The sequence below is a fragment of the Oryx dammah genome, unplaced genomic scaffold (assembly GCF_014754425.2).
Source record: "Oryx dammah isolate SB20612 unplaced genomic scaffold, SCBI_Odam_1.1 HiC_scaffold_5, whole genome shotgun sequence".
Taxonomy (NCBI): Eukaryota; Metazoa; Chordata; class Mammalia; order Artiodactyla; family Bovidae; genus Oryx; species Oryx dammah.
In genome coordinates, this window is record NW_024070189.1 from 69,745,012 (window position 1) to 69,816,597 (window position 71,586).

Below are 71,586 nucleotides of genomic sequence, written 5' to 3' on the forward strand. Positions count from 1 at the left end.
TGAGTTCAGTCCTTATGGAACTCTTAGGAGGAGTGAGTGGAAAGAGAAGCAATAATAGAGAGGGAAGGGAAAACCTTAATAAACAGTGAGTTTGAAAAAGCTTTCCATAGGAGTACACTCTATTTCTAGCTAATTTGTCTGAAAGCAAAAGCCTGAAAAATAATTTCATCAGGGTTTATGTACAGAGACACTATGGGTAAAAAGTACTGAATATCAGTCATGAAATGCAAGGGAAATTTTCCCTCATGAGATTAAAAAATGAGAAATGGTCACCTAAGGATCAACTAGCTGAGGACAGACAGTTGGGACCTGAAGTCTGTCTGCATCAGGTCCTTAAGGTTTCCTAGGGAATTCCCTGGCCTGGGAAGTCTCCATGCCTCTTCCCCAACCTCAGCTGAGGGCCTTGACTGGAGACATGTATAAGAAAGTCAGAATATTTAACTCCATTTTTCTTTCCATTGAGTGTTCCCATTTAGACCTGGCAGTTCTTCTCAGGCTGTGAATAGTATCAGTTATGCTCAGGAAGGAGTTTGTGTGAATCCCACACAGAGAGGCAACACAGAGTAGTAGCCAAGAGCAGTCTCTCCAGCATGAAGCTGGGGTTCAAGTAAGGACTCTCACTTATTCCCAGATGACTAAGCAAGTAACTAAACCTTCTGTTTTTTTGCTCATGTGTCCTCATCTACCTCTTGTTGGGATAATAACGGTAACAACCTCAGAGGTTGTAATGAGGGTTGGGGAGGTTAGTGTTATTAGATCCCTTAGAAATGTGCTTGGAATGAGAAGCATTTGTAGAAGGGTGTGGGGAGTAAGTCTGAGAGTGTGGTGGCCCCTGTCCAAGGAGTCATACATCTAGATGGACACTCAGGCAATGGAATACAGCCCCATCTTCAAGCCAAGAAAATCCCCCAAGGACCACTCCACAAATGTGAGAAGAAATATTTTTTTGGATATGTTTACTTTGTGGTATTTGCTTCTAAGCAAGCAATTCATTGTTTCTAAGAAAATATGCTTTTTTTCTGGAAAAGGGGTCAACAAGAAGAGCCTCCAACTCTAGTCCAGTGACCCAGAGTGTTAGGTTGATCAAGGGCTGCTTCACACTTGCTTTTCTGGCTAGGCAGCCTGCCCACTCGTGCTGTACAGTTTTCTCCCCACTCCCTCCCCATCCCTCTGTTTTCTTGGTAATAGGCATGCTGGAGACTACTGAAGGAAGGATTGGTGAGAGCTAAGCTTCTACCATCTTAACCATGGCTGTTTTGGTTAAGTGTTCCTGAAGACCTCAGAGAATAAAAGGAGGCCCTGGAATGGCCGAAGTTCCTCTGATCTGGGGTCAGTATTCTGGTGAATGTGATAATTATCTATAATTTCCCCATCTGTAAAAATAAAGGAAAAGACCCAGCTCACAAGGTTGCTTTGAGAATTAATGAGAAAGCACTTTGTATTTTATAAAACTTCACATAAACATTATTAAGTTGATTAATATCTGTCTTACTTTTAAAAGTTAAAGGAGATAAAGAAGATGAGAGTAAAAATCAATGAAACTAACTCAAGAGAGAGGATCAAAAGTCAAGGTTGGTACTTTGAAAAGAGAATTAAAATTCTCTTCTGGTAGACTTCTGGTATGATAAGAAAGAACAAAACACAGATAATTATAACAGATACCCTAGGTTATTTGGAAGTGTATTTTTAAATTTTGAAAATACAGGAAATTCCTAGTTATAATTTTGTTATTGCATTTTGGTTAGAAATCATACCGTATATGGTTGCTATCCTATGGTTGCTATCCTTTTATGTTTGTAGAGATCTGTTTATGGCCCAGTGTGTGTTTAACCTTCATGAAGATTCCACGAGCACTGGAAAAGAACATGTGTTCTGCAGACTCCGGGTGCAGTCATCTAGATAAAGATATTAGGTCAATTTTGAAATGTATTGTTCAGATCTTCTCTACTCCTTATGAATTTTTATCCACTTGCCCTATCAATTAATAAGATAATTGTTATCTATTTCTACTTACAGTTATGTGGGTTTTGCATAATATATTTGAGGCCATGTCATTAGGTACATGCAATTACAGACTTGCTGCATCTTCCTTACTAGAGAAGTAAAACTCTTATCTATAGTAATGCCTTTGGCTTACTTATTTTTTTTCTGGTATTAGTAACATCAGCTTTTTTTTGATTATTGTTATCTAGCATAACTCTTCCCATCCTTTCACTTTCAACCTTTTCTGTATCCTTGGGTATTTTGTTTTGGGGTGGGGAGGTTGTCCACTCTGTACCACTTGTGGGATGGGATTGAACCCCCAGCCATGGCAGTGAAAGTGCTGAGTCCAGTGGACTTTCACTGGACCACCAGAGAATTCCCTCTGTATCCTTGTTTTAAATATGCCTCTTGGAAATAGCATATAGTTGTTGTTTTAAATGAGTTTGACAACTTTTTTATCATGGGTATTAGGTCTTTAATATATAACTTCTGATATGTTTGGGTTTCAGTTTTATTCACTGCTTATTATATTTTAAATAGTTTTATTCGTTTATTTTATTTTTGGCTAGGTTGGGTCTTAGTTGCTGTGTGGGCTTTTCTCTAGTTGCAGCGACAGGGGCTACTCTTCACTGCAGTGCACAAGCTTCTGCTTATAGTGACTTTTTGTGCTGCAGTGCATGGGCTCTAGAGTGTATGGGCTTTGGTAGTTGCAACCCCTGGACTCTAGAGCACGGGCTCAGTAGTCGTGGCACATGGACTTAGTTGTTCTGTGGCATGTGGGATTTTTCCCGATCAGGGATTGAACCAGTCTCCTGTTTGGCAGGTGGATTCTTTACTACTGAGCCACCAGGGAAGCCCCACACTGCTTATTATTTACCCCATCTGATTTAAATTCTGTTATCTCTTTTCTTTCTTTCAGATTACATTAGAATCATTCTGTTTCCCACTTTTGATTTGGAAGTTTGTGCTTTTCTTTTAATGGGCAAGGAAATAAACAATCCATTCTTGACTTATGAAAACCTAGTTTTATCTTCATCCTAGATAATGAAAGAATCTTAAATACTTTAACTATTTATCTCCTGTCTTATATGCTATTATTTTGTAAACATTAATTATGTATATGTAAATATATATAGATATGTAATAAAAATACATTATTTGCTACATCAAATGTTTATTTACATTTATCCACATATTAAGTATTTTAATTACTTTCATATTGCTCTTCGTTCTTCTCTCCCTCCCTCTTTCCTTGTGAGGTCATTTTCCTTGTTTGAAAAACATCATTTAAAACATTCTGTCCTGTTATTCTACCTTCATTCTTCCTTTCCCTTAAACATTTTATATCAGAGTATTGGGCTTCCCTAGTGGCTCAGACAGTAAAAAAAAATCTGCCTAAAATAGGGGAGACCCAGGTTTGATCCTTGGATTGGTAAGATCGCCTGGAGAAGGGAATGGCAACCCACACCCAGTATTCTTGCCTGGAGAATTCCATGGACAGGGGAGCCTGGTGGACTACAGTCCAAGGGGTCACAAAGAGTAAGACATGACTGAGCGATAAATATGTATATATTGGGCTTCCCTAGTGGCTCAGAGGTTAAAGCGTCTGACTTCAATGCAGGAGACCTGGGTTCGATCCCTGGGTCGGGAAGATCCCCTGGAGAAGGAAATGGCAACCCACTCCAGTATTCTTGCCTGGAGAATCCCATGGACAGAGGAGCCTGGTAGGCTACAGTCCACGGGGTCCCAAAGAGTCGGACATGACTGAGCGACTTCACTTTCACTTTCATAGCTGATTAATGATGTGATATTTTCAGTTTCCACCTTCATTTTTAAGAAACATTTTTTCCTAGATATAGAATTCTAGGTTGAGCATGATATGCTCTTGTCACACTGGAGGCACCAAACCACCAGTTTCTGACTTGGTGAGAAGTCAGCTGGTGAGCAGTCAACTGTTCATCTGTCTGTTTAATATATTCTTTTGTTAATGGCTTAAGATTTTTTTTCTCTGTCTTTGGTTTATCCCAGTTTTACTATGATATGTATAGATATGGACTTTTTTTTCTTTTTTTAGTAAGTAATCCTCCTTGGGATTCTTTAGGCTGTTAAATTGTTAGAAATGTATCTTTCTTTAGTTTTGGTAAATTTTCAGCCATTGTGTGCTCGAATATTAGTTCTATACCATTTTCTTTCTAATTTCCTTCTGAGACTCCAACTAAAGGTATGTTAGACCTTCTCATTGTATCACTTATGCCTCTTAATCTCTTGTTCCCATCCCTTTGTCTCCTTACTTCGTACCTGGCTTCATTCTGGATATAACTTACCTTCCAATTCACTGTGTAATCTGCTTTTATGTGTATATTCTATTTTTAAGTTATAGAATTTCCATCTGCCTCCTTTCTTATAACATGCCAAATTCTCAAATTTGTCTTTTATGTCCTTGAGCATTGTTATTTTAAAAGCTGTGTCTGTACCAGCTTTCTCTGATGCTGATCCCTGAGTATGTCACCAGTCCCTTGCATTAGATTCCCTCCATCCAGATACTTAGAGTGGTTTATATGTTCCTGATTGGAACCTGACTGTTACACTGCAAAAGGGAAATTGGTTCAAGACCTACAGAAGTTGTGGTCGAAAGCCAGGTAACTCATTGCATATGTTAGACCAGAATTTATTTAACCAATCACCTCATGATAAATACTTCAGTTGTTTCCAGTCTTTTTCTAGTATAAATACATTTCCTTATACATTTGCAATAAAAAGTATTTCTTTACCCTCAGCACAATTTCTGAAACAAATTTTGCTTTTAAGTTTTTGATAGATATTATAAAATTGCCCTCTCCAAATATTACAGCATATAATTCCAACAATGGTGTGTGAAACTGTTTCCCTATACCTTTGCCACATTTTTCAAGCTTGCCAAGCTGATATTTGAAAAATGATATCATGCTGGGTTTGTTTGTTTTTTCAAAAACTTCTAAAAATCTTGAAATAGCCTCAAAGAAAAATGGAAAGTAGAGTTTAAAACTTCCCCCCTTGAATCACTTGAGAATTCACAAATTCACAAGTTACTAGTGAAGTGAAGTTACAAGCCACAAGTTACAAGTAAAGCACCTCATTATATCTGAATATTTTTAGTGTATATTTCCTAGAAGCAAGGACCACCTACATCACCACCCCACAACCGTCAGAATCATAAAATTAATACTGATGCATTACTATGAATTCTCTGATTCCATCCAGATTTCTTTAATTGTTCCAATAATGTCTTTTGGAACAAAAAGATCCAGCTTATAATCATGCCTTGTTAATTCATTTTTGCTTTTTGGTTTCTTTCAATCTAGAATAGTCCCTTAGTCCTAGAATAGTGGTTCTCAAACTTGAGCAAGTGTCTCAAACTGAACACAGCCTGCTGGGCCTCAGAGGGCTTGTTAAATACAGACTGCTGGACCCCAGATTCTGTGATTTAGTAAGGTTGAGATGGCTGAGGATTTCCTTTTCTACAAGTTCTTAGACAGATTATGTTGGTCTGGGGATCCCATTTTGAGAACTGCTGTTCTGGAACCTCTCCACGTTAAAGTCCTTCAGCCCTGACTAATCCCTGAGTTCATAAGGCAGTCAATAGGCTTCTGCAAAAAGTGGAAAATCAACATAGTGTTGTCTTCTTAAATTTTAACATAATGCTTCATACACTAATAAGTAAGTTTTTAAAAAAGGACTTACCATATGTGGTTGTATTAGTTTCTGCTTGCTGCAGAAATCACCATAATTTGGTGGTTTAAAATGATATAAACATATTATCTTAGAGTTCTAGAGATCAAGAATCTGAAATGAGTCTCACTGGGCTAAAATCAAGGTGTCAGCAGGAGTTGCATTTTTTCTGGAGGCTTTAGAGAAGAACCCGTTCTTTTGTTTTTTTGTTTTTTTTTTTTTCCTGGCTTCTACAGGGTGCCCAAATTTCTTTGTTCATGGTTCCCTTCCATCTTCAGAGTCAACAGTGTCCATGCTAGTCTTTCTGCGCTGCATCCCTCTGGTACTGACTGATTCTCCTGCCTCCCTCTTTGATTTATAACGCCCCAGGGGAATAATGTAGAATACCTCATTTCAAGATCCTAAATATCTTCAAAATCCCTTTTACCACATGAGGTAACATATTCACGGGTTCTAGAGATTAGGATGTGGACATCTTTGGGGTCCATTTTTCTGCCTACCACAGTGGTGAAAACCACTAGCTGTCTACCAAACGCTGTTCTCTCCTGTGAGCACACAGCTAGAATAACATCTTCTAGTCCTTTTTACAGTCGGTTGACAGCACATGATCAATGTCCCTCCAAAGGGATGTGAGCAGAAATGTGTGTGCTCCCTCCATGCCAGATCTGTGAGAACCTCCTTTGTATGCTCTGCATGTTCCTCCCATTTTCTCCAGACTTTAGAGAACGGCAGAGCCTGTGTGCCTAAATGACCACCAAGGAAGGGAACTGCCCACTGATCCGAACACCCCGCCTGGACTGCTAAGGGTGGGTGCAAGAAATAAATTTCTATGGCTTAGAGACTATACTGTAGAGCCATTGCATTTTGAGTCTACCTGTTATAGCTCTTAGTCCTAAGTAATACTACCCTACCAAATGAGAATATATCTTGATTTTATTCCCAATGCCCATTTTTCATAAGACCTAACTTCCTATTTCCCTAAGAAGACTGAGGTCATCTGAAATAGCCAACCATAATTTTTCACCTCTCCCCTCTAAATGAGTAAGTTACAGAGGAGGTACACTACTAAGACCTGTGATGCCTGCTTTCTGTTGTTGCTGTTGTCTCTTTGAGCATACTTCCCTTCCTTTCGTGTTGCCTTTTCTAAACCAGATCCCCTTCTCAGCTCTGCTGCCATCCTCACCTTCTCAAGTGCTCTTGCCACTGGCTCCTTAGCTTTCCCTTTTAAACATGCTGGCTTTTACCCCAGTGTTGAGTCAGCTTTCCTTTACTCTGTTGTACCTTGAAGTTTCCCTGGTGGCTCAGATGGTAAAGAATCTGTCTGCAAAGCAGGAGACCCAGGTTCAATCCCTGGGTCAGGAAGATCCCCTGGAGAAGGGACTGGCTACGCACTCCAGTATTCCTGCCTGGAAAATTCCATGGACAGAGGTGTTTGGGGGGCTACAGCCTGCCTGGGGGATCCCAAAGAGTTGGACACGAATGAGTGACTAACACTTTCACCTTCACTTTTTTTACCCTGAAGCTACTTCTCTTTTTGTCTACCTCTTTGTACTTCCTTCCTAGAAATCTGGAGGTAGAAGGGAGTGGAGACTGACCTGGTTTGGAAGTTCAGAAAGATAAAATGAAAAGGCAGTGTTCAAGCTGACAGCTGAGGGCTAAGGCCTGAGGCTGAGTAGGCATTAGCCAAGCAAAGGAGGAGGAAGACATTTACAGGGAGATAGACACACAGCTGGAAAAAGACTGAATTTGGAAGGCAAACACGATAACTGGGGTCAAGGATGTGTGTGAAACAGGAGACAGGAGAATGCTCTGGGGATGGTGTGCAAGATGGAGTTAGGAGCTAGAGGTGGGCTACGGAGAGGAGTTGTTAAGGAGCAAGGTGAGGCATGGAGGATGGGTGTGTGGAGGGTGTCTCCAACGTCCTAGCTCAGACCCCAATCCTTGCCACTGCTCTGGAGTTGCCAGAAGTGTGACCTGGACCACCCTGCTCCCTGCTGTGTGGCTGTAGGAAGCAGGGGGACTCAGATTTTGACTAAAGACCTATTGTAACTTATGAAAACATGAAAGAAACCAAAAAGTTGGATGACAACTGTGGCTCCTCTTCTCCTGGCTTATTTTGCAATGATTTTTTCACCCTAGCTACCCAGTCTCCTGCAGAGGAGAGGGCCTGTGTGTGCAGGGTTGCTAGCCATAGAGTCCTGGATCTGATTCATTCTCTTGTGGTCCTAAGGGCCAAGCTATCCTAGGCTGCCTCACAAAGATCCCAGATATTGGAGTGGGGTGGACTGTGAACACTGCAGAGAGCTCTTGGCAAAGAACAACTCCACCCATGTCCTGCATTTAGAGATGTAAACAAACACTAGCATAGATTTTAAGAGCTGAAGGCCACGTCCCCTAAGATGACTACTCCAGCCCACTGAAGTTCCTGCCTGGGAAAACTCAAAGGAATGTTCTGTTTGTTCCAGCCAACATTTGAAGATAGGATCCCTGTCTCCCAGTCTCTGTAGGAGGGTAGGAGCCTCGCTTCTATAAATATCAGTTAGCAAATCCCAATAGCTCAATCACATTTTTTTATTTCTATTTCCCTGACTCTGCTCCCACTCCTCATTTCCTCCTCCCTACTTTCTCATTCTCCCTTTAAAAGGCTCAGGTTTATACAAATTGAATTAGAGTATAGTTCACACTGGACCCTGTTACCTACTGCAACAGTTATCGAATAAAATCTAATTAAAGCAGAGGTTTTTAATTAGTGTCTAGCTTTACCTTTGACAGCTGGAAAGTAGTATTCCACCCACACCCACATCACCACCATTACGATGATTGATGCTTTAAGTGAGACCCTAAATGAAGGTAGCTTAGACAAGATGAAAGCTGGAAACAGTAGCCCAGGGCTGCTATGGTGGCTCTGCAATCATCAGGGACTCAGGTTCCCATTATCTTGTTACTCAGCCTTCTCTTATGCTGCTTCCTTCCCATGGGCCAAGGAGGCTTCCCTAGATCCAGCCATCTGATCTGTGTTCCAGTCAACAGGAGCTTCCTGAAGGAGCATGATGTGACAGGCACACTTAAGATATATACCACTCAAGATATATACCACTGATCAGAACTTGACTTGAGGCAAGTCCGGAAACTGGGGTAGGGACAGCCATGTTTTGTCAGGTAGACCTGACAAATACCATCTTCATGCCAGACAAGGCCAAATATCCCTCCCATTCCCATCCCACCTCACCTAGTACCTTCAAGAACTCTGGGTGAAAGGAGACTTTGGTGGTGATTACTGGAGGAGAGTGAAGAGGTAGCACAACCGTTGTGAAAACATTCCATGAGGAAATCTAGTAACTGCACTCAGAGCAAAATGAAAATTTTCAATCTTGGGATTCTTATTTTCTCCTGAGATTGAGAACTATTAGGTATGAGTGTGGAAGAGGGACTTGGTGAGGGGAGGGTGGGAAAGCAGATGAACTTCTTCTGTGAGGAGGCCTGGCCCTGGACAGTACCACCGCCCCTCACCTCAGGCTCCCCTTGTACCAGAATGGCCATGGCTAGGGGTTCAGGTATGACTCCAAGGTGTCACAAGTGCTTTTGACTGAGTCACCTCACTGATTCGAGCTTCTCTTTTTAAGCAGAAAAACTTATTTCTCAGAAATCTAGATGGAAACCTCAAATAAGGTGGAAAGTGGAGCTTCTCAGGTAGAGAATGGAAAATTGGGGTGCTGCCCACTGGATCAGACTCTCATGAGGGATTCGAATCACCTCCAAAGAACTAGCTAGAGCAGAGACTACAAGCTATTCAGAGGATCCAGTCTTGCCTTCTTCCATTTAGTAATCAGACCCCTCCCAGCAGGTTTTGGCAGGGCATGTGCCCAGCTTCCCTTCAAGCCTCTGGACAAAAGAATATGAGTAGAAGTAAAGGAGAAACTTCCAGGTGATATCCTTAAAAAAAAAAAAAACAGCTCTTAGTTCTCTGCTTCTTCTGCCCCTTCCACCTGCCTTGGAAAGGGGACAACTGGAGTGGCACTGAAGTGACATCTTGGATCCATGAGTGGATGCCTTGTTTTGATGATGATGACAATGCCAACCTTCCAGCCTTGGCACCCAATGACCTGTGGAGCTGTTCAACTATTGTTCTGTACAGTCCACCTGCTGACCTCTGTGCTGTTATCTAAAAGAGAAACAGAGGCCTATTTTTTTAAAGCCAGTGCATTTGGGAATCTTTTTTTACAGTGACTTAAAAAACCAAGTTTTAAAGGAGCACCGTTTAATAACCTCTGCATTACCTACTTCAAGCCATTGGCAGCACTCAACTTATGGAAGACCATTTTGCTTATGACACGTGACCCCATATGGTTTTTGCCTGCTTTTAAAGCTCTCTCAGTTCCACCCCAATGGAGGAATCTGTAGCCTGGCTGGCTGAGAGTATTCAGAAAAGCTGGTTTGTCTAGTCAGCCAGATGTGAACTTATGAACTGGCACAGGAACATAACGCAAATTAGTAGAAAATACGATTTCTGTTTCTTTTCCTCCTCCCATCATTTCCTGCTAGCTTTCACCTTTTCTTTATTCTTATTACTCTTTCTCACTTCTCTTTCTCCTTGGTTTTTCTCTGGATGCCTAAGTAAGTTGTTCAAACATGTGCCATTCCATGGGTTATCAGTGATGGCTCATGGAAAAGTAGGAAGGCAAAGCATCCAAGACACAGCTGACTGCTGGCAACTCAAGCGCCAGGAAATGGTGAGGCCACATAAGAACTATACACGGTAGTAGGAAATTTTCTTCTTGTTGAAGGAGAATGAAAAGGGTGGAAGTCACCTGCAAAAAAAGCATCAGTAAGGGACTTCCCTGGAAGTTCAGTGGTTTTGTGTGTGTGTTAGTCGCTCAGTCCTGTCCAAATCTGTGACCCCATGGACTGGAGCCCATCAGGGTCCTTTGTCCATGGGCTTCTCCAGGCAAGAATACTGGAGTGGGTTGCCATTACCTTCTCCATAGTTCACTGGTTAGGATTCCACAATCTCAATGCAGGGAGCAGGGGTTTGAACCCTGGTTGAGGAACTAAGATCCCACATGCTACATGGCATGGCCAAAAAAATAAAAAAGCATCAGTAAAAATACTGATATGTAGTGTTTATGAACCTTTTTTTCAAGTTGAAAACTGAATAATTGCCACCATTTGTCAGGGATAAGTCTAGGTGTCTCAATATATGGTCTCTTAATTTTTACAGAATCACTCAAGATAGCCATTCTTACTCCCACTTACAAATTAGAAAACTTGAGTTCAGACTGGTGGGATTTGAACCTAGCTTTAAAGGAAATAAGTCCTGAATATTCATTGGAAGGAATGATGCTGAAGCTGAAGCTCCAATTCTTTGGCCACGTGATGCAAAGATCTGACTCATTAGAAAAGACCCTGTTGCTGGGAAAGAATGAAGGCAGGAGGAGATGGCATCACCAACTCGATGGACATGAGTCTGAGCAAGCTGCAGGAGCTGATGATGGACAGGGAAGCTTGGTGTGCTGCAGTCCATGGAGTCACGAAGAGTTGGACACAACTGAACGACCGAACGGAAGGGAACTGAACTTGACTATTTCTCCCCTCATGTCACTCTGCCTCTCACTTTAGACAAGAAATATAAAGTGTTAAAAACTGGCTTTGGAAGATGTGTTTAATTTCATGTGTCAGCTTGGTTGAGCCATGGTCCCCAGATATTTGGTTAAACATTATTTTGGATGTTTCTGTTAGTCTTTCTGGATGAGGTTTACATTTAAATGGATTGACTTTGAGTAAAGCACATTGCCCTCCATAACACGGGTGGTCTTGTCCAATCAGTTGAAGGCCTACAGAGAACAGAAAGACTAAGAAACAGAGGTTGGAACAATTGGTACAGGACAATAAGTATTTAGACTTAATATTTATAAGCTATTTCTGACAAAGAGTACAAGATAAAAATTAAATCTCTAAGAACAATAAAAACTAAAACATCACAGGACAAAATGTTTCAGTAACACTGGATGATAAAATAGCTTTATTTATAATTTCTGAATCAAGAGCTAATTGTTATAGGAATTTTTAAAAATTCAAAGTACAACTGCAAACATTTCTTCTTCCTCTTTCTAAGTAAAAGCATCATATATTCTTTGTATGAGAAATTATGACTCTGTCAAAACGATTTAGGGGAGCTTTGGGGAATTATCCCAAGTAATCTCCATGGATTTTTCAGTGACAAACCTTTCCTTTAGAGTAAGAAATAAAACAAATACTAAAAACCACTATGGTTTTCTGTAAAGCAATTATCCTTCAAAAAAATAAATTAAAAAAGCCCACTATGGCCATTTGGACAATGCCTTTAGTCCCACATTATAACTTATATTTAATGCCTAAAACCAGGTGCAACAATGTTCAATTCTAGTGTACATTTTTAATAAGTTATTACAGTACAGTAAACAAAATGAACAAACCTGGGAACTTTAAATGATTTAAATTAAGCATTGGCCATTTATATGCAGGGACTGAAGATTCCATGAAAAGATAAGATGGTTCCGGAGGGTGATTTTTCCAGAACAAGGCAAAGCTTACCCTAACCCATGGGTGTGAAACCAACTCATCCTGGCTGTTGATCCAATAGTTTTCACAATAATGCCCTGCAAGCTTCAACATCATCATTAGTGTCTTTCAAACATTTTGGACCCTGACTACAGTAAGAAATATTGTTAGCCATGTATACACACAATGACTCAGAGATAAAAGATTTTTTTTGAGATAAAATACAGGCAGTAGAGAACGAAATGGCAACTCACTCCAATATTCTTGCCAGGGAAATCCCATGGACAGAGGAGCCTGGCGGGCTATAGTCCACTGGGTCACTGAGTCACACATGACTCAGCAACTAAACAACAACTGTGTGCAAGGCATTGGTGGGTGTGAGATAGGTAGTTAATTTGATTTTACTTTCAGGAAAGAGGAATAGCTGTCCTTTGGCTGTTTCTTACCACACTTCCTCCCAGTACATAGTTTATATGAAGGATTGTGCATATAAAATCACACATAGGAAACCTTCAGTAGTCACAGATTATTACATAAAATTTACTAAAATAATGAATGTTAAATGTTCACTGAAATTCTGTGGAATTGTCTAATGAAAAAAATCAGTTTTTATTTTCTATTAATACTCTGCTTCTAGAGACAGTTAAGTAATAGAATTACAGATTGAAGATTGTCTTTGTAAAATTATCATTTTTAAAATCTAGCAAACATTTTCTTTCTCTACTTTAGGTCGAATCTCAGCCAGTTACTGATTTCTCCTGCTTTATCTTTTTAAAAACCTGCTTACAAAAGCCTGTTTCATTGTAAGAGGGTTAGGCTTTGCGAAGGATGGAAAATAAGACGTGGATGTGATGCATGGGTTTTTCTTTCCCTAACGTGTCCTGGAAGCCTTTGTTTAATGTAGTCTTTCAACCTCTATGTTCCTGAGGTATGTGAGTGAGAGAACTAAAACCCATCCCAGGCAGTGACAAGGTCTAGCTCTGGCCATGGGAAGCTGTAGTGACTGTGTGGGCTGGTGGGCACAGTTTCCCCTTGCGTATCATGGGAATTCCATGTGCCAAGTGAAGGTCAACACTGTGAACTTTTAAAAGTTCCTGTGGCTGATGAGATTGGGTGTGAAAAAGGAAAGTAGGAACACACTTGCTCAGAACTGTTAGTGGATTGTGTAGAAGTGACAGAATCATTAGTGGACTCAGCTTCCTCCATTAATGTGTATACTAGACTTTTCTCTTTTATCTCCATTCCTGCTTTATTTTGTAAGGAAAAGTCTGCCCTCTGTTTAGTTCTTTTAACTCTAGCATGTTTATTCTGTATGTAATTGTCATACTTTGGGGGGGTGGAAATCAGAAACAATCTTTATGAAGCTCAAATTTTTAGTGAGTAGATGAATAGTGATGAGATATTTGAGATACCTTGCCAAAGATGCTTGAGAATGTTGCCAGATTAATAATCATATATTTTAGAATGTAGTTTACCCAAAGGAGTAGGGTGACCAGGAATAGCTTTATTACTCTTGAGAATACTTGGAGAAAGAAAGATATCCTTTGCTTGTGTCAAGGTTGGTGTGGTTGAGCTGTGGGGTCACTGGGAAGCTGCGTGTCTCACAGGCCTGTGCTCATCAAAGGTTAAATACACGAGAGAGAAAGTCCCCTACACTTGGTTCATGGCAGACAGTGTGGGCAGGAGACAAACGCCTTAGGAATTCACCTCTGCTGAGCTGATGTTCTGTCATGTCTACTGTATTCTTGGGCTTCACCTGTATTAACAAGTTTTGTACTGATAAAACCTTCTAAAAGCCTCAGTGAATGAGCTTGTATGTGTACAGGAAACCCATCCTGTCTCTTACTGTGATTACTCATGTACAATATCATTGTGTAAAATTGATTAAAAAGAGAGAGCAGTTGAAAAAAAAAATACAGACTATACACTCTGATCCCCTTCCCTAATCCACCCTATCCCCTACTCAAAATGCTGGCATGACCTAGGTTCACAACCTGCAGGAGTTGTGACCCAGTTTGAAACCCCTGAGTTACTGCCGGTTGCTTTGGCTGGCCCATCAAATCAGCTTGTATAGTATATTTCTCTTTTCTCTCACAGCTCCCAGAGGGAAGAGGGGCCAAGTGCTTGGAAAGGAAACTGTCACCTGGGAGTCAGTAACCAAATCCCAGAGCCTGGAGAACTCAGCACCACTTCTGGAAGTTCCTACAATTGCCCAGACATGACAAGACCCCACTACTTTAATACCATCCTCAAAAATGTTGAGGTTCACTTAGCATGTTGTCCTGTTACTAGAAATACCAGAGTTAGCAAAACAATTTAAAAAAATCAGGACAGCCAGTAAGATTTGAATTTCAGATAAACAAAGAATAGTCTTTTTTTAGTGTATGTCTCATGCAATAACAATTATTCCTTGTTGTCTGAAGTTCAAATTTAATTGAGTGTCCTGTGTTTCATCTGGGAACTCAACTGGCTGTACACTCTGTCTCTACTTTGAAGGTCCTAAATCTGATGGATGGATGTAGGCTGGACAGGATGTGGGCATCGTTGCTGGGAAGAAGGGGGAACATCTGGCTCAGCCTCCTTCCACTCCCCTCAGTTTTAATTGCTGGCTACACACCCCACAGGCCCTTGATAGGCCTCATCTGGAGAGCACCCTCTCAGACAGGGCAGTAGATTGGCAAGATGGCACAAACCCTGTTCCTGCTCTGTCCACTTGACCTTGGGGTCCTCCTGGAGCTTGGCATGCCAGACCTCTGGGATGCATGCTGCACCACCACTCTAGCTCTGTGGCAAAGGGACAGTCACCAGCCCATCCCGCTTTTGAACGGAACCCCCACTCTCCTAATAGTCTCTCCAGTCTGTGCTAGTGATCTGCTTGGTGAGCAGAGGCCACTGGGAGGACAGAACCCACTTCCTACTTCCCTCCTCCAGAGCCTACATCCCCAACCTCCCTCCTTGCCTCCAATTCTAGATATCCCAGAGAAAAGTCTTGCCTTTCCATCAAAGCATACTCTCTGTCCCGTGTAGGCCCTCAGAATTAAGACCACTGGACTTTGTTTTTCTTCTCATTTTCCCTCTCCCACTGCCCCAGCAGGAAATTGGTAAATTTGAAATGGCTCACAAATGGATGGTTTAGTGACATGATTCAATCCTTACTGTGTCCTTGCTGTTCCAACAGTTCCCTTACATTTGGTTAATAGGAAGGACAAATGTCACATCCTGGTCAAAGCTTCAGGTCAAGTTCTGAGCTCTGGGGCCCTGCAAGGCCTTCTTCCATGGCTTGGGTTGTGCTGTGAGGCTGCTGACCTGTTTCTTCAATGGGCTGTGAGCAGCCTGCGGACAGGGGCCCAACACCTATGGAAAAACACATGAAAAGGAGCCTGCCGTAGCTGGACAGAGAGGGCAATTGAAAAGTATGGGCCATGGTCCTTGTTATACCTTCTGTTTGCTTTCATAATACTTTTCAGTAAACACATCTTATTTCCTCTATTGAGACCCAGCAAGATCTGCTGTCCCAGCCACATTTCCTTCTGGGGTCTTCTCTCCCTTTGTTAACACTTACTTATCCAGACCTTTCTACCAGGGACATCTGGGTCTTCCAAGATGACATTAAACAAGAAAGAAAGAATGAAGCTGGGACTTCCCTGGTGGTCCAGTGGCTTCGCTAAGACTCCATGCTCCCAATGCAGGTGTCCTGGGTTTGATCCCTGGTCTGGGAACTAGATCCTACATGCCACAGCTGAGTTTGCAGGCCACAAGGAAGACTGAAGATCCTGAGTGCCACAACTAACACGTAGTGCAGCCAAAGAAATAAATACTTAAAAAGAAAGAAAGAAACTTATCATTGCTAATGTGTATATGATTGTCATTGGGATACATTTGAAATTTTGCATTTTAAAGGAACTAACAGGTATTATTAAGCTCTGATATATGGGCCTCACATTGTGTCGCATAAGGTTAAGACAAAACTTCCTGCATTCAAGAGTCACACTGGAAGACTAGATTTAAATACATGAAGTCATTTAAAAATGACCTAAAGAGACTGGCAGATAATAAAATGCAATTCAAATGGCTTATAAAGGTCACATAATGACATTGTGTTTCCTCATTTATGAAAAATTTGATAAGGTTATTCCTAAAGTTTATTGATTCCAAATAAATCACCAAGGAGAACTTTCAAATTTCATGTGTAATAAAATAACATAGTACTCACTATGTACCAGGCACCATTGCTGGCAACTCCTCCAGTCTTTACAAGAATACCATGAGGTGGCCATTAATCATTTCCCATTTGGCAGGTGCAGGAACTTAGGCGTCGAGAGGTTAAAGAAATGCCCATGGGCACAGAACTTTGTGGTGGAGGTGGCAGGTGAACTCAAGGCATGAGGATCTGGAGTGTGCACATTATGATATGCCATGGCGTCTCTCAACACAGGCCTAAACTTGCACTTTCCCATACTTTTCAGATTGTGCTTCCTTACTTTTTAAATGGGAAAATAAGGTATTATTCTTGGAGTGCCTATTCTATTTTCCATTACCCTACAGACTTGGCCCTCTTGGTTCAATCTTGTAAAATCTACAACCAAGTTTCTAACATTTTCTTGGCTCTGTCTCTTCTCTAGGGATCTGGTTGAGTGGACTTTGTAAACTTCACTCAGATATGAGCCCAAAGTTCTGCCTTATCCACCCTATCATGTTTCTTTCTTCTTTTGCTCAAAATTTATCAGGCTAAATCTTCAACATTTTACATTTTTTCCTACCTTTCTTAATTTCGATTCCACAGCTTGCCTGGGTTTCCATATAGGCTTCCACTGAGACTTCGACTTCCTCTGTGGCTGCTCACATCCGCTGCATCCTGCAGCTGTGCTCCACTGGGGTCTCTCAAGATACTGCTGGGGTGAAGCTGGGAGATGAGGAAAGGAGTAACACTAGGGACAGCTGCACCACAATGGATTCCAAGCAAAGACGGATCAGTGCTGACAGTGACTGAGGTTCCAAGGAGGGAGAGGCATTTGAGCTGGTAATAGAAGACTTCTGAGGACTTTGGTGGGTGGATAAGGAAGATGTGGCACCCCAAGCTGAGGAAGGAGAAATCAATCTGGAATCTCTGTGTTCCTCAGACCAACCATCCGTGATCTCTTCCTTGAAACAAACTGCCTCTGGTTTTCAGGTATTGACAAAGCCTGGAACAGGATCCATTTCATACATCACAACCAGTTCTGTACAGAAATTCCAATTGTTTTTCGCCCACTCAAGAAGTCATGTGAGAATGCAAGCTTAATATTCCCCCAGACATGACCTCAAATGGATCTGATTTATTTAGAAGCGCCAGTCATCTGAAAAGGTCAGTCCTTTAACAGTTAACAGGAATGAAATCAGTGCATGATACAATGCAGAGGTGATTGTCATATAGCAGTGAAATAACTGGGAGGCAGTAGGCAGAATGGATTAACTCCAAGAAGCTAGCGGCCCCTTAAAATTTTTGTTTTTTGCCTTTAACGGTTTCCAGGTGATACCTGATGAGTGTTTGCTGGGAGTGTAGCGTTGCCTTTAACTTCTGTTCTTCCACTATTCTAGAGGAGTCTAGTATTGGTTTGGGGGGCATGGGGGTGGGGAACATGAGTACCACACCTTTGTCACAAAATAAGGTGGAAAACAGCAACTCACATACTGAGCAAAAGATCAGAATTGTTACTTTCAAAAAGACTAATGTATGTGTTTCTCTTTTCATGATTATTAAAGATTATTACTGACAATTATTTAAAATATTACTAACAATTAGAAATAGTTGTTCTGGTTTAAAACCCATTTCAAAGGAGATAAAGGAATTATGATGAGGTTATAGTTTTTGTTTGGAGGTATTCATTATAAATTTTTTTCCCCAAAGTACTTCTCAACTGCTCCTACATGAAGAGATGCTTTAAAGGGTTTGATTGGGGTGTGTAAAACCTGGTCACTGCAATCGGGATCAGCATCCAAGCTCCTGGCACCAGGCTCAGTTTAGATGATAAAGATTACAAATATTCCTATTTGAGCTTGGTTCCACTTCAAGTAGAGAAGAATATATGACCCCTAAACCAGGGGTTCCTTTCTCCTATTCCCTTCAAAACCTACCTTCAGGAATACTCCAAATTAATTTTACATATTTCTTGTACTCCTGCATTGTCCTCAGTGTTTTCCTTGTAAGTTTTTTTGTTCTTTCTTGATAACCAGTCTCCTCTCTCCTGTGACCTGATACATCCTGAAGCCAAAAGACACTTCTATTCCAGACTGTTCTCTTTTGACTGCCCTTCTCCCTCTCCCCCACTCTCTGCACCACTCCCCACGAGTGGAGGCCCTACAGGAAAACCTCAGCTTCCTGGCATCAGTATCTGAAGGTTCAAATACTCACTAGGTAACTGGACAGCCCTTTCTGATGGAGCTGGTCTAAAGGAATACTGACTTAAGAATGCTGCTGGTTTAAAGGCAAATTCACAGATTTGAAAACCAACCAACTGATCTAGTAACAATCAGAACTTATAATATGGTTCAAGAAAGGTGTTTAAAAGCAGACTGGATTTCTCTATGACATGATCACACTCTGAGAGTCCTGTTAAAGGGAAAGGCCAGGTGAGAAATGGGAGCAGCTTCCTAAGGGAGGGGATGCTCAGGGCTTTCTCTGTCCAAAAGGGCATTAAGGGGTCCTCCCCTGAAAGCTCAAAACGACTAGCACCCTAGCATACTGATTGCTATCTGGAAACTTCTAAACACCACAGATATTTACATGCTCTTTTCAGTTCTAAAAGGGTTCCCACAGCCTTGGTTTCATTTGATCCTCATGAATGCCTTGCCAAGAATGAAGGACAGATTTCACGACCTGAGCCTTGGAAAAGGAAACTGAATCTCCCAAGTCCACAGAAATCAGAGGAGCCAGAATCTGAGCTGGCAGGTAAATGTTCACTGCATTGAACAAATTCAGAAACATATGAGTATTATGAGGTAAGCAGGGTCTCTTCTTATAAGGAGCTCATAATCTAGTTGGGGAGAAATGCTCCAAATTAATATAATTAAAATAATACTAGGATTAAATAAGGAAAGACCAGACACAAGATAGTAAGTGCATCCTTCACTGTGAAACAAAGCAAGGCAGTGTGACGATTTTAAGTGTACTTAAATAGCTTTTATCCCATGATTAAACTGAAATTCCCAAGTGTCCTCCATCTACCACCCCACCTTCATCCTAAGTCTCTGCTTAATATTCTGGGTTTCACTTGAATTCCCTAGAGCACACTACACAGTCTTCAGCTTTACACATCAGCTACAGAGATGTCTGGGCTAGTCACATCCCCTTTAGTCCCATATTTGCAGTATAACTCCAGGCCCCCACACCCAATTTTTAGTTATTTATTTTTAGCCACAAGGGACATAAAAAAGGGAGTGGGGGTTATCTGTCTTCAGTGTTCTAGAAAAGTTCACTCTCACCTCCTGGAAGTGCTAATGGAAGCAGATTTTAGAAAATGGTATGATTAAGAAATCACACATGAAGAGAGACATACAGGTGGAGGGTATTTCAGGAATGAATACCAACCAGGCCAAGGACAGAGTGGGTAAGAAGACAGGAGAAAGTCAGAATGTGCCCATGGTCAGGACTGTCTCCATCTGACACAGAAGATACATGGTGTGATGATTATGTGTATAACAAGAACAGGGTTAACAGATTATTTAAAATTGGGATTTCCCCAAATCTAGGGGGGCACTGGCCCACATCCACTGTTCTCCAGAAAACACAAATTTCTCCCAAATACCTTTCTTCATCTGAGGATTCTGTAGGCTTTTATGTGGAGGCTGCAGTCCAGTCTCCTTATATTCATTCCTTATATTACACTGGCAAAAACAGATACTAGAGTGGAAACAACTTAATATCTATCAACTGATGAATGAATAAATAACATATATACAGTGAAAAGTTATTCAGCCATAAAAAGGAATGAAGTGCTAAAATATACTATAACATGGATGAAATCTTAAAAACTATGCTAAGAAGCAGACACATGTCTGATGATATTCATATGAAATGTTCAGAACAGGCTGATAGGGATGTACAGTAAATCAATGGTTCATAGGGGTGAGGGAGGCAGGAAAGGAGAGTGACTGCTAATGGACATGCAGTTTCTTACAAGGGTGATGAAAGTGTTTTGGATAAGTGGTGATGGTTGTGTAACTGTATCAAGTATACTGAAAACCATTAAATCATACATTTTGGAAGGATAAAAAAAAACAAGTATGTATTGTTAGAATTTTATTTTAAATTTAAGGAAAATTGGGGGAACTTAACTGTATTAACCTGCTATTTGCCTGGGAACATTAGAAACATCAAAAATAAAATAAGTATAACTGAAAAAACTAGGGGCTTCCCAGGTAGCTCAGTGGTAAAGAATTCGCTTGCCAGTGCAGGAGATGCTGGTTTGAACCCTGGATCAGGAAGATTCCCTACAGGAAGAAATGGTAACCCACTCCAGTATTCTTGCCTGGAAAATTCCTTGGACAGAGGAGCCTGGTGGGCTACAGTTCACATGATTGCAAAGAGGTGGACACAACTGAGCAAGCATGCATGCATGCACAAAACACTGTTCAAAAAACATGACAAATGGCAAAGAAACAAAGACCAAAAAATGAGGCAAGTGGAAGGCGGTCAAATGAGTCACAACATATACAAAGCTGGTTTTCCTAAGATGGGAACAGAACGAATGAAACAGACAAAAGTACTAGACTGGAGCTTTTCAGAATCAATCCTAAGAATAGTAACCAACATTTACTGAGCACTTACCATATATATTGCACATAGTTTGAGCATCAACTCATGTCAGAAGTCAAAAGGCTGAGCAAGGCCCACAAATCTTGAGCAAGTGTCCTCCAAGACTTTTGTCCTTTAAACAGAAAAGCTGAAACTATTTTCATTTGTGCTTGAGGTTTGATATCTGACAGAAACCTTCTCCCAGTTCAGTAAATTTCAGGAAGGAACTGGCTGGCCAAGCTTGAGTCCTTTTTGACCCAATTCCTATGGTTAGGGTATGAGCTGTAATGACTGGCCCAGGTTGGGAAGAGACAGAAGCGCAGCATGAAGTAATTGGGAGATGAACCTTGAGGAGTGTGTTGATTGATTAGAGGTGGAAACCGTGAAGGACTCTGAATTCTGGCACAAGTATTTCGTGGGATGAAGAAGCTACTCACTGAGAAGGGGAATGCTGGGAGAGGAGCTGGGAGGAATACTGTGAGTCAGTTTTGGACACTTGCATTAGAGCTGTCTGTGACGGGACCCAGTTGAGATGCCCAAGCATGTAGCTGGATATATGGGCCTGAACGATGGAGGAGAAGGGGCCTGGGGGCTTATTTGTGGAGGTGATAATGGAAGCCAAGTGACTCATACTGGGGTTGAAAGCAGCTTCTGGCAGGAAAGAACTCTCCTGAGAGGTTCCTTTTGTCTTGACATTGATAGCTTATAGTGAACAATATGGGATTTGTGATCTCTGAAGATGATTTACCTTTGGGACCAGGGACCAGGCTTGATCACTTAAGAGCTTTTGTGTAGCCTAGTTTTATTAGAGTGAAAAAGGGACAGAAAAAGTTTCTGACATAGACATCAGAAAGGGGAATGGAGAGAGCCTTCCCTTGCTAGTCTTAACAAGGGAGCTATATACTTTTTCAATTGGTTATTACAGTAAATCAAAAGAATGTCTCAAGGTTGTAAAGGTCTTACCAGACCCACTCCTATAATTTACATCTTAAGATAACAAGATTCAGTTCGGTTCAGTTCAGTTGTTCAGTTGTGTCCAACTCTTTGTGACCTCATGGACTGCAGCATGCCAGGTTTTCCTGTCCATCACCAACTCCCAAAGCTTGCTCAAACCCATGTCCATCGAAGTCGGTGATGCCATCCAACGAGCTCATCCTCTGTCATCCCCTTCTCCTCCTGCCTTCAATCTTTCCCAGCATCAAGGTCTTTTCCACTGAGTCAGTTCTTTGCATCAGGTGGCCAAAGTATTAGAGTTTCAGCTTCAGCATCAGTCTTTCCAGTGAATATTCAGGACTGATTTCCTTTAGGACTGACTGGTTGGATCTTCTTGCAGTCCAAGGGACTCTCAAGAGTCTTCTCTAACACCACAGTTCCAAAGCATCAATTCTTTGGCTCTCAGCTTTCTTTATATGTGGAACTGCAACAACTCTGTGCCCCTATTTCAATGATTAACTGAGATTATTTCCTTTTTTCCCCTTTACAAACTATCATGGGCGAGCAGAATCTTCAGAGATAGCTTTGCAGGGAAACTGAATTCACTTCTCCTCAGATTGCCGGCACTTTGATTAAAAGCAACTTTCCTTTTTCTCAAGTAACAATTTTTGGACAATGAGGATCCAGACCTAAGTTTGGTAACAGCATTATGTAAACAGAAAGTGTTGGGTACAGAATAAAAGGGAGAGGAAGAAGCTGGTTAGGAAGGTTGAGAAGGAGTAGTCAGAGAGGGAGGAGGGAACCCAGGAGAGTGTGGTGGCAAGGGAATTAAAGGGGAATAGTGTTGGAAGAAGAGGTGCATAGTCCAGTGTCTTACAAGTTGCTAAGAGGTAAAATAAGAGGAGAAAATGAATATGGCCATTTCCTTATGGGTCAGAGTTTTAAAATATATTCCAGAATAAAAGAACATGTCACAAATAGCAAACATACAAACTGACTTTTGTACCTATAGGGCTTTGGACTAAAATCAATACAAAGAATACTTGATAAGGAGGAGTCCATTAAATTATAAAAGAGGATCTAGTTTCTAAAATGAATCCCAAATAATTATCACCTGAAAAATGTATTCTGGAAAAAATTTACTTGTGAAAATATTCAAGAAAACATTGAAAAACAAGGTAATGTGGAAGACTTAAGATGGTGTTGGCACAATGTGAAGAAAAGGATCCTTCTGCCTGCTGGAGTGAAAGCAGTGACACCATTTGGTAGGTCTGCTGACAACATCATCAAAATCCTTAAACAGTGAGCACAACCTTTTAACAACTGTTCCAGGGGTTTTATACTGAGGAAATAATTAGGGATGTGCAAAGAGATTCATCTACAAGTAATTCCACAAAAATGAAAAGCTGGAAACAAACCAAAGGTACAAAATCAGGTAAAATAATTATGGTACATTTATACAATGGGAGACCACACAGTCATTAAAAATGCCATAGAAGTATATTTTCTGGCATGAAAAAATGTTTGCAATATATAAAGCAATAAAAGCTAATTATATATGAACTCAAATATGCATGTATATGAACAGAACAAATTGATTATTTCTGCCTGCTGGCTTTACCTATGGTTTTTATTTTGCTTATTTGTGATTTACTATTTTAAGATGCTTACTCCTTAGAAAAATAGCTATAACAAACCTAGACAGTGTATTAAAAAGCAGAGAATCATTTGGTTGACAAAAATCCGTATAGTCAAAACTATGGTTTTTCCAGGACTCACGCACGGATGTGAGAGTTGGACCATACAGAAGGTTGAGCACCAGAGAAGTGATGCTTTCGAACTGTGGTGTTGGAGAAGACTCTTGACAGTCCCTTGGACTGCAAGGAGATCAAACTAGGTCATCCTAAAGGAAATCAACAGTGACTATTCACTGAAGGACTGATGCTGAAACTGAAGCTCTAGTACTTTGACCAGCAGATGCGAAGAGCTGACTCACTGGGGAAGACCCTGATGGTGCGGAAAACTGAGGACAAGAGAAGGGGGCAACAGAGGAGATGGCATCACTGACTCAATGGACATTAGTCTGAGCAAATTCAGGGAGACAGTGAAGGACAGAGAAGCCTGGCGTGCTGCAGTTAACGGGGTCTCAGAGTTAGACAGCTGTTGTTAGCAGCTGAACAACAAAATTTTTCTGTAATGAATATATACTTTTATAATAACTTTAAAAAACTTGGTAATTATATAAAAGTGAAAGGAGAAAAGAACAAGTTCACTAGAATTAAACCATGCTGTGCCGTGTTTAGTCGCTCAGTTGGGTCCGACTCTTTGCAACTCCATGGACTATAGCCTGCCAAGCTCCTCTGTTCATGGGGATTCTCCAGGCAAGAATACTGGAGTGGGTTGCCACGCCCGCCTCCAGGGGATCTTGCCAATCCAGGGATCAAATCCAGGTCTCCCACACTGCAGGCAGATTAAGCCTGAATTAACTGATCATTAATACATAAGCAAATCATGAAGTGTGAACATTTATTCTGAGTTAACTACACTTCGTTTTTCTGCTATCAGAGTGAATGTGGCCTAAAACAGAAACTGGCTTGTGTTACAGAAAATCAAGCTACATACTTGTCTTTGAACTGTGAAATCTGTACATGTTACATATTTATATGTATGTACAGAGAAAATATTTGGAATGATATCCACTAAATTTGAAAGTGGTTCCTTTCAGCAGGATAAGATAAGAGGAGGTGGGAAATAATTAACTTTTCCTTTGAATAAGTCTATTGTCTGAAAAACAATAACAAGCATGCAAAAAGTTTAAGTACATTTAAAAAGAAAAAGTGGTTGTAATTTTGAAAATATTTAGATACATGATAGTATGTATGGTATGATGACAAAAATATCATATACAAAATATGCATAGTATGTTTACCACTACATTCATATATCTGCAGGTAAGAAAGGCCTAGATAACAACACTCCATCATGAAAATAATTGTTCAAGTTCATTCATTCATTCGTTTCACAATGTTTGCTGAGCACCTACTAAGTGCTGAGCACATCCTTGTTCCAGGCACTTGGGAAATAGCAAGGAACCAAACAGCCAAACATGCCTCCCCTCAGGGAACTGACATTCAAGCAGGCAGAGGCAGACAGGAAGTAGTAAAGCATAATAAATATGGAAGGAGTTGATAAGTGTTACTGAAAAAATGGAGCAGAGTAAGGGAGAGTAACTGTAGTATTGGGAGAAGACTCTTAAGAATCCCTTGGACTGAAAGGAGATCAAACCAGTCAATCCTAAAAGAAATCAATCCTGAATATTCATCTGGATGGACTGATGTTGAAGCTGAAGCTCCAATATTTTGGCCACCTGATTCGAAGAGCCAAGAAAAGACCTTGATGCTAGGAAAGATTGAAGGCAGGAGGAGAAGGGGACGACAAAGGATGTGATGGTTGGATGGCATCACTGACTCAATGGACCTGAGTTTGAGCAAGCTCCGGGAGATGGTGAAGGACAGGGAAGCCTGACAGGCTGCAGCTGATGGGCTGCAAAGAGTCAGACACGATTGAGCGACTGAACAACAACAAAGGGATACTGGCAATGCTGTGGTAAGGGCCACGGTTTAAATAGGTTGGTCACGGTAGGCCTCACTGAGAAGGTGACATTTGAGGAAATATTTGAGAGTAATGAAAATATCCAGAATATGAGCTTTATAAGCAGAGAGATCAAATTGCAACATCTGTTGGATCATATAAAAAGCGAGAGTTCCAGAATAACATTTACTTCTGCTTTACTGACTACACCAAAGCCTTTAACTGTGTGGATCACAACAAACTGTGGAAAATTCTTCAAGAGATGGGAATACCCGACCATCTTACCTGCCTCCTGAGAAATCTGTATGCAGGTCAAGAAGCAACAGTTAGAACTGGACATGGAACAACAGACTGGTTCCAAATTGGGAAAAGAGTATATCAAGGCTGTATATTGTCACCCTGCTTATTTAACTTCCATGCAGAGTACATAATGCAAAATGCTGGGCTGGATGAAGCACAAGCAGGAATCAAGATTGCCAGGAGAAATATCAATAACCTCAGATACACAGATGATACCACCCTTATGGCAGAAAGTGAAGAGGAACTGAAGAATCTCTTGATGAAAGTGAGAGGAGGGTGAAAAAGCTGGCTTAAAACTCAACATTAAAAAAAACAAAGATCATGGCATCCAGTTCCATCACTTCATGGCAAATAGATGGGGAAACAATGGAAAACAGTGACAGACTTTATTTTCTTGGGCTCCAAAATCACTGCAGATGGTGAGTGCAGCCATGAAATTAAAAGACACTTCCTCCTTGGAAGAAAAGCTATGTCAAACATAGACAGCATATTAAAAAGCAGAGACATTACTTTGCCAACAATGGTCTGTCTAGTCAAAGCTATGATTTTTCCAGTAGTCATGCATGGATATGAGAATTGAACCATAAAGAAAGCTGAGCGCTGAAGAATTCATGCTTTTGAACTGTGGTGTTAGAGAAATTCTTGCAAGTCCCTTGGACTACAAGGAGATCAAATCAGTCAATCTTAAAGGAAATCAGACCTGAACATTCATTGGAAGGACTGATGCTGAAGCTCCAATGCTTTGGCCACCTGATTCAAAGAACTGACTCATTGGAAAAGACCCTGATGCTGGGAAAATTCGAAGGCAAGAGGAGAAGTGGCTGACAGAGGATGAAATGGTTGGATGGCATCACTGACTTGATGGACATGAGTTTGAGCAAGCTCTGGGAGTTGGTGATGAATAGGGAAGCCCGGCACGCTGCAGTCCGTGAGGTTGCAAAGAGTCGGATATGACTGAGCGACTGAACTGACTGATGAACTGATAAGCAGAAAGAACAGCTAGAGTTTTTGCACTAGAAATATTCCCCAAGGAATAGCAGTGAAGGTAGTGTGGCTGAGACAGAGTGAGCAAAGCCCGTTAGGAGTAAGCAGGCCAGCTGGTATTGAACTCTGTAGTCTACTGAAAGGACTGGCTTTTTATTCCAATTGAACTGGGGATACACTGTGGGGTTTTAAACAGAAAAATGCCAGGATCACTCTGACTGCTGTGTGAAGACCAGGCTACTGGAGGAGGGAAGTAAGGACAGAGGGACCTGGGTTGTCCAGGTGTGGAATGAAGGTAGCTGTGAGAATACTGAGGTATTGAACCTGAGACACGGTTTGAAGATACAGCCAAGAGGATTTTCAGACAGATTGACAAGGGATGTACAAGAGGAGTATGAAGATGGCTCTCAGCATTATGGCCTGAACAAACGAAGTTGGCGTTACCATTAATTCCAATGAGAAAGCCAGCTGAGTGGAGTAAATTTGGGGTTGTGAAAGTATCAGGAAGTTATTTGTAGAACTGTATTATGTGAGGGTGACAGCAATATAAATTTTGTCTTAAGACTGTTTCTAATATTACAACATCTTTCCAAATAAAAAAATCATTTCAAGACTCCTGACTTAGTAACTATTACATTCCCAGTACTGTAAATATGCAACTTGGTCACTGCTAATATTCTGGAGAAATTGTGTGGGTAGAAGATATTCCAGGAAACTGGAAACTAGATTACAATTTTCAAAAGGGTGGTGGGGTGGGGTGGAAAACAGAGGCTGTAAATCGTTCCATAATCTTGGCGAGATTCTAGAACATGTCATTAAATGGATGACATATGATTGCCTAAAATTAGCAGCAGTTCCTACTGGATTCAGTCTGATGTTAACAGCAAATCAGATTAACGTATATACTAAAAAACCCAGTCTTCTTCCTACATGTCTTCATTACTACTCATACAGAATACTTTACCTCTGACACCAAATGCATGGGCGTTTTCTCCCACCAAGCAGTCCTCTGGGATACCAGGTGGTTGTCCTACAATTTAACTCAATTCTGACACAATCTGAAATAACATCAGATAACACAGGTTAGGGACCAGTACAATGAGACTGACTCTGCTTCAGATGCCAATTACAAGTAGTAAGTCACCAAGTTACTCCTAACTTCTGTTCTACCTGGAGGTTCCTGTGACCTCGTACCCGGAGGATTCAGTAATTTGCTAGAACAACTCACAGAACTCTGGGAAACACTTACCTATGTTTATTAGTTTATTAAAGGATATAGATGAATGCCAGATGATATACAGAGGTCGAGGCCTGGGTGGGGGATATGGGGGTGGGGGGTGGGAGAAAGGCATGGGGGGGGCAGGTCCCAAGCACAGGAGCTTTGGTCTTCCTGAGTTGAGGGTGTGGCACCCTCCCAGTGTGTGGATGTGTTCACCAACCTGGAAGCTCTCTGAACCCCATTTTGTTGGAATTTTAAAGGATGCTTCATCATCTCAGCATGATTTATCATTGGCTTCATTTTCAACCATTCTCTCATCTCAATACAATGGCAAGCGTAGGGGGTGGCATGAGAGTTAAGTCAAAGTCGCTCAGTAACGTCTGACTCTTTGTAACCCCATGGACTACATAGTCCATGGAATTCTCCATGCCAGAATACTGGAGTGGGTAGCCTTTCCCTTCTCCAGGGAATCAAATCCAGGTCTCCGGCATTGCAGGTGGATTCTTTACCAGCTGAGCCAGAGGGAAGCCTTCCCACAAAGAAAGGCGCAGGAGGGAGATGCTAAAAAATTCCAACTTTCTCATCGTGGCTTGATCTTTCCAATGATCAGCTCCCATTCAGAAGCTGTCTAGGAGCCCAAAGTTGCTCATTAGAACAAATGACATTCCTATCACCCAGGAAATGCCAAGGGTTTTTGTGGCCTTGTGGCAGGAACTAAGGTCAAAGGTCAAATATAACAAAAGCGCCTCCTAGTACTCTTATCACATGTGAAAATTCCAAGGATTTTAGCAGCTCAGTATCAAAGAAGATATTCCAGAAGACTACAGACTAAGTTCCAGTTTTCAATAAAAGGGGAAAAAAACCAAGGTTGCAAAGTCATCCACAGCCCTGGCAAAATTTTAGAACATGTCGTTAAGTAGACGACATATGAACAAAAATTAGTAGTAGCTCCTTTTGCATACAGTTTTAAGTCAAGAACAGGTCTGACCAATACATTTAGAAGAAAATCAACCAGGGCAATTTTGGAAACTGGAAGTCTAATGTTTGAAGGTGTGGAAAGGTTCAAGAGGAGACTGTTTGCATAAGATAGTGGCAACACAGGTTAGTGTCACAGACTGGAAGGTTCGCGATCAGCCCCTATCACTTTCTAGCCATCTAACCTCTGCAAGACTTCTGTGCTGCTCAGGGAACGGTAACCATGGTCCAGACTTGTGCGTACTAACACTGATACTTGACAAGGGCTCCGCACAATGCGTGTAGAACAGAGTTGTCCTGGGGGTGGGAGGGGGAGGACAGCTTACTGTATGAGTAGTCTCTTTTCAGACCCAAGGAAGGTCCTGCCTCCGTTAGAGATGCAGCGAGAAAAGTAAGCAATAAACAAAACAGCTTTCTTCTAGTACTGCTACAGAGCTCTCAGCGCAGGAACGGGAGAACACAGGCCTTGGTGCTTCCAGAATTGCTTCTCACCAGGACTCGAATCCAGAGAGTGGGCCAGCTTAAGCCTTCTTCAGAACCCCAAAGCGGCAGGTTGTTGTGACAGTAAAACCGAGGGGACCGGGCGAGACTGGCCCTGGCCGACTCCGCCCTCACTTCCGGGCTCTCGCTCCGCCCCCTTCCCGCCCAAGTCCAGCCTGGCCAAGCTGTCCAAGAACCAAACTTCACCGCCGGGCCGAGGTGTCATGCGCATGCGCTCTTCTTCCCGCGAGGCTCGACGTGACGCTAGCTCCGGCTTTCCGCCACACTCTGCCCCGCCCCCTTCTTGCACAGCCGTTACTCTTGTCCCCATGTCCTTTCTCACCCGCACTCTGTCCTGTCCACACCTCGTCTGCAGTTCTGTGAATAGTAACTGCAAAACAACCTCAAGTCCTGCAGAGTCACGTTCCGTGCTCCCTTGGTGGCGGTGGTGATAGGCAGGGGGAGATAAGGCGGGATGACGGGAGGTGGCAGTTGCCGCGGACTCACTTCCGGAGGACGGGCGGAAGTGGCTGCTGTAGATGGTGGGAGGGGGAAAGGAGTGCAAGGGGAGGGCCGGGCGCCGGGGGTCGAGGGGGTGGGGCCTGGGCCGGTAGTGGGGACCCGGCCTGGGGCCTGGAGTCCGACCAGGGGTGGGCTGCGGATACCTGCCGAGTCTGGGTGGGCGGGACCCAGGTAAAGAACTAGCGCAGATAGGGCGAGGGTCGTCTGGGCCGCAGAGGGGTGCGGGGGTCAGAGTCTAGAGAGGGTCGCGTTGTTACCCTCTTTCCCAGTGAACACAGAGCAAGGGGTTCCGGGGAGAAGGGTGGGAGGAGTCAAATTCTTGGCTGGGTGGGGGGGCGTTCTTGTGGACGCCACGCCCCTACAGGAAGGAAAGGCGCGTGCGTGTGTGTGTGTGTCTGTGTGTGTGTCTGTGTAGGAATAAACTTAGAAGGGAGGGGGCGGCCGGGGTGGGCCACTGGATTGAAAAAATTGGAACATCACTGGGGCTGTTGGTGGTAGCATTCGGGCCTCTAGCATTTCAGGAAAGTGCTCTCGGGAGTCGCCCCAGGAAGGAGTTTGACGAAGATTGGGAATTACATCTTTGGCACAATTTTGGAAGGGGGGGGGCTGCCAGTGAAGGGAAGGGGGCAAAGAATGCTTGTAGAAGGTGCCAGCATCTAGGTCTGGTATGGATTTAATTCAGACTGGGAGAGTTGGCCGATTAAAACACTGCACACCCTAAGAAGCTTGGGAGATGTAGGGCGATTAGTGTGTGGCACAAACAGAACAGGAGGAGAATGTTCTTTTCTGTGTTTCTTAGAAGACAGTCTCCACACAGCAGTGGTTTTGGTTACTTTTCTGTGGTGGGATTAGGTGCTGTCTTTCCTTTACCTTGAGTCATATTTGTATACATATTGTTGAGGTGACTGTTTTGGGGTGGAATATGTGAGTGAGGTAGGTACTTTGAATAACCTTGTAGAGTGTTTAAGGAAGGGTTGTTGATGATAATCTCATTTAGGTAAGCGGTATTAGGGATCCCTTTGGGTATATAATAGATGAGAGAGTATCATGATGTTTAAATATTCTTCAGGTTAACACCGAAACCAGCTTCCTGGGCCATGCCAGTTCTAAGGCCTGTTTCCTCTCATGAGCTTCAACAGAAGACGGACTCTCCAACCCTCACACTGGATGACTTTCCTTCCCTGAACAGGAGATGGGATAGTACCTGGGATCTGCCTATCACCAGACTCTGGGCTTAATAAACCAGCTGAATGAAGGGATGTAATAGACCTCTGGGAGGAACCCTGAAGCCTGCAGGGGGGGGAGGGACCTGGACATACTCCTTCCCCCCCAGACTCCTCCCACTCAGAGTCCACTCAGCCATGGACTTTGGACCTGGACCAGAGGAGAGAAGCTGCACTTCGGTGTTTCTGATCTGGGATTCTCAGTTTTGGAAATGGAGTACTGGATGGGGGTTTGATGATCTTCAGGGGAGCAGCTGAGAGAAGAAAGGTAAGGTTCCTGTCTCATTTCTCGCTTGGTGTCTTGCTGCTCCTGTGCAGATAGTGTTGAGTGGGGCGAGTCTGGGGACACTGCCATTCAGAAAATGCCCTGATGAGAACTCTTACCTTGATGGGTACACAGGAAACTTCACCTCTCCTTCCCTCTCAGGGTGCAGGCTTGTTCCCAGTAGCTCCTTACCCAGATAGAGTACCTTGAAAGGAGTTGTGAGCAACAGCAGTGGTGAGGTTAGACCAAGGAGAACATAAAAAGACTTTAGGCCTCTGAAGGGAGGTTGTATTAGATTACTTGTCAGGGCTTTTTCCACACTGGGGTAATAGGATTCCAAGTCAGTTTGGGCTAAATACAACTCTGGAATGGATTATCCAGGCTGAGGCAGACTGATGTGTTTTGGAGAGCTAACTAAATAGAGCTGCCTTGGGTGGGGTCAGGTAGCAGATGGTCTGGAATACCTCCTAAGTTGCCTCTCCTCCTTCCCCTTTAAGGAAATGTAGGCTGTGAAACCTCACTGTAAGAGCAGAGGAACAGAACATAGGTTTAGGAATCAGGATTTGTGTCCTAACTCTGCCTTTCTTAGTGTACACCCCTAGATAGGTCAGTTAAGCTATGCCGTGTTCTCTTCACTTGCAAAATGGGGATAACTAACTTTCCAAGTCCCTCCCAGGTTGTTTGCAAGGAACACATGAAATGATAGATTTTTCAGGAGTATCCAGGGCCACGTACATGTAGCAGAGTGACATTATTATTGCTTGATATGCTTGTATAGTTGCATAGAGAAAAACTGAATTAGGACTTCTGTTCATTTATTCAATTAGTGTTCTGGCAAAAGTCTTATTTGTGCTTAGTTAAAAGTCTGTCCTGAATTTGTCTCATCCCTTTGCTACTAGCCAATACCTCCTAATCATGAAGTGGGGGCAAAGGTGCATGGGTTCAAAGAGAGCTCAGATTGAGGGATTCTGCCAGGTACCTTGTTGGCTCTCGGAGCTCTCCAGTCAACTAGGCATGTGTGTCTCTTTGGGGTGGCAGACCAAAGAGAGGTGGAGAGAAGTGTAAGTCTCAAGGACCAAGTGTCTGTTAGTAGATGGAGCTCCATTTCTTGGAGTGAGCACTGGGCCTTTCCTTTCTATGCCATATCCTGGTTGTCTGTCCTGCTCGTCTGTCCTGCTCTTTGAAGTGACAGTGTTTTTCAGAGTGCCATTGTTTAGCCTTCTATATTTTTGCAGGCTCTATTCCCACATAAAGCAGAAGCTGTTCATCTTACCTTCTTGCCTTCTGTTCCTTCCTTGAATTCCAATTTACCTATGCCAAGATGCCTGCTTTTCTGAGTGACAACAACAGCAGAAAGGAGAGGTGATGGAAATTTTGATAGACAGGATACAGCGGACTGGGCAAAGGGTAGGAAGCTTGGCTTCTAGCATCTCTTTGCCTCTCACTAGCTGTGTAACACCTAGGCCTCATATTCAGTGGGCATTTGCAAGCTGAAAAGCGTGTATTTATGACTTGGTTTCTTTCTTTCTCCCTTCCTTCTTTTCCATAGGAGTCTGTGAGGCCCCCAGTGGCCTGAGGGCTGGGCAGGCAGACCTAGGTGGCTTCCTGGCCCTAGATATTTCTTCTCTAGTCTGATGCCTGAGATAGCTTGCTTGAGGCCAGGTTTCTACTATAGGGTGGCTCTGTCACCTCCCCTAGCTTTGCCCACCAAATTCCTGGGGCTATTCTTTGCTTAGACACTGGGATCACAGTGATCCCTCAGGGATATGTGGTCCCAGGCCCTCATCCTGCCTAGGAGGCCTGTGAGTGCTTCGAAGCACTTGAAGTACCACAGAGTCGTGCTGTATTTGTACAGTGCTTACATTATGTGAAGTGTCCAGGCTGTTGTGTTGTGTCAGGTTTTCGTCACCACATTGTTGTGAGGAGAACAGAGCGGGGATTATTCTCCCAGTTTGATGCGTGAGGGGAAGCTACAGAAGCCCTGAGCAGGCAGGGCTTGCCTAAGTGTGAAGTGGCAGATGCTGTGATCGCCTGCCCAGTTCCGTGCTGCTTCTATAGTATCTGACCTGACAAGGGCCGTCGGGATTCTGCTGCAAACCTCCAGGGAGGAGAACTCGAGGGCCCTGTCAGACAGCCTCTCTGGTAAGATGTTTCCTTCTTAGAGTGAGTCAGAATTCCTCTCCCCTATTGTTTCCAGCAAAAGCAGTAGTCCTTCCCTCAGCCTGACCCTTTGACAAGACAGTCCTCTTGACACAGCCATCAGCCTTCTCAAAGGGGCACCGTGATGCCAGGGCACAGCACTCATTGGGTGTTCAGCCACTTAGCCAGGACCAATAAACCACATGTTGTGTGTATGTTGTAACTAAATTTATTTATACCCTTCTTTTTTCCAAAAGGAATTGTAGGTGACTAATCAAAAGCTCCATTTAATAGACATTGCTCAGTGATTATTGTGTTAATCTTTTCTCTTTTCTTTGATTTTGGTGAGCTGAGTTTCTGTGTTGTCCAGGGGAGTAGAGGTATTGGGAGGAAGTAAGAGGGGAAAAATAGATACATCATTGATTTAAAACTTTGCTTTTATTTCTACTTATGGTTTCAAGCTAAGATCTGTCTTATGTTCAGAGCATGAATTCTTTGCAAATTATACAAAAACTCAGGATATCTTGGGCATTGTTTATGGGAGGGCAGTTTCCTGAGACAATTTTCACTTCCTTCTTGTCTATCCTCTCCTTTTTTTGGGAGTAGTGGCTAGGACCAGAACTTCCTATTCTTCCATTTTCACAGAATCCAATCCCAGTTTCATCCCAGAACTCAGGCACTTGGCTCCTTGTTTCTGCCCTTCTTCCCCATAACGCTTCTCCATGAGATACCCATCCGGAGCCCAGGGCCTCTTCCCAGGTCAGTTTGGCACTCATCACCCTGGCTTCTTGCCTCTCAGAACAAATGTTTTCTTTTGCTTCCATCCAAGAATTCAGCGCATCCTGCCTCTCTAACCAGGTCCTTTGTTTTGCGACAGTCAGGGAATTTCTACTCTTAGATCTTCTGTGAGCCTTGAAATTTAAACAGAGGGTTACAGTGATGGGGCGTGAGTTTTGGTACACAGTTATCTTTCCTCTTTCCCACTGAACAGCCTTAGATAGAGGAGGAGGATTGATAGAGATGGGAATCTTATTCTGGGCTAATTGGTTTCCTCACCTTTCAGCATTCTACTCTGCCCTTTATCCTGGGACAGTGGTCTTAGCTTCTGATATCTTGGATCCACAGTGTTTCCCAATTCCCAGTTTTAGGAAACTATGGTTTTCCCTCTTGCTTTGACATGGAGTATTAGTGTGTAATAATCCCATGTCCCCCTCATGAGGAGAAGCTTAGAGAGAGGGCAGGGATACAGAAACATTGGCTGCTGACTGGCCCGTAAGTGTGGACTCCCATCTCTTGCCACAGTCCACACAATCAACTAAACTAGAGACCCTGGACACACACACAGAGTCCAGCGTCACTGAGGTGTCAGCTCTTCTTTCACTCTTCTCCTTTAGGACCAGGCTCCAACTGCAGGATTTCCCTGCTGCCCCACTATGTGCTTGTCATGCTGGACACACAGCTATCTCAAACACTCAAGGCTGCATGAGAAGAGGGAATGAGTGCCATCTTGGAAGTAGGACTGTCTGGGTCTAAAACCTAGCCATGACCCTCATTAGGTCTTGTGACCTTCAGCAAATTGGGACTTAGCTTGAGCCTCAGACTCTACTACATCTGTAGAGTGAGATGACAGTGTATATTCTGCAGAGCTGCTAGGGTTAAAGGAGAGGCTGGGGGTGGGGTAGGGTGTAGGTGCATGTGAAGGCCACTGCAGGTACATGTGAAGGCCACTGCAATTTTGTTTTAGCTCCTTACCCCCGTGCAGGGAATTTTGGGTCATGTCCTGCCTTTGTTTCTTTAAACCGCCACACAATTCCTAGTTTCACTTAGAAACAAGTTAGTGAGTGATGTCAGTAACCACACACCACGGAAGTTCCAGACTGCTCTGTGCTCTGAAACACAGGGGAGGGAAGTGGATGGGGGCAGGTGCTGGTGCCAGAACAGTGTGTCCTGGGCACATGGTAGCGCTGGCTCTGGGCCCAGTCCTTCTCAGGAAAGTTATCTGCCTGAGTAACCAGTAGTTCTTAGCGTCCCACCTTCACTTCTTAGGGTCAGATACAGATATCTAGGCTTTGCCAGGGTTCCCCCTACCCCCTTTCACAGGTCTACCCCAAAACCTGCTTGAGGCCTTCATTTCCTCTTTGGGTCTAATGGTTCTCCCCTAGGGAAAGGTCTGTCTGTTTCTACTCTTTTACTTCGAACTAACAGCATTATCTACCCCGAAAGAAAAAACAAAAGCAAGGGTGGGTGAGGGAAGCCAGCTTGCTCTTTCTCGATTTTGACTGTAAGTGTTTCCTCCCTGGGGTTCTTGTTCTCACTTCCCTGTAAGCTGCAGCCTCTGTGATGCCCTGGACTCCTCCCTCCCGGAAGCCAGCGGTTGGGGGAGCAGACCCCCAGATTCTTGGCTTTGGGTTTGGTAAACGCGCTACTGAGGTAAGCTGCTCGGCCTACCTCTGGCAGGGCTGTTCCCCTAAGCTCCAGGAGATTCTACGCTGTGGCTGGGGCTGGGCGGGGAGACGCGAGAAGTCTGGACTGGAGTGGATTAAGCCTAATTGGTTTGATGGGTATTGACCCGTGGAGTTGCGATTGTGAGCAGCGAAGGGCTCAATAGTAACAGTTATCTCCACTACATCTCCCGAAGTTGGGGACCCCGGAAAACTTGGGGTGTGCAGACCTCGAGTCGTTCGAAAGCTCGGGCGTTGGAGACGACCTGGGGAGAAGGGGCCCTGGGCGAGTTAGGGCAGGCAGCTCCGCCCCTCGGCCCGCCCCGCCCCGCCCTCCCCGGGGAAGGGCCACGTTGCCCGCCCGGCTACCCGGGACCGGCGCGCTGCGAGAAGGGCCGGCCGGGCGGAAGGCGCCGGCAGCCGCGCGAGCTCCTTGAACGCGCCGGGACGCCCGGCTCGCTCCCCACGCTTCGGGGCGGGCCAAGTCCAGGGCCGGGAAGTTGGAAGGACCTGGTAAGTGGGAGCCAGGGGACGCCGGCATCCGTCAGTTCTGGGGTTTGTTCCCGGAAGGGGATTGAGGTCTGACTGAAGGAGGCCCCGCCGGAGGGGAGAGGGCGCTTCGGGACTCGGGTCCCGACTTGAGAGGCTGCCGCTTTCCGATCCCTCTGTGTCCCCCGACAGCCTCGGTGCCTGAGAGCCCCAGCAAGAGGAAATTGGCCCGGCCACCCGGGGTCATGGCCGCGCGCCCCTCCTGAGCCGGGAAGTGGAACTTGCGTTCTGTTTGCGGAATCCCGGGCCTCCAGCTGTTGGAGAGAGGGCGGGCTCCGCGAGGAGGGGGGCGGTTGTGAAATTCATCCTCCGGGCGGACTTGGGTGCGGGGCTTGGAGGAGCTGATGTTGCTGCAGAGGGTTGGGGAGAGGAATCCGAGATGGCTTTTCCTCAGACTCCACCCCAGAGTCCTTTCCAAAAGTTATTAGGGGTTCTTTCTCAACAGCTCGGAGGAAGAATTGACTCAATGTGGAAATAAGTAAATTGTCAAGAAAATTTGCTCCTACTTGTTTGCTAATGTGTGTGAAGTAGGGGGCCCTGAGGCGTGCAGGGACCCCATCTTACAAACTCCCGAGCAGAAGGGCTGGGGCCCGCTAGTCTGTGTCTCCTGAGGACAGTGAGCCCCGGAGTAAAAGGCTCTACCTTGGTTAACATTTGCCCCTGTGATGTATTTAATTAGTCTCTGCTTTACGAACATCAATTGGCTAAGATTGTCCAGCTTTCTCTTCTGTCGTTTATAATACTTTTCAGACCATGTAGCCTTTTCTCTTAGATGCTTACAACCCCCCACCCCACCCCGCTTCTGCCTCGATTCCGAGACTCTTGAGCTCTCTTGGATTCCCCACCCGGTCCCTTTCTCAGATTAGAAAGCAATGTAGTGTGTTTAACCTCAGTGGCGGATGTGACAGGTTAAACTCATTTCCTGTTTGGGACATTGAGGAAGTTAGTACCGTTCTTTTTGTCATCAGATCCCAGAGACCTTGGAGATGATCCACATCAAGCCTCTCCCTGTACAAATGCAGGAAGGAAGGCACAAGTGACTACTCAGGGTTGCTTGGTTTCCCAAGGCTTCGTGCTTTTTTTGCTGCACTAGCATCATATATCCCGTTAGCCTTTTCCAGGGTGAATAACCTGTATCCCTTCTCTCTAGGTCTTATTCTCTTAAGTCCTTGAATTATTTAGTGTATCTTCTCTGACTCCCTTTCATTTCTTCCATCCTTTTGAAATTATGGAGCCTGGTACAAGATACAGGAGGATACATTATTAGAGGAGGTCTAATAATGAACAAAAAAGTAATTCAATTAAGTCTCCATTATCTCTGGCGTGTATATACTTTCTTGGTTTTTTTAGGCAGTGCTTTTTAACATGCTAAGCAAGACAGAAGGGAAGGTCTGTCAACATTCATTTCCATGCTTTCTAAAAAATAAATAAGACTTCTCCATTTTTGCTCATTTTTGACTATCTGGTGTTCTCTTGCTGTTTAAAAAACACCTTTAAAAATTTTTTTTTTTTTTGCCATAGAGAGAGAGGACTGGCTAGAGAATACTATAGGAATCAGAGTGTTAGAAAGGGTTCTTACAGCTCCAAGGCAGTTCTTCAGAAGAAAAAACTGAGACTTACAGGAGTTGGTGGGACCTGCCCAGAGCCTTCTGGGTTTTGATTGAGGGTCTTATTCACTAAAAAGGTTCATTCCTCATTCCCACCACGGTGTACTTGGTCTTTGTACTTGGTGGTATGGACCAGCTGTGTCACTTCCCTGAAGGAGCAGTGAAAACTCTGGCAAAACAGAGTTTGAGTTTGTGCTTTGCAGGCAAATGTCATTGATAACAGACCATCAGGTATTCAGGTCAAGGTTAAGGACTGTTCTATTTTAGAAAAGGAAGGTGTGTCTGATTGTATTTTCCCAAATGGCCACAACCTTAAACATCCCATTCTCCAGTTGTTACCGTAGGACACTGCCCTCCTGCCCGCTGGCTGTGGTGGCTGCGTTTCTTTTTCCTTGAATGTAGGCAGGACCCATGATACCCCTGACCAGTGAATGAGTCAGAGGTGATGCAAGGTTGGGTCATGGAAAGGATGCACTTTTACTCGCACTCTTTCTTCAGTCACTTTTTGGAGTTCAGCCTCATGCTCAGAGGAAGTCCACACCATGCAGAGAAGCCACATGGAGGTGACTCCAGCTGACATCTCTGCCAACGCCAATAGCAACCTGCCCACATATGAGAAACTAAGCTGTTAGAGAAGTCTTCTAGCTGAAGTCGCAGACATCATGGTGCAGAGGCAGTCATCTCCTTTGTGCCCCAGTGTCCAAATTCCTTACTCGTAGAAACCAACAGAGAATAAAAGATTGCTCTTGTTTTAAGCCATTAGGTATTTTTTATTATTCATCAGTAAATATCTAATGGAGTATGTATAGGGGCAGGACCTCAAAATTTAGACTCTTGTGTACAGAGGGCAGAAGGAACACTTGCCCTTTGTATCAAGGCTACTTGAAGATTCTGCCTCACTCATCGTTTCAGATACTAATTGCTACATAACAAATCACCCTAAAACCTAGTGGCTTAAAACAGCTGAATTGTTTTATTCCCGTCTCAGCTATGTCATTTTGCTTCTGGTCTTTCGTGTAGTTGCAGTTGGATGTGGCTGGGGCTGGAATCATCTGGAAGGCTTCTTCTCATGTCTGCTATCTGTTGCTGACTGTCAGCTGACCTTAGCTGTGGTTGTCAGCTAGAATACTTGGAAGGTATCTGGTCCATGTGGTTGGGCTTCCTCTTACCTTAGTGGCTGGGTTCCAACAAGAGGCATCAAGGAGCATCAAGTAGAAACTGTGTTGACTTTCATGAACTAGTCTTAAGAAGTCACAGAATCATCACTTCCTCTGTAGTCACAGCTCAGAGAGAGGGAACATTGATCCCACCCGCGATCCCTGCCCGCCCCCCACCCCAGCTCTGGAGGGAGGCATGTTATTGTCACTTTGTAAGAAGAGCATGTAGAATGGGATGTTTTGTAATCAACTTTGAAAAATGTAATCCTTCACTGTTAGGCTTCTAATTTGGTCTTTCTCCCCAGTTTAGTTAATAATGTCCTCCATCTAACTACTTGAACTTCATACATGTGCCAAGCACTGTAATAGGTTTAGAGGTCACAGAGCCTTTTCTTCTAAGGAGTAAGGTGAGAGTCAGGTAAGTACAGCCACAGATTCTATTACAGTGTGGAGAGGGAAGGCAGGAGGTGTGGAGAGAGTATGGTGGAAGTATAGTTGTGGGAAGCCTGAGTCTGCCTGGATGTTAAAAAAGTACTCACCCAAACTGGGTTCTTAGGAGGTATAGTGCTTGTTGACGGGGCTTTAGATGATTTCAACATGCAGGACCAGCCGGAGCAGAGACAACAGTGTATAAAGTGTACTTACTGGGGGAGGTAAGTAGCCTGTTGAGGCCAGAGTATGCAGTTCATGGAGTTAGTGGTTGGAGGTGAGATTGAAAGGGATGTTTGAGTCAGTTTGTTGTGAAAGCCCTGTGTGTCATAATAATGATTTTGAATTTTATTCTGTGGGTAGTGGCAGTATGGTTTTTAAGGCAGGTGAGTGTTGTGACCAGGTGTGTACTTTAAGAAGTATGCTCTGTTACTATTGGGAAGGTTGCTTAAAGGGAAGCAAAGTTAGTGATAGGTGGACCAGCTGAGAAACCCAGTCAGGTTAAAGGGTTTGAGATCTTGAAATGGGATGATGGCAGTAAAAGAATAACTCTCTCTTCCACTTTAATAAGTCTGAAATTCTTGGGGCTGGATGTGTTTCAGAATTCAGAAATTTTTGGATTAAAAAAGATGACCTGGTACATTTATGATATAGTCTAAGATCTGGAGCAGCATACTGTAGTCCAGCATGTTTATTTCTGTAGCAAAATATATGAATGGTATATATAAAGGCTATAAGTAGCCTCACATTAGATTAGATTTCTCCAAATGAGGTTATGCCAAACAAGTGTGGAAAACTTCTGTTTTTCAACACTTTCTAGACTTGGGAATTACAGTTAAGTGATTGTAGGTGTGTGACATACACATGAAAGTCACTTTTTTGTTACAGGCATATCTCTTGAATGTTGAGGATCCTAGCATAGCAGCTTGGCAGCACTGGGGGAGCTGGTCCGCCTCAAGTAGCATGTAGCTGAGAGGATTTGACAGATACTGAGCAGGCTTGTGCTGGTGCTGATCGTGAAGGGGAGGTGGACCTCACATGGGCCGACGGTATCTGGGAAGGTGTCCGGCGAGATGTGAGTCAGAACCCACTAGGTGAAGGAGAGAGAGAAGAGCAGACCAGGCATACAGGCACATGCAAAGGCCCTGAGGCAGGCTTGGATGTTTGGACCCTGGAAGGAATCTAGTAGAGTGGTGCAGAGGCGGGTACCACCAAGAGAGGAGACAGACAAGTGATGGGCTACTTGTCATATGCCAGGCACTGTTCTAAACACTTAATGAGAATTATCTCACCCAATTCTCAGAGCAACCCAATAAGGTATTCTACTACCATTTCCAACTTAAAGGCGAGAAAATTGAGTCTCAGCAATGTGAGAAAACTCAGGGTGATGCCCAAGCATTGCCCTGGGCTCTTTGACTTGCTCTTATTACTGCCATACCCTCCAAACGGTAGGACTTAGAGCAGCAGTGCTTCCTGGATGAGTGCATGGGCTCTGTTGGCCAAAAGCTGGACTGTTTCATCCCATGGGCACAGCCGTTTGCTGGAGAGTGCGTGCGTTTGTGTATTCACACACCACTAACTTCTAGACAGAGTAGAGGATCATGCCCTGGAGAATAAGGAGAGAAGTAGTAGGAAATGGCACTGAGTCTGTGGGGGAGTCTGTGTGGAAAATGGGTGGGCCTGGGAATAGTTATGTCCTGTACTCAGATGGCAAGAGAAGCAAGTTCTGTTTGAGAATTTAGAGGAAGGTGTTCTGGAGTGGAGAACAAAGGCCTGAGCGCTAAGTTGGAGGCCTGGTGGCGTGGGGCAGCTGTTTGCTATGGGCTGTCTAGCCATTCACAAGGTTTATAGACTTGCTAAGGATACAATCTGCGAGGGGCTGAGATTGCTTTGATCCGCCTGGCTTAGAAGGGTGGTGGGGAGGTCTTCTAGGCCTCGGGGTAGTGGGTGTGGGCCGCCTAGTTTTGAAGTCCGGAAAAGAGTGAGGATGGAGACGATATGGTCCCTTGGGGTTTTGCCACCATTCTGAGAGCCTCTTGGCCCTGAGGTGGCTCATTGATAAGTCTGAGACAGGCCTGCTTCTCCAGCCCTGAAACCAACACTTGAGCTGATGGGAGTTCAGTTTCTCTTTTCTTTCCCCTATCCTTCTGCCTGAAGTCTTTTCCTATCCAGTCAGTTGGGAGGCAGGACATGGAGGGTTAGGGATTCCAACATTGACCACATCCTCAGGCGGAGGGAGGAAAAACTGGGAATCTTTGTGTGTTTCTTCTCTGGGAAACCCTGATTGGTGAATGAGCACTGATAAAATGGAAATTTAATGACACAATAAAACAGAGGCCTCTAAGAAGACTGGTGCTATGGCATTAGGAGTGTGGAAGGTTTCTGGAAGGAAGATTAAGGAGGTGGTGGTGCTTGCAGGGGCTGGAGGAGGGACAGGATCCATTCACTCTAGAGACTCTTAAAGATCAGCCCTTTGATCCTTGGATACTGGATCGGCCTGCTTGAGAGCCCAGGAGCACAGAGATGAAATCTGGGACCCGAGATTTTGGTTAGCTTAGTGAACTAGGCTGTGAGGTAGAGGGTAGCTGGCAGAGCAGCCAGCACAAGAGAGTGCAGACATGCAGTTTGGGGGTGTGAAGTGTTGAGACCAGAGGCCAGAATGCCAGGCTGAAAGTTACATGGTCCAGAATGGCAGCTGTCCTGGCATTGAAGGGTGTGGTAGAGTGAGGGGCCTGGCAGGACCATGCCTTTTTCTTGTTGGCCGTGTGTCCCAGTCCCTTCCCAGAGCCTGGCAGAGAGCAGGTCGTGTCATGGCAGACCGTGGAATGGTTGAAGAGTTCAGGACAAATAGATCGTCCCCAGTTCTTCTGATGTGTCCAGCTGGGGCCATGTTGGACGAAGCTAGTCAGAGCTGTGGGCTATGTCCCTGTTTGATTTTATTTGAAAATAACTTCAAAATATAAAAAAGTTGCAAGAATAAAAATGGTGTAAGGATTCTCATATTCCCTTTACTCAGATCTGCCTATTAACATTTTGCTCCATTTTCTCTTCATATTTATACTTGATATTTTTGTTCAGAACCATTTAAGAAGTTGCATCTACCATGGCTCTCTATACCTAATTTCTTCATCATGTATTATATAAGAATTGGGATATTATTTTATATAACCACAGTGTGGTTGTCACCTAGTCAACACTGATATTTTAATCTACTGTCTATATTCTAATTTTGTCATTTGATGTAATAATATCTTTTTAAAAAGTTTTATTGAGGTATACATGATATACAGTAAGCCTTAGGTATTTGAAGTGTGCATTTTCAGAAGTTTGTTCATCTGTATTTAGCCTGAAACTATCACCCCCATGAATTTTCCTAGTGTCCCTTTGAAACACCTCCCCTGATGGTCTCACTGCCAGGCAGACGCTGATCTCTGTGTATTCCTTCATATGTTGCAGCATTATCTTGAGATTTGTCTGTGTGTTGTATGTATCAGTAGTTTGTTTCATTCATTTTATTTATTTTTTATGTTTCATTCTAATTGCTGAATATTATTCCATTCCATGGATAAGCCACAGTATTCCAATGCTGATGGGTGTTTGGGTTGTTTCCACTTTTTGGCACTTATGAAGAAAGCTCCTTCAAACATTCTATATTGCTTTTTGTATAGATATTTGTTTTCATTTCTCTTGGGTGTATATGTAGGAGTGGACTTACTGGGTCACATGGTATCTCTGTTTAGCATTTTGACAAACTGCCAGAGTACTCTAAAAGGGCTTCAGTTGTTTATGTCACACCACATAGGAAAACTAATTCAAAATGAATCATAAATGTAAATGTAAAACTTAAAACTGTAAAACATAAAAAAGAAAACATAGGGAAAAAAATCTCTGTGACTTTAACAAAGATTTCTTAAATACAACACCAAAAACATGATTTATTTAAAAAAAAAAAAAAACCCTGAAAATTAGAAATCATCAAAATTAGAACTTCTATTCTTAAACTGATTCTATTATGAGAATCGGACAAATTTTTGATTTTTGCTAGTCTGATGGGTGAGAAATGTTACCTTCAGTTCAGTTCAGTCGCTCAGTCGTGTCCGACTCTTTGCAGCCCCATGAATCGCAACATGCCAGGCCTCCCTGTCTATCACTAACTCCCGGAATTCACTCAGATTCATGTCCATCGAGTGAGTGATGCCATCCAGCCATCTCATCCTCTGTCGTCCCCTTCTCCTCCTGCCCCCCATCCCTCCCAGCATCAGAGTCTTTTCCAATGAGTCAACTCTTCACATGAGGTGGCCAGAGTACTGGAGTTTCAGCTTTAGCATCATTCCTTCCAAAGAAATCCCAGGGCTGATCTCCTTCAGAATGGACTGGTTGGGATACTCAGTCCAAGGGATACTCAAGAGTCTTCTCCAACACCACAGTTCAAAAGCATCAATTCTTTGGCACTCAGCTTCTTCAGAGTCCAACTCTCACATCCATACATGATCACAGGAAAAACCATAGCCTTGACTGGACGGACCTTAGTCAGCAAAGTAATGTCTCTGCTTTTGAATATACTATCTAGGTTGGTCATAACTTTTCTTCCAAGGAATAAGCGTCTTTTAATTTCATGGCTGCAATCACCATCTGCAGTGATTTTGGAGCCCCCAAAAATAAGTCTGACGCTGTTTCCACTGTTTCCTCATCTATTTCCCATGAGGTGATGGGACCAGATGCCATGATCTTCGTTTTTTGAATGTTGAGCTTTAAGCCAACTTTTTCACTCTCCCCTTTCACTTTCATCCAGAGGCTTTTTAGTTCCTCTTCGCTTTCTGCCATAAGGGTGGTGTCATCTGCATATCTGAGGTTATTGATATTTCTCCCGGCAATCTTGATTCCAGCTTGTGTTTCTTCCAGTCCAGCGTTTCTCATGATGTACTCTGCATAGAAGTTAAATAAGCAGGGTGACAATATACAGCCTTGATGTACTCCTTTTCCTATTTGGAACCAGTCTGTTGTTCCATGTCTATTTCTAACTGTTGCTTCCTGACCTGCATACAGATTTCTCAAGAGGCAGGTCAGATGGTCTGGTATTCCCATCTCTTTCAGAATTTTCCACAGTTTATTGTGATCCACACAGTCAAAGTCTTGGCACAGTCAGTAAAGCAGAAATAGATATTTTTCTGGAACTCTCTTGCTTTTTCCGTGATCCAGCAGATGTTGGCAATTTGATCTCTGGTTCCTTTGCCTTTTCTAAAACCAGCTTGAACATCAGGGAGTTCACAGTTCACGTATTGCTGAAGCCTGGCTTGGAGAATTTTGAGCATTACTTTACTAGCATGTGAGACGAGTGCAATTGTGCAGTAGTTTGAGCATTCTTTGGCATTAGCATAGTTTTAATTAGAATTTTTCTTATCATAAGTGAAATTGAACAACTTTTCATACATCTATGGGCCATTTTAGTACTTTTTTGTGTGAGTTATGCTAGTGTTTTAGACAGGGAATTTTTGGCTTTTTTTTTCCCCTCAGATTTTAAGAACTTTGTCTGTTAGGGTATTGGCTTTTTGTGATGTGTGTTTCAAATATTCTCTTCCAGTTTGTTATTCTTCTTTTGACTTGGTTTATGGTGTTTTTGGAGAAGGAAGTGGCAACCCGCTCCAGTATTCTTGCCTGGAAAATTCCATGGATAGAGGAGCCTGGGGGCCTACAATCCACGGGGTCGAAAAGAGTCAGACACAACTTAGCAACTGAGCACACATGGTATTTTTAGCCATGCAAAAATATTTTATTTATCACTGCATCTGTATTTTAAGGCATACTTAGAAAGCCTTTCCCTATGCTAAGCTATAGAGGGATTGACATAAATCTTCTTTTAGCACTTGTATGTTTTTAGTTTTCTACTTAAATATCTAGTCCACTTGAAATTTATTCTTGTATACAGATCTTATTTTTGTTCGCAAATACCTGTATAGTTGTTATAACACTATTAATAAGACCATTTTTTTTGCCCCAGTAATTCTAATTATCCTCCTTATCATACATTAGATTTCTACATGTATTTGAGTCTATTTCTGTAGTTGAAATTCTATTCCTTTGCATCTGTTTAATTTCCATTCCTTGAATGATCTGTTTGTTTACATATCAGCACCACATTGTTGTTGTTCATTCACTCAGTTGTGTCCGACTCTTTGCGACCTCCGTGGACTGCAGCATGCTAGGCTTCCCTCTCCTTCACCATCTCCCATAGCTTGCTCAAACTCATGTCCATTGAGTTGGTGATGCCATCCAACCATCTCATCCTGTCATCCCCTTCTCCTCCTGACTTCTGGCTTTCCCAGCATCAGGATCTTTTCCAGTGACTTGGCTTTTTGCATCAGGTGGAAAAAGTATTGGCTTTTCAGCTTTAGCACCAGTCCTTCCAGTGACTATTCAGGGTTGATTTCCTTTAGGATTGACTGGTTTGATCTGATCAGCATCACACACTTTTAATTATAGAGGCTTTGTAATGTGTAGTATATCTGGTAGAGCTAGTCCCTCTTCACAGCTTGTTCATTTTCATCATTTTCCTAGATGTTCTGTTTGAACTTCAGTGCCAGTTTGACTAGCTGTACAAAAACTATTTTTATTGAGACTTTTGATGAAGCTGAGGTGTCCTAACCAAGAACAAGGGATATTTAAGTCGTCTTTTGTCTTTTTAGGAATTATAAGTTCCGGTAGGTTTTTACATATTTCTTGTTTATTCCTGAATAGTGTATCATTTCATACATTTCATATCATTTCATAGCTATTATAAATAAGGTTTTCTCATTTATTGTTTATTTAGTGAGTTACTATTTGTGGCTATTGATATTTGCACATTAATTTTTATCTACCACTACGTGACTCAATTTTTTGATTGTTTGGGTTGGACTTATCATTGTTTCTCGTGGAGTTTTCAGTCAGATTCTCATAGCATCAGCACATTTGTACTCTGCCTGTAATTGTATTCTGCAGTCGAATTGCATTGGCTGATCCCTCCAACAGAATGTTAAACAGTCATGTAGATCTGGTCCCTGACCTTCATGGGAATGCCTCTGGTGCTTCCTTATTAGGTATGGTGCTGGCTTTAGTCCTGAGGTGTAATACTAAGAATTTTAAAATCAGTAATCTTTGGGCAGTTTGATTTGAGGGACGGGAGGCAGATGGTCTTAACCCCCACCACCTCTCCTAAGCTCTGGATGGAAGATGGTAAACAAAATCTGTCAGGTAGAGAAGGGGTGGGTGGGGTTCCTTTGCTTCCTCTCTTCCACCAACATCATTCTCTACATATCCTGCTCCCCCACTCCCCCCAAAAAAAACCCCACATTTCTTTTCAGAGGATTCATAAACTCATTTTGGAGTCGGGGAGCATGCTATCCTAATCATGTTCTTCCATACAGATTGACCCTCCGAATTAGGGAAAGGGTAGCTCTTTTCTAAGAGAGGTCTGGAGTTAACCTCCTGGCCTTCCTTGTCCTGAACTTTTTCTTCTCTTTCTGCCCCCTCTTCTACTCTAGAGCAGCCCCATGCCTTGTGATGATGGTTGTTTTTCTCCTCTCCTCAGGTGCATGGCTGCTTCCTAATCCTGGAGCCCAGAGGAAGCCTATCTAGAACCGTGGGGGCGTGAGCCAGGCAGGCTGAGGGCAGCCTTGAGCCCTACCCTTCCCGCCTCCCCTGCGGGGGCCAGGATGCTGAAGAAGCAGTCTGCAGGGCTTGTGCTGTGGGGCGCCATCCTCTTTGTGGCCTGGAACGCCCTGCTGCTCCTCTTCTTTTGGACACGCCCAGCGCCTGGCAGGCTACCCTCAGACAGTGCTCTTGATGATGACCCCGCCAGCCTCACCCGTGAGGTGATCCGCCTGGCCCAGGACGCCGAGGTGGAGTTGGAGCGGCAGCGGGGCCTGTTGCAACAGATCAGGGAGCACCATGCTAGGTGGAGCCAGCGGTGGAGGGTACCCACCGTGGCTCCGCCTGTCCCGCCACGAGTGCCTGTGACCACTCCACCAGCTGTAATCCCCATCCTGGTCATCGCCTGTGACCGCAGCACTGTTCGGCGCTGCCTGGACAAGCTGCTGAATTACCGGCCTTCAGCTGAGCACTTTCCCATCATTGTCAGCCAGGACTGCGGGCATGAGGAGACAGCCCAGGTTATCGCCTCCTACGGCAGCGCTGTCAGGCACATCCGGCAGCCCGACCTGAGCACCATTGCAGTGCCACCTGACCACCGAAAGTTCCAGGGCTACTACAAGATTGCTCGGCACTACCGCTGGGCACTGGGCCAGGTCTTTCACGAGTTCAAGTTCCCAGCAGCCGTGGTGGTAGAGGATGATCTGGAGGTGGCGCCAGACTTCTTCGAGTACTTTCAGGCCACGTACCCGTTGCTGAGGGCCGACCCCTCCCTCTGGTGTGTGTCTGCCTGGAATGACAATGGCAAGGAGCAGATGGTAGACTCCAGCAAGCCCGAACTGCTGTACCGCACAGACTTTTTCCCTGGCCTGGGCTGGTTGCTGCTGGCTGAGCTCTGGGCTGAGCTGGAGCCCAAGTGGCCCAAGGCCTTTTGGGACGACTGGATGCGCCGGCCAGAGCAGCGGCAGGGCCGGGCCTGCGTGCGGCCCGAAATCTCCAGAACAATGACCTTTGGCCGCAAAGGTGTGAGCCACGGGCAGTTCTTTGACCAGCACCTCAAGTTTATCAAGCTGAACCAGCACTTTGTGCCCTTCACCCAGCTGGACCTGTCGTACTTGCGACAGGAGACCTACGACAGGGATTTCCTTGCACGTGTCTATGGTGCTCCTCTGCTGCAGGTGGAGAAAGTGAGGACCAGTGAGCGGAGTGAGCTGCAAGAGGTGCGAGTGCAGTACACGAGCAGGGACAGCTTCAAGGCCTTTGCCAAGGCCCTGGGAGTCATGGATGACCTCAAGTCTGGTGTCCCCAGGGCCGGCTACCGGGGCATCGTCAGCTTCCTGTACCGGGGCCGCCGTGTCCACCTGGCCCCACCCCAGACCTGGGATGGTTATGATCCTAGCTGGAATTAGCAGCACCTGTGTGTCCATCGTGGGCCCCCTCCTTGCCATCTCATGGCCTAAGATGGGACCGCGGTCCCTGGGCTTCATCGTCCTCTCTGTGTTTCTCTCTTGGGTCCATTTATCTTTTTTTTCCTTTTTCCAAGTGGCATTCAAGTGCACAGATGATGAGGTGAGGGTTATTCTCTCATTCTCAAGGGGGTCAAGTCAGGGGACTCTTTCTGGGATATGTTGGGGGAGTTATTAAGCAAAAAACCACTGTGTGGTAGGAGGGACTTGGGCTTATCATGGCCACCCACATCCACATTTCAGGTTTTCTCCTAGGGCATCGGTGGAGAGGTTGGCAACTTTAGTTCTCTTGATCAGGCCTCTTTTCCCTGTCCTGGCTCTTCTAGCCAGAGTATGAGCCCTCGTCCTGTCCCTGTCCCTGACCATCTCTGCTTTCTCCAATTGGAGTAGGGGTAGGGGGCTGTATTATGTGAGAAGGGGATGTATCTGTGCCGGAATGAGACTAACCAAAGGGGTTTCATCATCGTCAGGGTCTGGATAGAGCTGTTAGGTTGTCAGGGTTTACTGCCTCCTGCGTGTATTTCTCTTCTTCCCCTCTCCTCCATCTCTGACCTCCTCTCAGCTCTTCTTTCTATGCAGCCCAGCAGTTCATGATTCTAAGATGAAATGGTGAAGGGAAAAAGCAGAACGTTCCCTCAGCTCATCCCCTGTGGTGGGGAGAAAGCCTTGGATGCTGAGGCACCTCTCCCTCATTCTTCCTCTAAGAAACAGACTGCCCCTCCCTCCTCTCCATCCAGTCCTTTCCAAAAACCAGTCCTTTCCCTGTTGCTCTATGACAGTTCACGCTAGCCTGGCTTCTGGAGGCCCTCTCAGTGTGAGGTACAGCAGCCAAGACCATTCGACCCAACCTCCCTCCCTTCTCTCCCAAACATCCCTGGGTGCACAGATCAGGATGCAGATGGGTTGGAGAGCAATGTGTGTGTGTTTGTTTCTTGCCTGACCTCAGTTCACGGAGGAAAGTTTAAGCTACAGAATTATTTTCAAAAATAAAGGCTGAATTGTCTGAAAAACTGTGTGTTTATGTGTCCTGGAAAAGGAGGTGGGAATGGAAAAGGGAGGTGAAGTGTGGAGGAAGAACGGAAAAGAATGAGGATTGAAGGAAGGGGCTGCACAGAGAGGGAGAAAAGCAGATGAAAGGAAGGTAAGAGCAGGGAGTGGGGAGAAGAGGCACAGGAGAGCTGAGGAGGGGCCTGGGTGCGAAAGGCCCGGCTTGGAGGTGGAGAGGACCTAAGGCTTTACTCCCCTACTGCTAATCTCTGTAGAGGTGGGCTGTGGCCCCTCAAGGCCTGAGAGAACATGGGCCTCCTCTCCTGCAGTGGGTACATTGTGTGGGCGCCCTCTGCTAGCCCAGGCACCATTTCCTAGGCATCCTCCAGCACTGTCCCTGAGCTCCAAGATGTAGAGCTGACAGCTGGATCAACTCTGGCAGTAGCACATGGAGCGTGAGAATGGCTTTTACACTGCCACCCAGAACACCCACACATAAATGACAAACTTTGCCTGAAACTATTCCTGAGAGTTTCTGTTATCCACTTTTTTTTTTTTCCAGTGCTGCTTGTGACCCATCAACTTGATTTCGTTAGTGGGTTTCAAACCCCTGGGTTAGGTAAATTTGTCAACAGTAACCACCTTCGAGCGTCACACCAGATGGATGAGCTGTGGAAAAGCGGTGTAACCAGGTCACTGAGGGAGCAACCCTGGCCTCCCTACTGGGCTCAGGAATTTCCTCTGTGTTAAGGGACGTTGAAGCTGAAACTCTAATACTTTGGCCAACGGATGCAAAGAGCTGACTCATTTGAAAAGACCCTGATGCTGGAAAAGATTGAGAGCAGGAGAAGGGGGTGAGAGAGATGAGATGGTTGGATGGCATCACCAACTCCAGGAGTTTACTCAAACTCATGTCCATTGAGTTGGTGATGGACAGGGAAGCCTGGCATGCTGCAGTCCATGGGGTCACAAAAAGTCGGACACAACTGAGCGACTGAACTGAAGAGAACCAGTGTTCAGACATTCATTTTAACCTTTTAGATTCTTGCAGAGCGAGTTTTGTCTTCCCACGTCCTCTTAGATGGATTATTTAATGTTGTTCTAGGTTAGGGACATGGTCGTCGTCCATGATTTGCAAGGCTCTCTATCTCACCTGACACAACAGGGCAAGGTGTACTTTGGCCTTGGCACTAAATTAACAGTTGCTTACCAAGTGCGTTGTTTTTAGTGTTCCACAATTAAAACTAACTCATTTAACCCTCAAAAAGATCATGAGTGGTAATTAATGCTCTGATTTTACAGGTGGGGAAATGGCACAAAGAGGTTCCTTTCGCCAAGGCCACACACCTGGTGGGAGCGGATGGAACCCATGTTTAGAGAAATTAAAAGATGTTTGCTCCTTTAAAGAAAGTAATGACAGACCTTCAGTTCAGTTCAGTCGCGTCTGACTCTTTGCGACCCCGTGAATCGCAGCACGCCAGGCCTCCCCGTCCATCACCCACTCCTAGAGTTTCTCAAACTCACGTCCATCGAGTCAGTGATACCATCCCGCCATCTCATCCTCTGTTGTCCCCTTCTGCCCCCAATCCCTCCCAGCATCAAGGTCTTTTCCACTGAGTCATCTTTTCGCATGAGATGGCCAAAGTATTGGAGTTTCAGCTTCAGCATCAGTCCTTCCAAAGAACCCTCAGGACTGATCTCCTTTAGGATGGACTGGTTGGATCTCCTTGCAGTCCAAGGGACTCTCAAGAGTCTTCTCCAACACCACAGTTCAAAAGCATCAATTCTTCAGCACTCAGCTTCTTCACAGTCCAACCCTCACATCCATACATGACCACTGGAAAAACATAGTCTTGACTAGATAGACCTTTCTTGGCAAAGTAACATCTCTGCTTTTTAATATGCTTTCTAGGTTGGTCATAACTTTCCTTCCAAGGAGTAAGCATCTTTTAATTTCATGGCTGCAATCACCATCTGCAGTGATTTTGGAGCCCCAAAATATAAAGTCACACTGTTTCCTCATCTATTTGCCATGAAATGATGGGACCAGATGCCATGATGTTCGTTTTCTGAATGTTGAGCTTTAAGCCAACTTTTTCAGTCTTCTCTTTCACTTTCATCAAGAGGCTATTTAGTTCCTCTTCACTTTCTGCCATAAGGGTAGTATCATCTGCATATCTGAGGTTATTGATATTTCTCCCGGCAATCTTGATTCCAACTTGTGTTTCTTCCAGTCCAGCATTTCTCATGATGTACTCTGCATAGAAGTTAAATAAGCAGGGTGACAATATACAGCCTTGATGTACTCCTTTTCCTATTTGGAACCAGTCTGTTGTTCCATGTCCAGTTCTAACTGTTGCTTCCTGACCTGCATATAGGTTTCTCAAGAGGCAGGTCAGGTGGTCTGGTATTCCCATCTCTTTCAGAATTGTCCACAGTTTATTGTGATCCACACAGTCAAAGGCTTTGGCATAGTCAATAAAGCAGAAATAGATGTTTTTCTGAAACTCTCTTGCTTTTTCGATGATCCAATGGAAGTTGTTGGCAATTTGATCTCTGGTTCCTCTGGCTTTTCTAAAACCAGTGTGAACATCTGAAAGATCACGGTTCACGAATTGCTGAAGCCTGGCTTAAAGAATTTTGAGCATTACTTTACTGGTGTGTGAGATGAGTGCAATTGTGCAGTAGTTTGAGCATTCTTTGGCATTGCCTTTCTTTGCGATTGGAATGAAAACTGATGTTTTCCAGTCCTGTGGCCACTGCTGAGTTTTCCAAATTTGCTGGCATATTGAGTGCAGCACTTTCACAGCATCATCCTTCAGGATTTGAAATAGCTCAACTGGAATGCCATCACCTCCACTAGCTTTGTTCGTATTGATGCTTTCTAAGGCCCACTTGACTTCACATTCCAGGATGTCTGGCTCTAGGTGAGTGATCACACCATCGTGATTATCTGGGACGTGAAGATCTTTTCTGTACAGTTCTGTGTATTCTTGCCACCTCTTCTTAATATCTTCTGCTTCTGTTAGGTCCATACTATTTCTGTCCTTTTTCAAGCCCATCTTTGCATGAAATGTTCCCTTGGTATCTCTAATTTTCTTTTTTCTTTTTAATATAAATGTATTTATTTTAATTGGAGGCTAATTACTTTACAATATGGTATTGGTTTTGCCATACATTGACATGAATCCACCACGGGTGTACGTATGTTCCCCATCCTGAACCCCCCTCCCACCTCCCTCCCCATCCCATCCCTCTGGATCATCCCAGTGCACCAGCTCTGAGCATCCTGTATCATGCATCAAACCTGGACTGGCGATTCATTTCACATATGATAATATACATCTTTCAATGCCATTCTCCCAAATCATCCCACTCTCGCTCTCTCCCACAGAGTCCAAAAGACTGTTCTATACATCTGTGTCTCTTGCTGTCTCGCATACAGGGTTATCGTTACCATCTTTCTAAATTCCATATATATGTGTTAGTATACTGTATTGGTGTTATTCTTTCTGGCTTACTTCACTCTGTACAATAGGCTCCAGTTTCATCTACCTCATTAGAAATGATTCAAATGTATTCTTTTTAATGGCTGAGTAATACTCCATTGTGTATATGTACTACAGCTTTCTTATCCATTCATCTTCTGATAGACATCTAGGTTGCTTCCATGTCCTGGCTATTATAAGCAGTGCTGCGATGAACATTGGGGTACACGTGTCTCTTTCAATTCTGGTTTCCTCGGTGTATATGCCCAGAGTGGGATTGCTGGGTCATATGGCAGTTCTATTTCCAGTTTTTTAAGGAATCTCCACACTGTTCTCCATAGTGGCTGTACTAGTTTGCATTCCCAGCAAGAGTGTAAGAGGGTTCCCTTTTTTCCACCCCTTCTCCAGCATTTATTACTTGTAGACTTTTGGATCACATCCATTCTGACTGGTGTGAAATGGTACCTCATTGTGGTTTTGATTTGCATTTCTCTGATAATGAGCATCTTTTCATGTGTTTGTTAGCCATCTTTATGTCTTTGGAGAAATGTCTGTTTAGTTCTTTGGCCCATTTTTTGATTGGGTCATTTTTTTTTCTGGAATTGAGCTGCAGGAGTTGCTTGTATATTTTTGAGAATAATTCTTTATCAGTTGCTTCATTCGCTATTATTTTCTCCCATTCTGGAGGCTGTCTTTTCACCTTGCTTATAGTTTTCTGTGTTGTGCAGAAGCTTTTAATTTTAATTAGGTCCCATTTGTTTATTTTGCTTTTATTTCCAATATTCTGGGAGGTGGGTATAGAGGATCCTGCTGTGAGTTATGTCGGAGAGTGTTTTGCCTATGTTCTCCTCTAGGAGTTTTATAGTTTCTGGTCTTACTTTTAGATCTTTAATCCATTTTGAGTTTATTTTTGTGTATGGTGTTAGAAAGTGTTCTAGTATCATTCTTTTACAAGTGGTTGACCAGTCTTCCCAGCACCACTTGTTAAAGAGATGGTCTTTTCGCCATTGTATATTCTTGCCTCCTTTGTCAAAGATAAGGTGTCCATAGGTGTGTGGAGTTATCTCTGGGCTTTCTATTTTGTTCCATTGATCTATTTTTCTGTCTTTGTGCCAGTACCATACTGTCTTGATGACTGTGGCTTTGTAGTAGAGCCTGAAGTCAGGCAGGTTGATTCCTCCAGTTCCAATCTTCTTTCTCAAGATTGCTTTGGCTATTCGAGGTTTTTGTATTTCCATACAAATTGTGAAATTATTTGTTCTAGCTCTGTGAAAAATACCATTGGTAGCTTCATAGGGATTGCATTGAATCTATAGATTCCTTTGGGAATTCATTTTCACTATATTGATTCTTCTGATCTATGAACACGGTATATTTCTCCATCTATTGGTGTCTTCTTTGATTTCTTTCACCAGTGTTTTATAGTTTTCTATATATAAGTCTGTTGCTTCTTTAGGTAGATATATTCCTAAGTATTTTATTCTTTTCGTTGCAATGGTGAATGGAATTGTTTCCTTAATTTCTCTTTCTACTTTCTCATTATAGTGGTTAGGAATGCAAGGGATTTCTATTTGTTGATTTTATATCCTGCAACTTTACATATTCATTGATTAGCTCTAGTAATTTTCTGGTGGACTCTTTAGGGTTTTCTATATAGAGGATCATGTCATCTGCAAACAGTGAGAGTTTTACTTCTTCTTTTTCAGTTTGGATTCCTTTTATTTCTTTTTCTGCTCTGAATGCTGTGGCCAAAACTTCCAAAACTATGTTGAATAGTAGTGGTGAGAGTGGGCACCCTTGTCTTCTTCCTGACTTTAGGGGAAATGCTTTCAATTTTTCACCATTGAGGATAATGTTTGCTGTGGGTTTGTCATATATAGCTTTTATTATGTTGAGATATGTTCCTTCTATTCCTGCTTTCTGGAGGATTTTTATCATAAATGGATGTTGAATTTTGTCAAAAGCTTTCTCTGCATCTATTGAGATAATCATATGGCTTTTACTTTTCAATTTGTTAATGTGGTGTATTACCTTGATTGATTTGCGGATATTGAAGAATCTTTGCATCCTGGGATAAAGCCCACTTCATCATGATGCATGATCTTTTTAATGTGTTGTTGGATTCTGATTGCTAGAATTTTGTTAAGGATTTTTACATCTATGTTCATCAGTGATATTGGCCTGTAGTTTTCTTTTTTTGTGGCATCTTTGTCAGGTTTTGGTATTAGGGTGATGGTGGCCTCATAGAATGAGTTTGGAAGTTTACCTTCCTCTGCAATTTTCTGGAGGACTTTGAGTAGGATGGGTGTTAGCTCTTTAAATATTTGGGAGAATTCAGCTGTGAAGTCGTCTGGACCTGGGCTTTTGTTTGCTGGAAGATTTCTGATTACAGTTTCGATTTCTGTGCTTTTGATGAGTCTGTTAAGATTTTCTATTTCTTCCTGGTTCAGATTTGGAAAGCTGTACTTTTCTAAGAATTTGTCCATTTCTTCCAAGTTGTCCACTTAATTGGCATATAATTGCTGATAGTAATCTCTTCTGATCCTTTGTATTTTTGTGTTGTCTGTTATGATATCTCCATTTTCATTTCTAATTTTGTTGATTTGATCTTTCTCCCTTTGTTTCTTGATGAGTCTGGCTAATGGTTTGTCAATTTTATTTATCTTCTCAAAGAACCAGCTTTTGGCTTTGTTGACTTTTGCTATGGTCTCTTTTGTTTCTTTTACATTTATTTCTGCCCTAATTTTTAAGATTTCTTTCCTTCTACTATGGGGTTCTTCATTTCTTCCTTTTCTAGTTGCTTTAGGTGTAGAGTTAGATTATTTTTTTCTCGTTTCTTGAGGTGTGCCTGTATTGCTATGAACCTTCCCCTTAGCACTGCTTTTCTAGTGTCCCACAGGTTTTGGGTTGTTGTGTTTTCATTTTCATTTGTTTCTATTCATATTTTGATTTCTTCTCTAATTTGTTGGTTATTCAGCAGCGTGTTTTTCAGACTCCATATGTTGAAATTTTTAATAGTTTTTCTCCTGTAATTGAGATCTAATCTTACTGCATTGTGGTCAGAAAAGATGCTTGCAATGATTTCAATTTTTTTGAATTTACCAAGGCTTGATTTATGGCCCAGAATGTGGTCTATCCTGGAGAAGGTTCCATGTGTACTTGAGAAAAAGGTGAAATTCATTGTTTTGGGGTGAATGTCCTATAGATATCAATTACGTCTAACTGGTCTATTGTGTCATTTAAAGTTTATGTTCCCTTGTTAATTTTCTGTTGCATTGATCTATCTATAGGTGTGAGTGGGGTATTGAAGTCTCCCACTATTATTATGCTGTTGTTAATTTCTCCTTTCATACTTGTTAGCATTTGTCTTACATATTGCAGTGCTTCTATGTTGGGTGCATATATATTTATAATTGTTATATCTCCTTCTTGGATTGACCCTTTGATCATTATGTAGTGTCCTTCTTTGTCTCTTTTCACAGCCTTTGTTTTAAAGTCCATTTTATCTGATATGAGTATTGCTACTCCTGCTTTCTTTTGGTCTCTATTTGCATGGAATATCTTTTTCCAGCCCTTCACTTTCAATCTGTATGTGTCCTTTGTTTCGAGGTGGGTCTCTTGTAGACAACATATAGAGGGGTCTTGTTTTTGTATCCATTCAGCCAGTCTTTGTCTTTTGGTTGGGGCATTCAACCCATTTACATTTAAGATAATTATTGATAAGTGTGATCCCGTTGCCATTTACTTTATTGTTTTGGATTCGAGTTTATACACCCTTTCTGTGTTTGATGTCTAGAGAAGATCCTTTAGCATTTGTTGGAAAGCTGGTTTGGTGGTGCTGAATTCTCTCAGCTTTTGCTTGTCTGTAAAGCTTTTGATTTCTCCTTCTTATTTGAATGAGATCCTTGCTGGGTACAGTAATCTGGGCTGTAGGTTATTTTCTTTTATCACTTGCCATTCTCTCCTGGCCTGAAGAGATTCTATTGAAAGATCAGCTGTTATCCTTATGGGAATCCCCTTGTGTATTATTTGTTGTTTTTCCCTTGCTGCTTTTAATATTTGTTCTTTGTGTTTGATCTTTGTTAATTTGACTAATATGTGCCTTGGGGTGTTTCGCCTTGCGTTTATCCTGTTTGGGACTCTCTGGGTTTCTTGGACTTGGGTGATTATTTCCTTCCCCATTTTAGGGAATTTTTCAACTATTATCTCCTCAAGTATTTTCTCATGGTCTTTCTTTTTGTCTTCTTCTTCTGGGACTCCTATGATTCAAATGTTGGGGCATTTAACACTGTCCCAGAGGTCTCTGAGATTGTCCTCATTTCTTTTAATTAGTTTTTCTTTTTTCCTCTCTGTTTCATTTATTTTTACCATTTTATCTTCTACCTCACTTGTCCTATCTTCTGCCTCCGTTATTCTACTGTTGGTTCCCTCCAGAGTGTTTTTTTATCTCATTTATTGAATTATTCATTATATATTGACTCTCTTTTATTTCTTCCAGGTCCTTGTTAAACCTTTCTTGCCTCTTCTCAATCCTTGTCTCCAGGCTAGTTATCTGTAACTCCAATTTGTTGTCAAGATTTGGGGTCATTTTCACTATCATTATTTGGAATTCTTTATCAGGTAGATTCCCTATCTCTTCCTCTTTTGTTTGGTTTGGTGGGCATTTATCCTGTTCCTTTCAGTTCAGTTGCTCAGTCGTGTCCGACTCTTTGCGACCCCATGAATTGCAGCACACCAGGCCTCCCTGTCCATCACCAACTCCCGGAGTTCACTCAGACTCACGTCCATCGAGTCAGTGATGCCATCCAGTCATCTCATCCTCTGTCGTCCCCTTCTCCTCCTGTCCCCGGTCGCTCCCAGCATCAGAGTCTTTTCCAATGAGTCAACTCTTCTCATGAGGTGGCCAAAGTACTGGAGTTTCAGCTTCAGCATCATTCCCTCCAAAGAAATTCCAGGGTTGTTCTCCTTCAGAATGGACTGGTTGGATCTCCTTGCAGTCCAAGGGACTCTCAAGAGTCTTCTCCAACACCACAGTTCAAAAGCATCAATTCTTCGGCGCTCAGCCTTCTTCAGAGTCCAACTCTCACATCCATACATGACTACTGGAAAAACCATAGCCTTGACTAGACAGACCTTTGTTGGCAAAGTAATGTCTCTGCTTTTGAATATACTATCTATGTTGGTCATAACTTTCCTTCCAAGGAGTAAGCGTCTTTTAATTTCATGGCTGCAATCACCATCTGCAGTGATTTTGGAGCCCCCAAAAATAAAGTCTGACACTGTTTCCACTGTTTCCCCATCTATTTGCCATGAAGTGATGGGACCATCCTGTTCCTTTACCTGCTGGGTATTTCTCTGCCTTTTCATCTTGTTTATATTTCTGTGTTTGGTGTGGGCTTTCTGTATTCTGGCAGTTTGTGGAGTTATCTTTATTGTGGAGTTTCCTTGCTGTGGGTGGGGTTGGACGGGTGGCTTGTCTAGGTTTCCTGGTTAGGGAAGCTTGTGTCGGTGTTCTGGTGGGTGGAGCTGGATTTCTTCTCTCTGGAGTGCAATGAAGTGTCCAGTAATGAGTTACGAGATGTCAGTGGGTTTGGAGTGACTTTGGGCAGCCTGTATATTGAAGCTCAGGGCTATGTTCCTGTGTTGCTGGAGAATTTGCATGGTGTCTTGCTCTGGAACTTGTTGGCCCTTGTGTGGTGCTTGATTTCAGTGTAGGTATGGAGGTGTTTGATAGGCTCCTTTCGATTACTGTTCCCTGGAGTCAGGAGTTCTCTGGTGTTCTCAGGATTTGGACTTAAGCCTCCTGCCTCTGGTTTTCAGTCTTATTCTTACAGTAGCCTCAAGACTTCTCCATCTATACAGCACCAATGATAAACATGTAGATTAGAGATGAAAAGTTTCTCCACAGTGAGGGACACCCAGAGAGGTTCTCAGAGTTACATGGAGAAGAGAAAAGGGAGGAGGAAGATAGAAGTGACCAGGAGGAGACGAGGGGGAATCAAAAAAGAGAGAGCAAGCTAGCTAGTAATCACTTCCCTATGTGCTCTCAAGTCTGGATCTCTAGAGATGTTCACAGAGTTACACAGAGAAGAGAAGAGGGAGGAAGGAGACAGAGGTGGCCAGGAGGATAAAGGGAGGAATCAAAAGGAGAGAGACAGATCCAGCCAGTAATCAGTTCCCTAAGCATTCTTCTCAGTCTGGAACACACAAAGAGATTCACAGAGTTGGGTAGAGAAGAGAAGGGGGAGGGAGGAAATAGAGGCGACCTGGTGGAGAAAAAGGAGAGTCCAAAGGGGGAGAGAGCAGTCAAGCCAGTAATCTCGTTCCCAAGTAAAAATGGGTACTAAAGATTAGTTCTTAAAGGTACAAAATTGATAACAAATACCAAAAAGCAAAGATTAAAAATCTAGAGCAGAGGTTGGATTCTCAAAAATACAATATTAAAGAAAAAAAAAGTCACAAAAATTATAAAATATATATATATGAAGTTTGCTTTAAAAAATAAGGTCTTTTTTTTTGCAAAGTAATAGTAGGTGATAAAAATGAAAATTAAAGGAGTAATAGAGGACTTAAAAATAAATTTTTTTAATTTAAATAATGAAAATAATAAAAATATATCTCAGACTTTCTCTGGTGTTGTTGTGGACAATGTGGGGTCAGTTCATTTTCAGATAGTTCCTTGATCCGGTTTATAATTCTCAAGATCTATAGGCCCCTTCCTATGTAGTCAGTGCTAACTACAGGGTTTTAATCTATTGCCCCGTCACTTCCAAGGTGGTTTCCTCTGTTGTAGCTTCTGTTTGCTTGTCTCTTCAGTGTCTAATTTCCACCCTGACACAAGGGGACAGTGGTGGACACTTTTTTAGGCTCACTTGTTCAGTCGTGCTGTGGGGAGGGAAGAACTCGGCGAACAATTAACATTGGCATGTGCTCGCAGTGTCTCGGCCACCCTTGGTTTGCCCCTGCTCCTGGCGTGTGTCCTTTCCCTGTCTACACTTCTTAGGCTCTAGGTTGCTCTGCTGGGAACTGTCTGAAGCTGGCCCTGGGTTGTATGCACTTCCAGGTCTAAGCTGCTCAGGTTCAGGTACCTGGGTACTTCTCACAGGCGCAGACTCAGTTGGGCCTGCGTTTTGTGCCCTTCCCAGGTCAGAGCAGCTCAGGTGACCAGGTGTTTGGCAAGCGCAGTCGCTGTGACTTATCGCCTCCCCCATCCCTGCTGCTCGGTTTTCTGGGTGTACAACCGGCGCACCTTCTCAGGTGTGCCGTGTGTCTCTTCTGGGGAGCTGATCTCTGGCTGCGACCCTCCCGGTGGATGTCCACCATCCAGAATCCCAAGAAGTCTTGGTTAGCAACGAAGCCTGCTTGCAGTTTGGTAGATGATGCCTCTCTGGGGCCGCGATTGCCCCCTTCCGGCTCTGGCTGCCCTCTCCTGCCTGTCTCCAGCAGGGGATGGGCCGGTCTGCAGCTGGATAGCTCTGCTCAGTCCTTTGTTCTGTGAGTGGGCCTGGCGGTGTCTTAGGTTAGGTCTTTTCGCGGGATAGCTATCCCACAGTCTGGTTTGCTATCTCAAGTTAGTTCCCTCAAATTCCCCTCAGGGCATTCAGGCCCGTCCTTACTCTAAGCAATGCAGCCCGCACTTCCCTGGCCAGCCCCCGCTTGCTAGTGGTGGATGCAGGTGTCTGCACTGCTTCTCCACTTGGAATTACTGTTGGGCACGTAATCTGTGAGGTTTAATTATTTATTTATTTTTCCTCCCGGTTATGTTGCCCTATCAGATTCCAGGGCTCACCACAGACTCACCAGTGAGAGTGTTTCCTGGTGTTTGGAAACTTCTCTCTCTTTTAAGACTCCCTTCCCAGGACGGATCTCTGTCCCTACCTCTTTGTCTCTCTTTTTATCTTTTATATTTTTTCCTACCTCCTTTAGAAGACAATGGGCTACTTTTCTGGGTGTCTGATGTCCTTTGCGGACATTCAGAAGTTTAGTGGAATTTACTCAGCATTCAAATGTTCTTTAGATGAATTTGTGGGGGAGAAAGTGGTCTCCCCGTCCTATTCCTCTGCCATCTTAGGACCACCCCTCTAATTTTCTTGAAGAGATCTCTAGTCTTTCCCATTCTGTTGTTTTCCTCTATTTCTTTGCATTGATTGCCGAGGAAGGTTTCTTATCTCTCCTTGCTATTCTTTGGAACTCTGGATTCAGATACTTATATCTTTCCTTTTCTCTTTTGCTTTTCACTTATCTTCTTCTCACAGCTATTTGTAAGGCCTCCCCAGACAGCCATTTTCCTTTTTTGCATTTCATTTCCATGGGGATGGTCTTGATCCCTGTCTCCTGTACAATGTCACGAACCTCCATCCATAGTTCATCAGGCACTCTGTCTATCAGATCTAGTCCCTTAAATTTATTTCTCACTTCCACTGTATAATCATAAGGGCTTTGATTAGGTCATACCTGAATGGTCTAGTGATTTTCCCTACTTTCTTCCATTTAAGTCTGAATTTGGCAATAAGGAGTTCATGATCTGAGCCACAGTCAGCTCCTGGTCTTGTTTTTGTTGACTGTATAGAGCTTCTCCATCTTTGGCTGCAAAGAGTATAATCAACCTGATTTCGGTGTTGATCATGTGGTGATGTCCATGTGTAGAGTCTTCTCTTGTGTTGTTGGAAGAGGGTGTTTGCTATGACCAGTGCATTCTCTTGGCAAAACTCTGTTAGCCTTTGCCCTACTTCATTCCATACTCCAAGGCCAAATTTGCCCGTTACTCCAGGTGTTTCTTGACTTCCTACTTTTGCATTCCAGTCCCCTATAAGGAAAAGGACATCTTTTTTGGGTGTTTGTTCTAAAAGGTCTTGTAGGTCTTCATAGAACCGTTCAACTTCAGCTTCTTCAGCATTACTGGTTGGGGCATAGGCTTGGATTACCATGATATTGAATGGTTTGCCTTGGAAATGCACAGAGATCATTCTGTTGTTTTTGAGATTGCATCCAAGAACTGCATTTCGGACTCTTTTGTTGACCATGATGGCTACTCCATTTCTTCTAAGGGATTCCTGCCCACAGTAGTAGATATAATGGTCATCTGAGTTAAATTCACCCATTCCAGTCCATTTTAGTTCGCTAATTCCTAGAATGTTGACGTTCACTCTTGCTATCTCCTGTTTGACCACTTCCAATTTGCCTTGATTCATGGACCTGACATTCCAGGTTCCTATGCAATATTGCTCTTTACAGCATTAGACCTTGCTTCTATCACCAGTCATATCCGCAACTGGGTGTTGTTTTTGCTTTGGCTCCATCCCTTCATTCTTTCTGGAGTTATTTCTCCACTGATCTCCAGTAGCATATTGGGCACTTACCAACTTGGGGAGTTCCTCTTTCAGTATCCTATCATTTTGCCTTTTCATACTGTTCATGGGGTTGTCAAGGCAAGAATACTGAAGTGGTGTGCCATTCCCTTCACCAGTGGACCACATTCTGACACACCTAGTTCAGTTCAATTCAGTCACTCAGTTGTGTCTGACTCTTTGAGACCACATGGACTGCAGCATGCCAAGCTTCCCTGTCCATCACCAACTCCCAGAGCTTACTCAGATTCATGTCCATTGTGTTGGTGACGCCATTCAACTATCTCATCCTCTGTCATCCCCTTCTCCTGCCTTCAATCTTTCCCAGCATCAGGGTCTTTTCCAATGAGTCAGTTCTTCGCATCAGGTGGCCAAAGTATTGGAGTTTCAGCCTCAGCATCAGTCCTTCCAATGAATACTGAGGGCTGATTTCCTTTAGGATTGACTGCTTTGATCTCCTTGCAGTCCAAGGGACTCTCAAGAGTCTTTTCCAACATCATAGTTCAAAAGCATCAATTCTTCAGTGCTCAACTTTCTTTATGGTTCAAATCCACATCCATACATGACTACTAGGAAAACCATAGCTTTGACTAGATGGACCTTTGTTGGCAAAGTAATGTCTCTGCTTTTTAACGTGCTGTCCAGGTTGGTCATAGCTTCTTCCAAGGAGTAAACGTCTTTTAATTTCATGGCTACAGTCACCATCTGCAGTGATTTTGGAGCCCAAGAAAATAAAAATCTCTCACCGTTTCCATTGTTTCCTCATCTATTTGTCATGAAGTGATGGGACAGGATGCCATGGTCTTCATTTTTTGAATGTTGAGTTTTAAGCCAGTTTTTTCACTCTCCTCTTTCACTTTCTTCAAGAGGACAGCCCAAGGCAGAGTATAAAAAGCTGAGACATCACTTTAGGTCCGTATAGTCAAAGCTACGGTTTTTCCAGTAGTCATGTATGGATGTGAGAATTGGACCATAAAGAAGGCTGAGCACCCAAGAATTGATTCATTTGAGTTGTGATGCTGGACAAGACTCTTGTGGGTCCCTTGGACTCCAAGTGAAACTGTTTACCACAGATTGGGACTTGAACCCACATGGCTGGGACTCTAACCCAGCCAAAACCCTGGTTGGGCCTTGAACCCACATAGTTGGGACTCAAACCCAGCCAAAACCTACAGTGCCTGGTTTCAGGACATAATGAAGCTCAGGTTCTTGATGTCCCATCATAGAAAGAATTCAGTGAGAGACAAAGTGATAGGTAAGAAATGGTTGTATTCAGATACAGATAAAAACACACTCCACAGAGTGTGTGCCATTGCAGAGGGTGAGTGCAGCAGTGAAATGTAGCTTGGTTAGTTTTTATAAACTGGGTAATTTCATATGCTAATGAGTGGGAGGATTATTCCAACTATTTTGGGGAAGGGGCAGAAGTTTCCAGGATTTGGGCCACCGCCAACTCCATGGTCTTTTGACAGTGACTTGGAACTGTCATGGCACCTCTGGGTGTGTCATTTCACTTGCTGATTTGGGATCAAGGTCCAGTCTGTCTGCCATCTTGGTGCCATTTGATTCTAAGCAGTTTATGTTGTGTGCTTGGGCTATGTCATTCTTTCAAATGTTGTGCCCTGCCCTTTTCTCTCCTGTTACAACACAAGGAGATCAATGCACTCAATCCTAAAGGAAATCAACTCTGAATATTCATTGGAAAGGCTGATGCTGAAGCTGAAACTCCAGTACTTTGGCCACGTGATGCGAATAGCCAACTCATTGGAAAAGACCCTGATGCTGGGGAAAATTGAATGCGGGAGGAGAAGGAGACGACAGAGGATGAGATGGCTGGATGGCATCACTGACTCAATAGATGTGAGTTTGACTAAACTCTGGGAGTTGGTGATGGACAGGGAGGCCTGGCATGCTGCAGTCGATGGGGTCACAAATAGTCGGACAAGACTGAGTGACTGAACTGAACTTAATCAGGACCATCCCCTTTCTATCTTTTACCTCATTTCCTCCAAGGCCATCTCAGCCTTCCTTGTACTCTGGTCTCCTCTCCCTCAGGCCCCTGGGTGGTGGGTGAGGCTGGGCTGCCAGGTCAAATAGCAGGTGGGGGTGGGAGGGCAGCCATCCCAGAGAGATTGCAGAGGAGGAGACAGAAGATTTAGGCTGGTTTCTCCTCAAGTGAGAAGCACTTTCAGGGGTCTCTGTGTTCTGTTTGTCTTTCTTTTGATGTGGGTCCCCAGAGAGGCCAAGTGATTCATGCGTGCTTGGCCGCCACCCCTCAAACAGTGATCCTCCTGTGGATAACAAAGCAAGCGGAAGTACCGAATGGAGAAAGCATGGCGTCATTAAACCTGCAGAGCTATGCTAACCTTGAGTCCAGAGATTAAAGATAATTCAGGAGCTGACAGGAGCTGGGTATTGAACTCACCCACCTCAACATGGCTCCCAGCTGAGGTGGGCCTGATCTCGGGAGACAGCAGAGAGCAGGGATTTGAAGTAGAATCTTAGTTCCCTACCTAGGAATTGAATTTGGGTAGCCTGGGTGAAAAATCAGGAATCCTAGCTACCAGACCACCAGAGAGTATGTTTGAGAATGGCTAGAAGCTAGAAGCAAAGTTCCCCTGGCTCTTGCCCCATTTGAAAAATGAATTTCTCAGGGAGGCAAGAACTGTAAAAACAAGTATAAAGTTTATTATTAGAGACACAATATAATGTGTGGGAGAGCACACAGAGAAACAGTTGGTTTAAATAAGACAGAAGCAAGGCAGAAATACACAAGTGGAGAGAAAGGGCGCCCTCCCTAATGAGGAGGAGAGCAGTAAAGAGGTGATTAAATCATCTGTATAGGGCAGTTCTTCCAGGTCTTTGTTTACTTTTGGCCAATTATCTCATTTCTTTTCTCACTCCTGATCTGTTCTAGGTCCCTCCCCTTATGCATGTGCAACTTTTTGCCAAGATGGATTCTGATGCAGAGGGCTGTGGGAGTTTTAGCGCTACCTATTATGGGGTGGCACCCTCTCCTTTTTGAACCCCAAGGAGCATTTCTGTGCATGGGCAGTCAGGAGGGTTTCCTTGACCCCAGAAATCATCATCTTATCTGTTTACTCCAGCAGGGCTCAGCTCCTGCCATTAACTTTGTCCTTTGAAAACAAAGCTTCAGTTTTACTCTGCTTGACAAACACCCACTGTCCAGCCCTGGGACCCACCTACCTCCTACCTCAGGCCCTCCCTGGAACCTTGGTGACTGACTGGTATGGTGCTTGCAGGTCCCAAGTTCCCGAGGGTGGAGGGTTTGTCTGTGAGATGTGCAGGGTACAGCTGCCCACAGGTGGCCTTGTGGGGACTTGAGGTGTTTGTGGGCCTGGAAGTGGCTTGGGCCAGCCCACCTCTCCTCTGCCTTGGCTTTGGCGTTTCAGCCTCTGCCAGTGACTCACAGCCCTTCCTCCTCCACTTCCTGCCATTCTCTTCAACCACTGCTATTTCTGCCTTCCATCCACTCCAGAAGTTTCTCAGCCTTCATCCTCTTATCTGGGTCATCCTGGTGGGATCTCGTTCGTGGGCCCAGTTACCCCCAGCATACACAAATGTGTTGGGTAGAGTCTCTGACCAGGGTTCCCCTGAACCTTTGTTTAGTACATTAGGGTTTGTTCAAAACTAGACCAAGGCTGGGGGTTGCAGCTCGGGGTGTGGTAGGCAACCAGGGATGGGCTGCAAGCAGAGGATTTGAGGATAGGGTTTGGGGCCAGTGGAAGCTGGTCGGGGAGGGGTGGGAACTGTTAGATGGTTAGCTACAATGACCTGTAATCTGTTGTATTTTTTTTTTTACAATAACCTTTTAAAGTGAAAGGTATCATTCATTAACACTTTTTTTCATATTACAAAAGCAAAACATGTTCATTTTAGAAAACAGAAAGCAAATAATAAAACATTCACACTTACAATCCACCACCCTCATCTCTATTTACTGTCAGACTTCTTTCTCATATATGTAGATAAATAGATAAATCATCTATAAAGGCATAAAATTACATAAATATTTATTTAGCTTTATATAAGTTAAACATTTATATATATCCTATATATTGTTTTATAACCATATTCACCTTCACCATAATTATGATCATTTACCCTTTTCCTTAAATATCTTTAACAAACACTTGGAGTTTCAGGCTTCCTGAAAGGATTTCCTTAGAGATAAGTGGTTTGCCTCCAGCCCAGTTGGGGCCTTGAGTTTCTGTCGGTTCTCCCATACACCTCCATCTAGGGGCAAAGGTTAGGGCCCTTCCTGATGTGGGAATACGCACCACATTTCCTGTCTTTTGAAAAAAGTATATTTGACTTCTTCTGTGTCATCTTTTTTTCCTATTTATTAAGCATTCTGAAAAATATTTATTTTATTCATTTGCCTGGGCTTTCCCAGTGGCTTAGCAGTAAAGAATTCACCTGCAGTCTCTCAATCAGGAAGATCCCCTGGAGAAGGCAATGGCAACCCACTTCAGTATTCTTGCCTGGACAGTCCCACGGACAGAGGCATGTGGTGGACTACAGTCCATGGCATCGCAAAGAGCTGGACACAGCTGAACGACTCAGCACATGTTTATTTGGCTGCACTGGGTCTTGGCTGCAGCACGAAGGCTCTTCCATCTTCGTTGTGGCATGAGGGATCTTTAGTTGTGGTAGGCAAACTCTTTAGTTGCAGCTTTGGAATCTAGTTCCCTGACTGTTACAGGAAGGAAGCCAATTCTGACTCCATGTTGGAACTGTTTCTTTGACTTGCTTTTCATTGCTTTTATTATAATCACTCATAACGGCCCACCTCAGAGAATCCTGCCTCTCTGCCTGACTATTTAACTAAAGGGCCTTTGTTCAGAACCCTGTCCACCTGTGGATGGCGGGAAGGAAGAACTTAACACATCCCCTGCCTGAGACTTGCCATTCTAGGAGATGTTTGCAAGATTAATGGCCTTTTTACTTTGCTTCCTCACCTCCCCCATCTCTGATCTATAAAATAATCTGGCATCCAGACCCCATAAGATGGTTATTTGAAGGCACTAGCCTGTCATCTTCTCCATCTGCTGGCTCCCTGAGTAAAGTCTCTTCCTTGCCTCAACACCTTGTCTCTCAGATTCATTGGCCTGTCGTGTGATGAGCAGAGTAAGCTTGGACTCAGTAACATGACCAGGGGTCAAACCTGAGCTCTCTACATTGGGACTGTGAAATCTAAGCTACTGGACTACCATGGAAGTCCCCCCATCGCCTATCTCAAGGCACAGAATCTTGCTTAACTGCTTTCCATTGTTTCTGCATTTTGTTGTTGTTGTTGTTGTTGTTTAGTCATAAGTTGTGTCCAACTCTTTTGGAACCCCATGGATGTAGCCCACCAGGCTCCTCTGTCCATGGGATATCCCAGGCAAGAATACTGGAGTGGATTGCCATTTGCTTCTCCAGAGGATCTTCCCGACCCAGGGACTGAACCCCTGTCTCCTGCATTGCAGGTAGATTCTTTACTCCTGAGCCACCAGGGACCACTTCTCTGATTAAATTTACTATTTGGAACTCAGGGAAGGCCTAGGAAGCTAGAGTTTTCCTACAAGGAGGGGTGGTTGTGGGAGTCGGGGGGACCTGCTCCCAGACAGGTCCCACAGGGTCCTCCTCTGTTTCACACGGGTCTGTGTGTCCCTTCCAGGAGACGCACTTGTATTAAAAGCAAGAGGACCTTTGCCTTATAAGGTATCAGCCTGGTTGCTGAAACAGAGACACCCAACATGATCTGATGTTGGGTGAAATAAGATGTTTTATTTCTCATCCACTCAGAAGTTCAGGTGGGTGGTCTTTGAGGCTGCTACAGCAGACTCACACCCACCCAGAACTCAGTCTTCCATTTCGTCATTCCTACCATCTTCAACACATGGTTCCTAGCTCCCAAAGATGGTGCCCTGGCTCTAGCTAGAAAGGAGGAAAAGAGAAGGGAAAGACAAGCCTCTTTCTTTTTAGAATGAAACCTAGAATTTGTACATATCTTCTTTCCTCATTCTCCACTCACCAGAACTTGATCTAGTTCCCCTATTTGCAAGGGAGCCAGGGAAATGGAGTGGCAGCCTTATGTTCAGCTAAACTTTTCTTACCACTTGGGACCAGCCACCTTAGCCTATAGGAAGCTATGCAGTGGGTGGGAATGAGGTCCCAGGTCATGAAAGGGGACCTGGCTTCTGCTTCACTTGCTGGCCCACACACACTCTGAGCCTTGAGCTGTGTGGGGCTGCCATGTAAGAAGTCTGATGACCCCTAAACCACTTTGCTGGAAAGGGTTCAACCATGTGAATCAGTCACTTTGCATAACCAGTCTGGGAGCCTTTAGGTGTCTGCTGCCCTGCTGACACCTACCTGCAACTGCATGGGACACCCCAAGTGACAACCACCCAGACAAACCCTTCCTGAATTTATGACCCATTGTAAGCAAAGTGGTTGTTTTATGATGCTAAGTTTTGGGGCAATTATTAAGCAACAGTAGTACCTGGTACTTGTCTTGTTTTCATCCCCAAACTTTTTTTTTTTCCATTTTATATTCAAAATATGCCCCAAGTTTTTATTATGAAAAATTCAAACCCATAGAAAAGTTGAATTACTAGTACCAAGAAGACATAGTCCACTGAGATGGTATGACAAATAGTGTTTTGTCAGATGGCAGACATATAAAATTTTCTATACCATTTGAGAGAAAGTTCTTGCAGTTGAAGCAAAGAATTTTAACCAATAGACCATCAGCGAAGTCCCACATTTTTTCTGATCATATAAGTAATATTTGCTATTGTATAACTCTTATAAAATATAGAAAAATAAAAAGAAAATAAGGTTCATCTATTAACTGTCCTGAAGCAAGTTTTTAATTTGAATTGTCTTCATAGAGAAGGCGCGCCCTCTGCTGACAGTAGGGTGAATTGTCAGTGGAATTTTTATTTATAGTACACCATCTCTTGGGGATTTTGTTGAACTGATTCTTTAGACTTATGAATGAATCAGGAAAGCTGAGTTTCTGAAATTGCAGACCTGAGCCCCAGAGCCACCTCCCTGGGGATTTTATCAAAGTCTTAGGTGATGCCTCATCTGAAACAAGTAGTCTGACTTACCATTCCTTGCTAAATTGCTTCCTTTTATTGTCCAGAGATAGACTTCCATCCCCAATCCATACCTTGCCCGTTCTATGTCCAATTACATGGTACAGACACGTGGTTCTGAGGTAGGAGGGTTCTGGGTCCCTGGGATGGACAGCTGGTGTTTGTCAAGTGCAGTAGATTTTAAGCTTTGTTCTCAGCCAGACACTCCAAGGACAAAGCTAGTGGTGAAAGCTGACATCTGCTGAAGTAAAGAGATAACCTCTTATCTCCTCCTGAGCTCATGGAAGACTTTCCTGTCTGCACATGAGCAAGAAAGCTTCTTAGGGGTCAGAAAGGGAGGACCCACCCCTTAATAAGTGTGGATATGCACCCGCAGGCCTCTTCAGTGGAATCCCTCTTAGCAAAAAGTTGCACACACATCTTCGGGAGGGTCTAAAGGCCAGTCAGGTGCGAGAAAAGAACCAAACTAGGTGGCCAAAGGAAGCAAAGACCCCGAAGGACTGTCCTACATAAGTGATTTCCATCACCTCTTTACTACTCTTCTCACTCAGGACACCCACACTCCTCTCCGCGTGTATATTTCTACCTGGCTTCTGACTTACGGCTCTCCTCCTCATTAGAGAGGATGTCCATTCCCTTTCTCGCCGGGTGTGTATTTCCCGCCATGCTTCTGTCTTAAATAAACAGCTTCTCTGTGTGCTCTCACTCTGTTGTGCTGTGTTTCTAATAACGAACTTTGTACCGATTTTACAGTTTTTGTCTCCTTCAAACATTCTTGCTTTCAAAGAGGTTACAGAGCTGGGCCACTTTGCTTCTAGCCTCTAGCCCTTGCTGGCCTAATGGCTAGGATTCCAGGTTTTTACCCCATGTTCAGTTCCTTGGTAGGGAACTAAAATACCTCTTCAGGATCACTCACTGCTGTCTCTCTGAAGTCAGTTTCAGTACCTCTCTCCCCAAACTGAACTAATGAATGTTTCTTCCTAGATTCTTTTTGTTTTTACTATTATTCCCTTTATTTTACTATTATTCCCTTTTGAATTTACTATTATTCCATCCTTCCTATCCCCTTTTCTCCAACCACATCTTTTCTTCTTTACACTTTCCACCTTCTAGGGCCTTTGGTGTAAGTTCACTGCACTTTTGTTCTTTTTTTTCCCTATCAACTTGTGCCTTACTGAAAAATAGCAAATTCATGTATTCACATTTATACAGAAAGGCCTCTGTAAGATTTATGAAAAGAATATCCTTGGGCTTCCCTAGTGGTGCACTGGATAGGAATCTGCTGGCTAATGCGGGGGACGTGGGTTCCATCCCTGGTCCAGGAAGATGACAGATGCTGTGGAGCAGCAAAACGCAAGAGCCACGATGACGAAAGCCCATGCACTCTCGGGCCGGTGAGACACAACTACTGAGCCTATGTGCCAATACTCCTGCAGTCCATGTGCCCTGAGAGCCACACCCTGAAACTACTGATCCTGCTCGCTGCAACTAAGCCCGCATGCCTAGAGCCTCTGCTTTGCAACAAGAGAAGCCACCACAGTGACACCACAATGAATAACAGCCACTGCTCACTGCAAGTAAAGAAAGCAATGAACACCCAGTGCAACCAAAGAAAATAAATAATTAATTAATTATTTAAGAAAAGAATATTCTCTTTCTCTCCCTTTCTATTCCCGCCTCCTCTTTCCCTCCCTCCCTCCTCAGAGGAAGTCACACTTTCCCTGGAAATAGTAGTATGCCTGCAA

The 71,586-nt window shown here is 43.7% G+C and overlaps 1 protein-coding gene and 1 long non-coding RNA gene across 4 annotated transcripts; one reads left to right on the forward strand and one right to left on the reverse strand.

Annotated features, from left to right (window-relative positions):
- Window positions 1–23,058: 23,058 nt before the first annotated feature.
- LOC120863824 lies at window positions 23,059–29,770 on the reverse strand. Its single transcript, XR_005721087.1, has 3 exons — window positions 29,330–29,770; window positions 27,774–27,867; window positions 23,059–23,957 (listed from the first exon to the last, which is right to left on the reverse strand). It is a non-coding gene; the product is annotated as an uncharacterized LOC120863824 (long non-coding RNA).
- A 29-nt stretch (window positions 29,771–29,799) lies between these two features.
- MGAT1 (alpha-1,3-mannosyl-glycoprotein 2-beta-N-acetylglucosaminyltransferase) lies at window positions 29,800–49,917 on the forward strand. 3 transcript variants are annotated; one of them, XM_040240388.1, is made up of 3 exons: window positions 29,800–30,018; window positions 31,075–31,496; window positions 47,383–49,917. In XM_040240388.1, the coding sequence occupies exon 3, from the start codon at window positions 47,507–47,509 to the stop codon at window positions 48,848–48,850; it is 1,344 nt and encodes a 447-aa protein (XP_040096322.1). In that variant the 5' UTR covers window positions 29,800–30,018; window positions 31,075–31,496; window positions 47,383–47,506; the 3' UTR covers window positions 48,851–49,917. The 3 variants fall into 3 exon arrangements, with proteins under 3 accessions (XP_040096322.1, XP_040096321.1, XP_040096324.1); XM_040240387.1 differs by lacking the exon at window positions 29,800–30,018 and adding an exon at window positions 30,071–30,176; XM_040240390.1 differs by lacking the exons at window positions 29,800–30,018; window positions 31,075–31,496 and adding an exon at window positions 36,413–36,586.
- Window positions 49,918–71,586: the final 21,669 nt, after the last annotated feature.

Bases quoted from the DNA above. Each gene is read 5' to 3' on its own strand.
- MGAT1 (XM_040240388.1), top strand. From the start codon at position 47,507: ATGCTGAAGAAGCAGTCTGCAGGGCTTGTGCTGTGGGGCGCCATCCTC.